The 72,089-nt window shown below is 42.1% G+C and overlaps 3 protein-coding genes across 3 annotated transcripts; 2 read left to right on the forward strand and 1 right to left on the reverse strand.

Annotated features, from left to right (window-relative positions):
- The first annotated feature begins 2,080 nt into the window (after positions 1-2,080).
- LOC308114445 (uncharacterized protein) lies at positions 2,081-10,475 on the forward strand. The gene is made up of 10 exons (XM_080471318.1): positions 2,081-2,145; positions 2,441-2,726; positions 3,722-3,876; positions 4,211-4,484; positions 5,076-5,210; positions 7,477-7,535; positions 7,781-8,054; positions 8,165-8,319; positions 9,031-9,310; positions 10,092-10,475. Exons 1-10 carry the CDS (start codon positions 2,082-2,084, stop codon positions 10,240-10,242), a joined length of 1,833 nt encoding a protein of 610 aa, XP_080327444.1. The 5' UTR covers position 2,081; the 3' UTR covers positions 10,243-10,475.
- Positions 10,476-15,194: 4,719 nt separating this feature from the next.
- On the forward strand, positions 15,195-19,885 carry LOC308114089 (uncharacterized protein). The gene is made up of 6 exons (XM_080470733.1): positions 15,195-15,499; positions 16,110-16,177; positions 17,784-18,069; positions 18,200-18,354; positions 18,433-18,712; positions 19,282-19,885. Exons 2-6 carry the CDS (start codon positions 16,111-16,113, stop codon positions 19,430-19,432), a joined length of 939 nt encoding a protein of 312 aa, XP_080326859.1. The 5' UTR covers positions 15,195-15,499; position 16,110; the 3' UTR covers positions 19,433-19,885.
- Positions 19,886-21,047: 1,162 nt separating this feature from the next.
- dpy19l1l (dpy-19-like 1, like (H. sapiens)) lies at positions 21,048-51,526 on the reverse strand. The gene is made up of 22 exons (XM_080470732.1): positions 51,150-51,526; positions 50,738-50,762; positions 50,566-50,653; positions 45,682-45,819; positions 44,846-44,966; positions 41,218-41,311; positions 40,929-40,986; positions 39,142-39,233; positions 37,265-37,364; positions 35,519-35,596; positions 32,394-32,480; positions 32,151-32,210; positions 31,116-31,196; positions 30,658-30,759; positions 29,017-29,088; positions 28,389-28,462; positions 26,928-26,952; positions 25,728-25,847; positions 25,480-25,654; positions 25,034-25,133; positions 24,109-24,234; positions 21,048-24,025 (listed from the first exon to the last, which is right to left on the reverse strand). The coding sequence occupies exons 1-22, from the start codon at positions 51,370-51,372 to the stop codon at positions 23,854-23,856; spliced, it is 2,211 nt and encodes a 736-aa protein (XP_080326858.1). The 5' UTR covers positions 51,373-51,526; the 3' UTR covers positions 21,048-23,853.
- Positions 51,527-72,089: the final 20,563 nt, after the last annotated feature.

Below are 72,089 nucleotides of genomic sequence, written 5' to 3' on the forward strand. Positions count from 1 at the left end.
CGCCTTTGTGACACCGGAGCGCACTCAAAAATCCACCCAGTGTGTGGCTTTATTACAATCTGTCAGTTGTTTCTCTCTATCTCTGTCCTCTCAATTACTCTCTTTCTTTTCCCCAACACGTAACCCCTAATAAAACAGCAGAAAGCTGCGACCTTGAGCCTGGCTCTGCAGAAAGTCTCCACCTCTGAGTCTGGTTCCGCAGGTTTGTTCCAGTTAAAAGGGAGTTACTTTTCCTTTATAAATAAATATAAAATCAAATAAGACAAAACTCAGGTTTGAGAGGTTCTTTGGACGACACCCAGGGAAGCTCAGTGTGACCGTATTGCTTCTCAGACGACTTCGTCCCTTCAGCTGCCATCTTTGTTTGGGTGAAGGAATGAAGGGAACATCCATCAGAAGACATGAGGAAACGAGTTCACAGCAAGTGTGTGTGTGTGTGTGTGTGTGTGTGTGTGTGTGTGTGTGTGTGTGTGTGTGTGTGTGTGTGTGTGTGTGTGTGTGTGTGTGTGTGTGTGTGAGAGAGAGAGAGAGAGTTAGGAGTGTTATTCTAAACCGCCCAGCTGCTCCGTCAGTTACTTTAAGGACAACTACTACTCAGATCGTTCACAAACACAAACGCAAAGGCCGTTTGTCAGCTGCAGTAAACGAAGCAGCCCCAGCGGAGGTCGCGTGTCGGTCCACCTCAGGCCAGGAGGTGGAGCAGGTTGACAACATTACTTCACCTCCTCTGTGGAGTGACTTAAGATCCATCCTTCCATCTGAATGATCCAAACCCAGGGTCACAGGGTGGCTGGAGCGGTCGGAGCTGACCGCAGGACCCCGGTCACCATCAGTCCATCACAGGTCAAACAGACAGAGAGACAGGCTCAAACCAGTGACCTGGCTGGACTGTCATGTGAACTTCAAATCAATGAGGTGAGACAATTGTTAGTCATAAAAAAAAAGAGCAGATATTTAAAAGATTCCTTGAGATTTTCACACTCATGTCAATTTAGAGTCAAAAATGAAATAAAACGCAAAATATCTAAAGGCCGATTTAAGCGCACCATTTTTGAAAAATATGGAGCTCAGGAAGGACGACATTAAAAGTAACTGTGTTCTCTGAGAGGACAGTTTATGTTTGGTTTCTCAAGAATGGCAAAGAAAATGCAAGTTTTTGTTGTTGTCTTTGTTCCCGTTACTTCAGTTGCAGACGTTTTCTGTATAATATGTGAAGGGTTCAGCAAAATAAGTTTAACGTCAACCTAAACCCTTCGATCTTCCTGTTGTTGCTTTGGTTTTTCTATCTTTGTTGTTGCTTTGCGTATTTGGTTGACCGAATAAACTATTACTACTACTTACTATTAATACTAAATCGCGGGCAAATGGGAGTACCCAGGGGTAAGCTGCAAACTGCACAGAGTAAGGCCCGACGGGCTGGACTGCCGGACTCCTACATGGAAAAGACTCACTATGACGGAAGAGTGCTAACCAACTCTCCAATCATTAAAAACACCTTCAAAAGTTACGTTTTTTTAAGCCACATAGGCCTTATTCATTAATGCTTTTACTCTGTTTAATAATTAAAAAATATCACTGACCTACATACTGTACATGAGGTCATGGATTTGTCTACACTTAAAGTTTGTTAATAGTTAATGGGAGTTGTAATATTAAACTTTATCATTCATGTTTTGACCTGTTTAGAGCTGCTTTACTGTTTCATAGGTATTGCCGTCATAAAAAAAATATTTCTTTCCAACATCTAAACGTGGTAAAGATAAAACTTCTGATCTGCTGAAGTTCTTATCTCTATGCATGGAGGACAAAGTCATTTCTGATGAGTATTGAGAAACGAAAACGTCACGTGTTTTAACACATAAATACAGACCACAATTGCAGCCTCTCATATTCATCTTCACAGGTAAAGGTACGTATGCCGGTATAGCTGGAGTGTCTGTATTACAGTTTTTCTCTTGAGTGTCTGAGTGCAAGCTGCACTGAAGGTGAATGTTTAATGTGACATATTTCATATCTTTGTTGTGTTTTTAATTTTTTTATTCTGGACCAAAGCAAACATTTTCTGTGTTTATTCAGCTACAATGAAATATACCTCAGTTGTGCTGTTGGTGCTCCTGGTGGGGACAGGCTCCGTTCACACCTATGGTAAGTACAATCTGTCTTTAAATCTTTATTAAGTAGTTAATACCGGTGTACTGAATATTTCCTCCTACAACTGCAGTTGGCCTTTGCTGCCCATATCTATAAGACTGATGACAAAACAACAACTTCCATATAAAACTCTGTATAACGTACGAAATGACTAAAGTTTTCTGATTTTGCTTCGACACTCACAACCTTTTTGAACAAGTTGGTATTTTACTGTACGTCTGTTGTATTGTGTCTCTTTGCATGTATTTCGCTGTGTGTTTTCGCTGCATCTCAACTGTGTTGTTTGCAGAAAATGTGGCCTTGCGTGGAAAAGCGACCCAGTCAAGCAGACACAATAGTCCATTTGCAGCTGCATACAATGCCATAGATGGAAATCATAACGTTAATTATGTTAGTGGATCGTGCACGGCCACAGCACAAGAGACCAGCCCCTGGTGGAGAGTCGACCTCCTGGAGTCCTACATGGTTGCATCACTCAGCATCACCAACAGAGGAGACTGCTGTCCAGAAAGGCTCAATGGGGCAGAGGTGCACATAGGCAACTCTCTGCGACACAATGGTGCTGAAAACCCAGTGTAAGTAAGGGGTCATGTTATACAATATTCACTTTCTAAAGGTTTTCCAACAGTAATAATCGTCCCCATACCTGGAACGAAGCCCCAGAAATGAAGACAGTCTGTCCTCTATCTCCCTGGCTTGTTTCAGTTTTTTAAAAAGTGTGTTGCTCCAACCAGCCAATCAGAAATCAAACCCTATATAGTGTCATCGGGGGTTTAGCCAATCCAAATCAAGGTAGGCCCTCCCTTTGACTCCTCCCACAATTAGGCAGCTCTGCTCTGGCACATGGCACCACTAGAGGAATTACTTCCTCCTCTTCCCAAGATGGGCATGTGTGGGCGGAGCCAGTCCAGCTCACACAGACACAGCAGATTCTGAATGCAGCTCCTATGATCCAATATTCAAATCAAGGAAAAGCTGGATTTGGGGCAAAAAACTTTGAATACAACGTTTTTGGACCAACGAGACTATGTGAAAGTGTTGAAAAGCTGGATTTAATGACTTAAGGCTGATTCATCCTCTATAAGAACAAGAAGAAAGTTCAGCATTCCAGGGTCTTGCCACACATAATGATCATTTTCTAAGGCAAACACACTCTGGCCAAAGAAATTTTGTTCAGCAGTGCCAACCATCAAGACCGAAGTCTCTCTGTACCACACTGCCAAAACTTTGGCTCTGTCGTGTGCTGAGCACACATTCCAGCTCACTAATGACTGTATCAGTCATATTTTAATTATGTATTATGCATATAAGCGCTGATCCTGTGAAAAGGTTGTGAACTGGCAATAGCCGCTCAAAATAAATAAATTAATAAATTAATAAATAAATACCTTTCAAGTTCATGTTAAGGAATTGAACCTGTGTCTGTTTCAAAGAGGGGCGATGTTAATGCATTATTTGTCAAAACTTCAGAAAAATCTGGAATTTTGTTTGATGTGTTTCTTTTAAGATGAAAAAAAATTTATTTAAAAAATGGAAAATGCAAAACGTTGCTTTTCTCTCTCTGTTTTAGGGTCGCTGTAATTACACACATCCCAGCTGGAAGGACGTTGAAAATAACTCTCGCCAATCATGTGGAGGGACGATATGTGACTGTGGTATTACCTGGTCATGGAAAACACCTAACGTTCTGTGAAATGGAGGTCTATGGCTACCGTGCGCCTACTGGTGAGTCTGAAGCTCAATTCACAGCTCGTCATTGCGTAGACCTAATATTCTACTCCCACCAAAATTGGAGCCACATGGACTGTTGGGGTTGGTGGTGTAGTGGTTAGCACTCCCCACTCCATGTGATGCACTGGCTTCCACCAGGTTTCTCTACTGCAGTCACTCTACTGCACTTAAAAAACGTGTGTCTGGAGACTCTGAGTCAGTCAAGAAAACTACACAGTGGATGTTATTGTTGCATCTATAGTTTAAATATGTATTTTTTAAACTATGAATAGTGCAACATTTGTCACTTTTACTTAAGTGTTGAAGCGTGTTGTTTGTTTCTGTTCAGGCGAGAACCTGGCCCTGCAGGGGAAAGCTACGCAGTCGTCAATGAGTCCTGGCGGAATGGCCAACAATGCAATTGATGGGAATCGTGCCAGCCTCTGGACTCAGGCTTCTTGCTCTTCCACCACTGAGCAAGTCACCCCCTGGTGGCGTCTGGACCTGCGCAAAACCCACCGAGTGTTTTCTGTCAATATAACCAGCCATTTACAATTTGAAATTAATGGAGCTGAAATTCGAATAGGAAATTCTCTTGAAAACAACGGCAACAACAACCGGAGGTAATTTACAGGGCCCGTTTACAAGACAACATTTTGAAAACTATGTCGGTTTACATAGAAACGTCAGAAACACTGAAAACAATGCCGTTTTCATGTCGGGCCACTAGTAGGTGCTGTTGATTGTTTCTGTAATGAAACCAAACACACATGCACAGAGAACAACACACTATGAACATTAACAACAGTAGAACACGGACATTGTAGTGGACAGATGACCAAGTTGGATTGTTATTCCGGTGACTGTCAAAATAAAACTACCAAAAGTCCAGGAGAGTCTGGACTGGAAGTCACGACTCTCTGGAGGAAACATTACTGAACACTTGCAGAACTATTAATCACGCCGCAGGACCTGCACACAGTAGCAGTGTTTTCAAAAGGTTGCATTTTGAGTGGCTGTGGGCGACGTTGTCGTGTAAACGGACACCCAAAACACACACACAAAAAAAACGCCATTTCCATTTGAAAACATTGGTGTGAAAACGAGGCCACGGTCTTTTAACTCAGATACAATAAACACAGGTGATTGTTGGAGATCTGATGTGAAACTGGGTAAAACGGTTCACTCATCGAACCTTTTTCCTCTTTCACCAGGTGTGCTGTGGTGGGAAACATCCCTGCAGGCTTCACGGACACTTTCCAGTGCGGCGGGATGGACGGTCGCTACGTTAACATTGTCATCCCTGGAAGACGAGTGCGTCTGTCCATGTGTGAGGTGGAGGTGCACGGGTCCCGACTGGACTAGGTCCGACAAGGAGGACGACGATTGTTGTGGCAACAATATCAGTTGTTGTAGTTCTCATGCAAAAATCTTTGACCATCAGAGAAAAAAAAAGAACCTCAAAATCTGCTGGAGGAAACGAAGCTCATGTATAATATCCACTCTCTAACCCAGGGGTGTCGAACTCATGTTACTTCAGGGGCCAATTGAGCTCATTTTATTGTAGAAATGACTTAAACTTTAAATCCCAATTTGTTTTAGTGCAACAAATTATTAATATATCATTAAGAACTTCACCTTTATTGAACTATCTCTTTATGACAACATTTGGATTAAAAAAACTGCCATTTCAAATACATCACGGTTCAGTTCACAGTCGGCTTCACAAACTACAGATCACAGTGTGTATTTATTGATAAAGTTACATCTTCAAGACGTAAAACATTTGGACACATGTAGCTGGAACTCAAAAATATATTTTCGTCTTGTTCATATTATGAACAAAATAACTTTAAGTGATCTCTAATGTCGACACATTTCTATATCTGTGTAGTAAATCCTGATGACCGCATGGTGCAGATTAAAGTGCGCCCCTGGTGGTCAACTGAATAAACAGCAGTTACTGTCAAAGTTTCTCACTGAGAAAATGTCCTCGTGCGGTCATATGGGACTCTCTGGCAGACCGGTTCTGGCTGTTCGTTTGACACCCCTGATCTAAACTGTCACGGCAACTCAGACTACAAAAAGTTTTTTTTTTTAATGATGTATCCTGTTGTGACATTTGTAAGAGCTTTAAATCTATGAGAATCCAAAATAATGTGTTAAAAAAAAAAAAGCCTCTACTTTTTTGTAAATTAGGAAAAAGAAATTTACAATTCATTTGAAATATTCATTTGTGGTTTGTTGTGCTCAGAAAGACTGATAGATGCACATTTAAGTTGATTTGAAATCACCTGTTTGATACTTTTTAAGCAAAGATTTTGAATTTAAAGTCTTTAAAACCGAGTCCACCTCCTAATGGATCAGCTATTTTGTGCTCATGATCCCGAAACATGCGCTGTTTGTAATATACCGAATATTCTCTGCATCCTGTACCATTTTGAAAAGATGCATTAAAGAATAAAGAGAATTATTTCCAGGTGACAATAATTAATAGTGCAACAGAAAATAGCAACTTCCATGAAAAGTTGATGAACTTGATTTATGTCCAGTTACAACAACTCACACACATTCGAGCAACATTTCCTGAAGCATTGAGCAACGGGCGCTGATGCTCTGTGTCACATTGGTTCACAAGCTGAGGGAGAACAAGTTCACGCTTCTCAACCAACATTTTGGACTTTCTTCATTCTTTCTGCAACCCTGCTTTAATTACACATGTCTTAGTTAAGAAAAAGGGAACGGACATATTAACGGGCATGTATATGTTAAATGGTTAAATTGAAACAAGAGCCAATTTCCTTGGGATGAACATAAACAGGCTGCGATAAAACCAAAACAACTGCAGCAGGAGATTAAAGTGCAAAATGCTGGAGTGCATTAATTAACTAAATTGTCCTCTTCCACAGTAGTTTGCTGAACGAACTGCTTGGCTTGTTTAGGTTTGTCTACATGGTCAAACATATACGCAGACATAGAAACATACATATATACACATAGCAGATGCAATCCAACATCACTTATCAAAAACACACTCCATCCTGACATTTTGTCCTCGGACGACATATGAAATTAATTTTCCTGGTACATGGAAGTGAAACAAGCGTGCGTGGCAGCAGAGCAGTGAAGGGTGGAGGACCAATATGATCCGATTCCTGATTGGTTGGAAATGACTCAACTGGTGTGGAGGTAAAGTCAGAGATGAATATAAAAAAAAAAAAGAAAAGACAAATATACCAGTCTTTGTTGAATCGTTGGACTCCGAGAAGAAAGTGGTTGCTTTGTCCGGATTTCCAGGTGACAACATTTCATATGGTTTTGGAATGTAGGAATCTTCATTTCTGATGTTGTACTTTAATTTAATTCCCAAAATGATCGCGTCGAGCTCGTTGTGGTAAATGAGTCTGACCTTGTGTCGCTGGTGTTTTTGACGAACTCAAGTAAATATAACTGAAACTTCCTTTGTGAACATTACTCAGTGGGGCTTTTCAATACGGGGCTTTGTTTTTGCAATATTAAAGCAACACACGAACGGTGAGGCTGGATGTTACCACTGCAATGAGAATCAAAAATATCGAATATTTTCTATCAATAACAGTCGTCTGTCTCAAACAGAAAGATGAAACTCAGTGTTTTCCTTCTGCTGCTGCTCCCGGGGACGGTTTCCTCCGACAGTAAGTGTGAACTGAGACTGTGTGAGACATGATGTTTTTTTTTTTTTTAAATCACCACCTGGTCAAAATGCAATGAGTTTACAACTCCAAACTCAGTTCTTCCAACAACATTGCAAAGTGTGTGTGTGTGTGTGTGTGTGTGTGTGTGTGTGTGTGTGTGTGTGTGTGTGTGTGTGTGTGTGTGTGTGTGTGTGTGTGTGTGTGTGTGTGTGTGTGTGTGTGTGTGTGTGTGTGTGTTTTGACAGGAAATGTGGCCTTGCGTGGAACAGCATCCCAGATCAGCCGCTACAACTCCTTGTTTGGAGCCGCCTACAATGCGATTGATGGAAACCATGACACCACCTTCCGGGCTGGATCCTGCACACACACCACCGAGAGGGCCAACCCTTGGTGGAGAGTGGACCTGCTGAAGCCTCACGTGGTGACCTCCATCGCCATCACCAACAGAGGAGACTGCTGTGAGCACAGGCTCAACGGGCTGGAGATCCACATCGGAAACAACATCTTGGACAGCCGAATGTGAGACGACAAAATGTGGAATCAACCGTTTCTTGTATGTGCTTGTTTGGGCATTTTGTTGACTTTAACCTCAAGGAAAAGACTTTCAATTCTTTTCTTCCTCCTATTAGAGTTGGTAAGATTCGTGAAGCTGGAGCAGGAGAGACAATCACAAAGAATTTCACCAAGCGAGAGGAGGGACGATATGTGACTTTGGTTCTACCTGGTCGGGAAAAGTACCTCACATTGTGCGAAGTGGAAGTCTATGGATACCCTGCTCCAACTGGTGAGGCTTGAAAAACACGTTCTGGAATAAACTCACAGACCAGCAAATTGTATGCACTCCAAATATTCAACCCAAACCCTAATCCCCAACCCTCGCCCCAAAACCCTACCATCAACCCAAACCCCAACATTACCCCAGCTCTAACTCGCAAACGCTACTCTCAACCCAACACAACCCCATGACCCTAATCCCAATCCTAACCTCAACCCCAAACACTACCTCCTAACCCTAATCCCAATCCTAACCCCAACCCCAAATACTACCTCCTAACCCTAATCCCAATCCTTACTCCAACCCCAAAAACTACCTCCTAACCCTAATCCTAATCCTAACCCCAACCCCAAACACTACCTCCTAACCCTAATCCCAATCCTTACCCCAACCCCAAAAACTACCCCCTAACCCCTGAACCGTAACCCCTGAGCACTCCCCCTAACTCCCCCCAACCCAAGCCCCAAACCCTATTTTTGTGAAAATATAGACATACTGCATTAATCACGTATACTGTGTGACACAAGAAAGAAAAAGGTTTATATTTAAAGGTTGTTATGGCACCGTTTTACCAGTCCAGTCCACTTAACATGAAATTAGGCTGCATGCGGCCTGTGAACTAAAAGGTGTTCGACGTCCCCGCTGTACGCCGTCTGAGCCTTTCCAGTACTGGGGTCAAAGTCAACGCTTCACTGTGATGAAATGAATTCTCATTCGCAGGAGAGAACCTGGCACTCAAAGGGAAAGCCTCCCAGTCGTCACTGCACATGTTCAGCTATGCCTTCAACGCCATAGACGGGAATCGTAACTCCAAGTTTGATCGTGGATCCTGCAGCCAGACAGCCAATGAAATCAATCCCTGGTGGCGACTGGATCTCGGGAAAACACACAAAGTGTTTTCTGTTAGGATCTTCAACGAAGAATCTAATCCAGAGCAGCTCAACGGGGCCGAGATCCACATCGGGGACTCTCTGGAGGACGGAGGAAACAGTAATCCCAGGTACTCCACCGCTATAGCCTCTTTCTACTTTTATATCTGCAGCTGCGTTTCAAATATTTGTGGCTCAGTTGGAAGAACTTGTTGTCCACGTTGCTCCCAATGGAGGCGGACCACCTGAGTGTGTGTGTGAACAGGTGACGGAGGTCAACAGTATAAAGTAGGGATGCACCAATACCAGTATCAGGTCTGATACTGATACTCGTACTCATAAAAGATTCCTGATAAAGCACGTACGCAAGAGAGCACGGGTGATATCAGAGGTTTGGAGATTCTTTAACATTAATGCAAATACAAAGACAGACTGTGAATTATGTTGGTGGTCCAACACCGGCAACTTAATCACAGGAGACATTGGGAGGAGCAGGGTTAGCTCGATGTCGTTCATTAGTTTAACTGCTCAGTGGATCAGGAGGATTCTACTCCAAGTTCTCAAGGCTACTACTGTGTAGTAGTACACTGCCTGTACTGTAGACACAGTAGTATACTGGAGGAGACGTAGCGTCGACGCAGGTGGTTCAAGGCGACGCAGAGACTATGAGTATCATTATGAGTATTAATTATGCTTCATGGCATTCAATAAGTACTCGTATCGGCAAGATGATAAAGGCTAGTACTCGTACTCGTCATTTAAAGTGTGTCGCTAGTTTCAAGTGCTTCAAACCTGCCGAAGCCTTAAAAATGCCAAATATTAGAGACGTTGAATTGCAAATTTCTCGATAAAGCGATTGGTAATATTCAAACTGATCTCACTTGGTGTTTATTTTTTGTTTGTTTTTTTCAGGTGTGCAGTGATCTCAGAAATACAGGCAGGCGCTGTCGTCGAGGTTGACTGCAACGGGATGGACGGCCGATCTGTCAGCATCATGGTCCCAGACAGGGAGGGCTCCCTGTTGCTATGCGAGGTGGAGGTGTACGGCTCCCCGCTGGATTAGCTCCAAACTTCACAGACAGTTTAACTCGTCCTGTTGTATCACTGCTCTATCAGCTCAGGGAGGAACAATTCTAATCATTGGTTGTGATTGTTGCACCCTGTGATGTCGTCCCGATTGGACCCCGAGGCGGCCTGGTCTTGGCCTACAAGCCTTACGTTTGACACCCATTCTCTAATGTGAACTATGATCTTTATGCATCTTCATCATACATAATAAACTTTTACGAAACTTTCTTTGTAAATGTGATTATTCAACACAGAGGACAGGAGAATTATTCGACTAGTGATAAAGGGCTGCAGACTGAGGGTCAAACTAGTTCAGTCTTCAGTGGTGACCGACAAAACCACCACAATCTGCAATAAAAGAAACGGTGCATAGAAATCGAAGTATCAAACATCGAGGAGATGGGAAGTTATGACGGCAAGAAAAAAATATCTGAATTAACAGTGACGACAGGCGAAAGACCGGTAAAGACACTGGGACAGAAAAACCACTTTAACAACGTTTTCAAGTGAAAACGCACAACTGCTCAAGCGTTTTGTGTGTCTGTTTACACAACAACGGTGCTCAAAGTCTCTGAAAATGCAGGTTTTTTTCAAAATGGCTATAAATAATCCCAGTGAGTTCGGATTTTCTTAAGTCGGACTGAAACGCGTCCCTCAGCACACTGCACCATGAACCGCATCGCTCACGTCGTTTAATACGAAACCTGCCTGAACGCGATGATAACGACGGGAGAACAACAGAGGAACGATAACAGAAGATGATAAATGAACAGAACTATTAGGTTGAACGGAAAACACAGAAATGACGCCTCTTTCCCATCAGTGTGAGGTAGGCAACATGCTGCCAGCCCATTTCTGTCAAAAGTGCCTGTCTTCAGAGAAGCAGACACAAGATTGTTCTGGATGAGGCGGAGGGCTGGGACCGTCTGAAAATTACAAACCGCTGCAAAAGCGAAGACAAATACTATAAAAAAACAACCTAATAAAGTGACTGGTATTCACTGCAGCCATCACTTGATCACACAACAACAACTTTGTTTTCTAGTGATATATGGTTTATAGTATCTGTCTTCACTGTTGTAGTGGTTTTGCAATTTGCAGACGGTCCCTGAGCATTTCTGTGGGCTGAGGGGGTGAAAATATTCCTGTTGATGCTGTGAATCCTCGCCTTGCCGACTGTTGTCTAACTTTTGTTTCAACCCACTCATGATGTAGACGATGAAAACGCTGCTACTGCACATGTGCACTAAGACCACAGCAGCTTCTTCTTCTGCACATGCTCAGTAGACGGACAATAGGGACAATGTTTTCCTCCAGAGTGTCATAACTCTCAGTCCATATTCACCGGGGACTTTCTTTTGACAGGCATTGTAATAACGAACCAACTTGGTCTGTTATGCAGACAAATATCCATTATATCCAAATATACTGGCCATTGTTAATGTTTGTAGCGTATCGTTCTTGTGGTTTCATTACAAAAACATACAGCGTGTGTAAATTGACATCGTTGTGAAAACGTTGTCGTGTAAACCTGACACTTTTCTGAAACAAAAACCCCCAAAATTACACGGTGTGTACTCCTGTCATGTTGTGACTGCGTATCTTCTGTTTTCCACTGTTTTATTTTACCCAATACATGAATGTAAAGGAAGGAAATATATAAAGACATTGGGTACAACTCCAGATCTGTACATGTGATTCCTCACACAATTAAAACACAATTATGCTGATCACATGGAATCATCTGAGAACTCTAGAAAAGGAATCAGACCTGTGTCACGTATGTAAACGATCTTTTTAAACCGATAATAACTAAGAAAGAGATAAGGGAACATGAAGACGAGAAGACGAGAACACAAAACATTGTGACTCACGTTGAGACGGGTGTTGCCATCGAGCAATAAAAGACGTTATTTGTTTGTTTAATACATCATTTGAAATGTAGGTTTCTCACATCAAACTGTTAATAAATCACCCACGTCAGATCCAGAACTTCACGATTGTTCATATGTGGCACGTATTACCACATATCAAACATCTATTTGTTGTTCAAAGCGGCTCTGTGGAAGAACGGCTGCATTGCTTCAACAAAGTTGGGATGAGGTCGAACACATAAGTTTGTTCCTGCTGCAGGGAGGTTTCGCAGAGAGGAAGTCGTTCTGCATTGTGACATTCACGTATCCCTGTGAGACCGCTGCATAGGCAAAGGACAGAATCATCAGTTTTACTGTATTGCAGAACTGAAGCAAAGAAAAACAAATTATGTGGAGAAAGAAAAAGTTAAGCAATGCACACCTGGTGTGACCTTTGTTTTTTGTTTTTTTTACATCATGGTCCTCATGGACGTTCCTTTCATTTATATCGGATTGTCATAGAAACATAAATCATCTCAGTTCAGTCGGAGTTAAAGAAAACCTTTGATTTCTCCTGAATAACTTGAACTACGTAGGTTTTATGTCCTGAGATGCTCTGCAGGGTGTGAAGGTGTGTAATGAGGCTGAACATTATAACCTTCAGACGTTTTTGATGCTCTGAGAATTTAAGGATTTATATTTTTGCATTTCTCCTTTATTTCTTTTTAGTTTTTCGAATGCTACGTCTGATATCAGATTGCTTTATGTTGCACTACTTCATTCTTCTTATTGGAATTTTATTTTGTCATGTGGAGAGATTTTAGGAGCAATACTCCGAAGGGATGTATTAAAGAAAAGTTAACTGAATATTGAAATGTTCTAAGAAATCAATATTTTTTTTATATTCACAATGTGTAAATTATGGGAGCCCATTTCCGTCATTTAAAAAAGGTAAGAAAACAAAACAACTAAATTATGAGATAATAAGTCTGAATTATGAGACAGGAGGTCAAAAATTGTAAGATACTTTTGCACAAGTTAAAAGTAGCAGGTTGTCCTTTTCCATTGGACACAGAAACTTGATTTGCTTGATAATTCACATGGGGTCGTATTAAGCAAACACACCCTTTAAATGATTTTAAGCAAGAAAAATAGAAAGAATAGAACTGATGTGGCTGAAGTGGAAACCTTCATTGAACAGCAACTGGAAAACTCTGGTCAGTCTCATGGTTACAGATGAAAAATGCTGTTTGTATGGAAAAGGAGAGCTCACACCAGCAAAGACCTGCTACTTTTGACTTGTGCAAGATTATCTCATAATTTTGACTTACTATCTCATAATTTTGACATATTATCTCATAATCATGACTTACTATCGCATAATTTTTACTTATCTTATAATTATCACTTATCTCATAATTATGATGTCTTATCTGATAATTTTGACTTATCTCATAATTATAATGTTGTATCTCATAATTAAAACTTCATATTTCATAATTTTGACTTACTATCGCAGAATTTTGACTTATCTCATAATTATGATGTATTATCTCATCATTTTAACTTACTATCTCATAATTTTGACTTACTATCTCATAATTTTGACTTCTCATAATTATGATGTATTATCTCATGATATCAACTTATGATCTCATAATGCTGATTTGATTTATGATTATAGTATTATATATATATATATATATTTGGGTTTTTTTAAGTGATGGAAATGTGCTCCCATAGTAAATTGCTACATTGATCAAATAATGGGAAAATAAACCAATCTCTAGGTCATCTACAAATTAATTCTTAGGTTGATCAACTAATTGAAAACAAAAATCATTTCCCCAGCCCTACACTTCATAGTGGAACCAACAACCTCTCTGCACCGTCACATTTGCTGCAGTCTTTAGAAATGCTCTGGTCCAGGGTGAAGTCCAAGCCGCCACTGCAGGCCAGAGCTTTTCAAACAAAGACTCGGCCCGTTTCTTTTCTTCGGTCTCTGCTTGGTGCCGCGGTACAACGGCGGCGTCCTCGCCGACCCCCGAGGCCAGGGCTCTTTAAAATCGAGCTGAACTCTTCGAATGTAATCATTTTCCCCAAATTCACACAAGTTTAAATTGCAGCGTCAACAAGGGAGGAAACGGTCGAAGGTCACGTTAGAAAGTGAAGAGCAAAACAGAGAAGTTTGTAATGTTGAAACATCCAGATGGCGTTTCACATTTTAAGGAGAAGTTTGATGGAGAGTGCAAATCGGGCCAAGAAAATTTTTTTTTAATGCAACTTGGCACATTTGGTGAGGAAACTTTGCTCAGAATGAAGAACAGAGTGAGAACACTGAAAACAACGGCCTTAGCATGTTGGACCACGAGTTGGTGCTGTTGGTTGTTTTTGTATTGAAAACACACACACGCACACGCACACGCACACGCACACGCACACACACACACACACACACACACACGCAGCAGAGAACAATCTGATATATATTTAAACCCTGAATAAACACACTGCAGAACTGAACTGAGAGGATTTACGTTTCTGTGCGTCGTGCATTCATTCCTCTGAAGATACCAGAATACAATTCGTAAATATAAAATAAAGCTGCAGACGACCATGAGGGATAAACAAGTCCCAGGGGCGAGAGAAAGAGCACTGTTACCTGGGTGAAGCACAAAGACATGAACATCACCTGCACATGTGCTTGTTTATTTATCGTAAATCATATCGCTATTGCAATAATCGACATCTTTTAACGTTGTGTTACAATGCTTTGAAGTGGAGTAAAACTTTTTCCAGACTCAAATGTAAACTTCACTGACGGTTTTTAGAAAACGAATCAGGAAATTAAAAGCTCCAAGTCAACTGGAGCACATGACAACGCCATTTCACAATTTCTTCTCTTTAATTCTGAAAATATGGATACAGGAACTCTTCAAATCAAACTTGAGATTTTGGGGTCGTCGCATTCAGTACAAGAGTTGAGTAACTTAATAGTTTTAATACTTTTTCTTCATGTCCTCTGACGTTGAGCAACCGGGCTTTTGCAACACAAGCAAACCTCTGCAACAATCCACTGGAGAGCTGAAGAGGTGATTTTTCAGGGCGTCTAACGTCGCGCCGCCGTCTGATTAAAAGATCAAGACGGAAAATAACAGGATGTGTTTTCTGGGACAACCAGTGGGATTAATTTCTCTGGCGGTGGGGAAGTGAAACAAGCGCGAAGCGGCAGAAGCACGGCGAGGTGGGATTGGACGACGTGGAGGCAAAAACATGATCCGATGACTGGCCGGAAGTAGAAGATGGAGGAGGATATAAAGAGAAAAGACGAGTGGTTTCTTTCAGTTGAATCGTGGGACTCCGAGAAGAAAGCAGCTCTCGCTTTGTCTGGATCTCCAGGTGACACATTTCACTCATTACTTTACAAACTTTTTGCTCTTTGTGTGTCTAAAAACGACATTTCATCGAGAGGAATTTGCTTTCTGGACGTTTCCCGTTGAGATCTTTTCTATTCTGGATTTATCTAAGTGAATGAGTCACAAAACACTGTAAAATACAAGAGTTCAAATTTAGATTAACATAAAAGCTTCTGCACTTCTATTAATGTTTTTGATATTAACACTGTGTGAATGTTGGAAAAAAAAGTCTGTTTTGCCAAACGCATCATCTTGTTTCACATCATGATTGATCATTTCACGATGACCTGATGGATCAGAAATATTGAAGGACTGAACAGCAGCTCAGTTACACTGATGTTATTTATTGGTTGACAACAATAAAAAATTAAAACTGATTTATTCAGAAATGTTAGGTACTTAAATATTTGTCCTTTTTTTTTATAAATAGATATATATTATGTATCTGTTCTTTATTTATATGTCTTTTCCCGTCATCTTCAATTGATGTACATTCATTCATGTATTTCTACTCCAAAGACGGAAAGTGTCGGATCCCATTAAATTCTTCAGTCAGAACGACGATGTGAATTAAACACGACTTTCTCCAACAGGATGACGAAACTCAGGGTCCTCCTCCTCCTCCTCCTCCTCCTCCTCGTTGCGACGGTTTCCACCTACAGTAAGTATAATAACGTGATACTAATCTTTGGTCATAACAACTCTGTTCTGCTGAAGATGCAGGAAGCAAGTAGAGTTGGTTTTTTTTTGTTTGTTTTAAACAAAGAATATTAATCATAACTTGATTCAAAAACAGATCGCTGCTGAAATACAATAACTTGATCCATGTTGGCTCGACTCTTTTATTGAGGTTATTTACATCAGGGTTCTACAACGTGCTGCTCCATGCTCAGAATATGTAAATAAACATTTTTCTTTTTAATTTATTTATAATCCTCACTGATTTATTAATTTATTATTTTTTTAATGGTTTAATCGCCATCTAAAGATGGAAAAAAATCTGAAATTGCCAGGATAGATACAATTGGTTAAAATAACTAAAACTATTATTTAAGTTACTCCAATCCGATCAAACCGCCAAGAAGATTGTAAAAATTTCCAAGAGAGTATTGAATTTTTAACTTTTCTTAAGAGTAGCTCACACAACACAAAAGGCCTGCTTTAGCATTAGGTCAGGCTGAAGTTTGTAAAAAACCCCACAATGCAACAGCTAAAGGTCATTTCACTGCATTTCCCACCAGGTTTCATTAAAATCGTCTTTATGTTGAGATTGTGGTCATTTTCTGCAGTAAAACGTTTGGGTTTTGTTTTAAACGTTGACATTTTTATCACGTATACTCTGCAAAGAAAAACTATAAAGTTTTAGATTAAAAGACAATATGACACGACTTTACCGATCCGGACTACTCGAGATGAAATTAAGCAGCACGTGGCCCCAGAACTGAAATGTACGGAAGAGTTTTAGGGCCACTGAAGAAAAAAAAAAAATTCGGAGGCTAAAAAAAAAAAAAAAACCTTGGTGGCCCCAGAAAAAGTCGAAAATCAAAATCGAGATTTTTTTTTTCCATCCCATCGTCTATCCATCCCTCATCATTTGCCCGTAGATGTAAACCACATTAAATCACTTAATTCTGACTGTATCGGGTTGCTTACTGCTTATGGACATGTGATTTTACACAGGATTTCCTTGATAAATAAGAACATTTAAATAAGCAGCCCGGGATCCGTGCCTTTGTCCTTCGTACTCGACGAACTTCCTCGACGGAACCAGGCAGCAGGCTGCTCTGACTCTTACAGTCCTGATACTGATGATAACTGCACCGTGTTTATGAGCTACACTCTGTCCTGAAGCATCTTTTCATCTCATCACTTCATCAAACCGCCTGATTTGCATTTTGAGGAAGCAGTCACACGCGCTGGCATGTGGATGGACGGACTTTTTTTTCCACCGTGAAAAAAAAAAAATCTCGACTTTGATTTTTGACTTTTTCTGGGGCCACGAAGGTTTTTTTTTTTTTTTTGCCTCCGAATTTTTTTTCTTCTTCAGTGGCCCTAAAACTCTTCCGTAGAAATGAGTTTGACAGCCCTGGTTTAAGTCAAGTCATTTAGGATCACCCTCAACTAGTGGTGGGCTGCGGTACTGCAGTGTTAAGAACCTCCACCGAGACTCGAACCCAAGCGGTTCAGTCTAAAAACCCCCAATCTGCCACTTTCTCCTTTGGAAGTTCATTTATTTTGTTGACGAGCGTCCGACGAAAATTTGACAGAAAACTTGGCGCTGCGCGGGAAGGCGACCCAGTCGAAGCGGTACGAGCACGTGTACGGAGCTGCCTACAGCGCCATCGATGGGAACCGTGACTCCGACTTCAGCAGGGGCTCCTGCACACACACCGTGGAGATGGCCGACCCCTGGTGGAGGGTGGACCTGCTGGACAACTACGTCATCGAGTCTGTGGTCGTCGCCAACAGGGAGGACTGCTGTCCGCTCAGGATCAAAGGGCTGGAGATCCGCATCGGGAACTCTTTGGAAAACAACAGCTTGGTGAACCCAGTGTGAGTGAAAATACAAGATTTAACAACTGTGCGACGAAGCGTAAAATTTTGGCTTTTTTTTCCTTTGGATACTTTGCCGACGTTCTGCGTCCCTAACGAAAACCTGAATCCTCTCTTCTGTTTCCCTCAGGGTTGGGAGAATTTCTTCCGTCATTTTGGAAGAGCTGATGATTACCAACTTCACCGAACGAGTTGAGGGACGTTACGTGACTTTGGTTCTGCCTGGTGACAGTCGAATCCTGACTCTGTGCGAAGTGGAAGTGTACGGTTACCCTGCACCAACAGGTGAGATTTTTTAAATGGAGATATTATAGCAAAAAAACGTAACACTAAAATAAATACAATACAAACGACTCCTTGCAGGAGAGAACCTGGCAGTGAAAGGAAAAGCCTCCCAGTCGTCACTGCACATGTCCGGCATTGCCTACAACGCCATCGACGGGAATCGCAACGCCAATCGGGAACTCGGGTCCTGCAGTCGCACAGACAATGAAATGAGTCCCTGGTGGCGACTGGATCTCGGCAAAACACACAAAGTGTTTTCTGTTAAGGTCACAAACCAAGAATCTAATCCGGAAGAACTCAACGGAGCCGAGATCCACATCGGAAACTCTCTTGAAAACGAAGGCAACGCCAACGCCAGGTACTTCCATAGCCGATGTTAAAGGAGTCATACTATCCAGCTTTTCAACACTTTCACATGGTCTAGTTGGTCCTAAAACATTGTATTCAAATTTCCCCAAAATCCAGCGTTTCCTTCATTTTCCTCCATTTGAATATTGGATCATAGGAGCTACATTCAGAACCTGCTGTGTGTGTGTGAGCTGGACTGGCTCCGCCCACAAATGCCCATCTTGGGAAGAGGAGGAAGTACTTCCTCTTGTGGTGCCATGTGCCAGAGCAGAGCTGTCAAATTGTGGGAGGAGTCAAAGGGAGGGCCTGCCTTGATTGTGATTGGGTGAACCCCTGATGACACTACATAGGGTTTGATTTCTGATTGGCTGGTTGGAGCAACACACTTTTTAAAAACTGGAAAAAAGCCGGGGACAGAGAGGACAGACTGTCTTCACTTCTGGTCGTTCCTTGTATGGGGACGATTATTACTGTTGGAAAACCATTATGATTTTGCTTATTATGACCCCTTTAACGACTTTGTCTCCAACACAAGATTGAGCTTGTTTTTCTTTATTATTTTTTTGTTTCCTCTGCCAGGTGTGCAGTGATCTCAAACCTCGAGGGAGGTGCCATCCAGGAGTTTCAGTGCAACGGGATGGACGGCCGCTACGTGAACATAGTCGTCCCAGACAGAGAGGGGATCCTGACGCTGTGCGAGGTGGAGGTGTTTGGCTCTCCGCTGGATTAGACAGACAGCGGTTCCCTCCTGCGCCAACGTTGAGTCACAAGAAATAAGGCTTTGAATATCATACAAAACTAATCTTAGCATTGCTTTAAAAGAGTACTACGTGAAGGTTGTTCCTCTATTGTCCACCAGGTGGTGGTGTTCAGTCACTGTAGTCGTTCATGGTAGTTTCAGTATTAGATTGGATAAAATTTAAATCCAGTTAAGAGATTTGAATGTGAGCTGTGAGAGCAGTTTTGGCCTCATATCAATACTTTGAGTTTATAAGAATCATTCAGACTCATAAATTGTCATCACTTGGCAAATTGTTGATTTGACTGAGCCAACCGGCTTGTACCTTCAGCCTATTTCCCTATGAATTCTCTGTTTTTTGTCAAAGATCTGTGAATTGCTAATGACTAACTGGACGTGCTTAAAAAATAAATAAAAATCTATTAATCAGCTCTGAAATACACACGGATGTTTTAAGAATCTTTTCTCATCTTTAATTCAGATTTATACATTTCTTTTCCAGACTATAATGCCACTAAAGTTAAACGTTAGATTTTATTTTTCCCACCCCCAAAACTAACTTGTGCCGACGTTACTACTCTACATAATTTACCAACATATTTTCTAATTCACACTTGCATCCTGCAACACACACGTCGTCCACTGGTAAAATCAGTCATGTACCTGGGAAATAAAGTCAGTCTGATTTCATGATTCAGCAGTTCAGCTGCTGCAGACCACTTCTGTTGGACTGGGATGATCTGCCAACCAATGAATAGAAACGATGACATCATCCGCAAAGAAATTTCACTGCGACACGGACGATGTTTGAGAAAGAGAAGGTCGGAGAACTGAGTTTGGAGGGGTGAATTCAGCAATGTTTACATCTCATTTGTAACCGGGGTGGAAACTTAAGTATGAACTTAAACTCCAAAGAGAAGGAAGTGCTTTAAAAAAAATAGAATAATAAAATAAGAAGATGAATCAGAATATCAAAAAGTAGAAATGTTAATGTCTCAAACAGAATAATCATGTTAGATGTAAAATGACATTCGGACAACAATAGTTCTTCAAATATGTTGCGATAAACTCTCGAAAACCCAACTGGAAATGCAGGATGTCCCCAGCTCAGGGTCTGGTTCTGCTGGTTTCTTCCTTTTAAGATTAAAGTATTTCTTTTCAGTGTCGCCAACGCTCACGTGGATCTGTTGGGTTCCCTGTAAAGGAGCTTTGAGATGATCGTGTTTTGCGTGGCGCTATATAAAAATGAATTAATATATTATGTTTCACCTATTCAAGCTTTTAAAAAAAATGACTTATTGTACCGCTTTGTACTAAAACAGGAACATTTGAATCGTCCAAAATGAGTATTTCAGGGTTGTTTTGCTATAATTTTACTAATAAGGCCAAATTAAGATGAAATCAGGCTGAATGAAACAATTTCTTCAAGCTGATACCGTCATTTCTAGTTTTTGCCGACTTGTTTTCTTTAATCGACACAATGCAAGATGGGACCCACAGATTTGATAAAAAAAACACCCGCAATACATCATCATTCCAGGAAAAAAACATTACGTGATTTTGACGCCTCCATTAAAAACTAATCAAAAAGAAAAGCAACCGTGTTCATGGCAAATACTTTATTTTTTTTTCAAAATACAGACAAAATAGACAAATCTTATAAAAGACATCTGAAACACACCAAGGGCTGCAACAGGAAGAAAACTGTTCATGTCAAAGTGTTTGTTTTTGTTTGTTTGTTTTCTTTTGGCCTCATTCTAACCGTAACAGCAGCATCACTCCTGACAAACGGGCACTTACAAGACCACACAAGCACAGCGAGTCTTCAAACAAAAACTATAACTGTTGGTTTGTTCAAAAGGCCAGCCCACTAATCTCACTTGTCCTGTAAATCTCCTCATAAGGGTTTTAATCCGACCCGTCACGAGTCCTTATATAGATACAATGAGAGAGCTTAAAGCATCGAGGAGTCGTGGATGAACATTGAAGAAGAAATGTGGGATGAAAAATGTAGAAAACCAAAAGGAGAAACTCCTGCTGCTTCCTCCTCCGCGATCAAACGGCTCAGAAGGAAATCTGTACCATTCTTATGTTTAGACTAATGGAGGTGAATCCAGCCTCCAACAGAAATCAGTTTCCCTGCTGGATGCACGTCACGTGCTCCACCAGAAGGGGGCGCATCTTTTCACTGGATCCATATAGTTTTCAAATGTGTGTACTTACTAGAGATACACGATATCAACATGTGCAAGATACATCCTGCAGAAGACTGGACTGAGTTAAATGTTTCCACGCACGATGAATTCAAGCTCTGTGAATTAAAAAAATAAAATAAAAAAAATCACAGAATTTTAAAAAGTCAGATTTAATAAGTAAATGCATTGATAACCCAAAGTTATTCCGAATTGAACAAAGTTCCACTTTGGAATCACTGCTGGTGGAACTGCAGACGCACATGTGGTGGAGGAAAGCAGGCGGTGGGATTTTGGGGAAAGAGAAAGAGCACTGTTATTAGAAAGAAGAACTCCTACAGTACAAACCCATTAACACTGATCGCTTCAGCTTTTGTACTTCTCTCAATAATCAATATTAACATTGCATATCGCTTTGTTAGCCTGCATACTGTGTTTTCTGGACTATAAGCTGAATCTGTCAAAAACATCTGTCACGAAGGAGGAAAACGAAAAAAGAACCTTCGTGCTTTTAGCTCACGATTAGCCTTCGTCGTTTTCTTCATCTACTAACAGCTTCTAAGATTTTCTCAAAGTTCCTCATTTTCTGCTGTGTATAATATATTTTCTACTTTTTAGTTTAAATTCTGCTGTGTAACTTTTTCTCAGTCAGGCAAATACGGCAGTAATGGAGGTTTTTCTGTGGTACTGTAGCAGCATTCTGTTGTCATACATTGACATCTAGTGGTACCAGGTGGTAATTACCAAAATATTTTGATATACAAGTCACTTCTTTATGAGTCACATGATCAGGTAAAAATAACAACAACAAAAAAGTGAGACTTCTAGTCTGGATAATACGGTATATGCTTGTTGGCGTTTTGGGAATGTTTATTGAAAATGTTTGAATAATTTGGGTTCAGCTCTCGGTGTCATGAATGAATTAATTCCGTGGGTTGGATTTTGAGATGTAGTTTACATCACGTCTCTGACCTTCAAGCATAAATATTGATGGTTTGAGATCATGAGTAGTAACTTCGGTACGGGAGTAAAGAAGGTATGACACCGAACCCCGGCTTGGACTGATGGTGAGGGATGTGAAAAGAGAAGAGGAGGGAAAAAAAAAAAGACAGAATCCAGCATAAAAATGTGTGAATCAACATAAAAAAACAAAAACATTTTCTGTCAGAGACTCTTTCTTGTCCTCACACTGAGCAACCATCTTTACTGTACAGACTTGAGAGTACTGCTGATACCTTCACCTCGTTGTGGATAATAATCACACAATGGTATTTTCTAAACCGCCTCGAACAGAAAGAACCGACGACTGCTACTCTTCACATAAAAGTCACAGCTACTACAAGTTGGCGGTCACAGAACTCACAGGCGGATGGTTCTCGTTTACTAGAACGTTGCTACGGTACCCTGAAAATGCAGCTTCGATAACGAGACTTCCTTTGGCAACAGACAAGAATCAAAGAAGAACAGAGAACCTTTTAAAGGTCGTACAAAAACAAAGGCGTTTTACAAAACCACCGAGTGGATATTGACGAAAAGAAACAACGCTGTAAGCCGGCAGTTTGGAGGAAATCTAATGGCTTTGTTTACGATGTTCGTCCGTTAAAAAAACATCCTAAAACTGGATCAGGAGCAAAAGTGTTGTTTTGTTCAGAAATGTTGAATTCAGTCCAACAACAATGCTGAATGGCATGTATTTTAAAAAAAAAGACTTAAAAACTCTTAAAACACAGTTTGCTGTAACATTGAATTTGCATAAAAGTATTCACACAAATAAATTATAAAGAAATAGTGTACTACTGGGGAAAAACAAAGAGTCAACACTGCATAATGGTAGAAGAAGTCAGCGTTCGTGGAGTATTGCTTCACAGTATGTGGACATCGTTACTAGTCGGTCCTGCCAGACGGACGCAAACATCGTCGCTGAAAACGAGGCTCGGGGGAACAAATGGAGCCGGACGAGGAGCTACAACAGCTTCTGGCTCGTTAAGGGAGCGCGACGGCTAAAAGGCTTTATGTCACTGATACAGGAAACTGCGAGGCCACTCGGAGAACTTACTGCGAGTCCACGGCTCCGTGAATCGCAACGATTGAAACGTTTGACCTTTTTGGAAAGAAAAAAAATAAAAAAAAGCAGCAACGGCAGAAAATGACCAAAAAGATAGGAAATGAAAGGACGTGGTGTAAAATACCAGGATGGGTGCCGGTCTGGATCCAGAGGTGTTATCTGAGATCTCTGGAGGCTTTGGGGACTTTGAGGACTTTGTAAATGTCATTGGCAAACACTGTGGTGAAGTGCGGTCTGGAGTTCCTGGTTATGTGAGTGCAGAGAGGAACTTTACCGACGTTTTGAGGATCCTCGATGTCCCAGATCTCCGGCATGCTGCAGCCGGGCCTGCGACGGGAAGGAAGGAAGAGGGGGGTGAAAAGACGGGACCGTCAGAAATGGAGGCTTGTCTTCCAGGTGTGTCGTTGTACCTCGTTCTCCTGGTGCACCAGGAATCCTCCAGAACAAAGAAGTCCACTCCCAGCTTCATCAGGTTCCTCTTCACGGTTTCTCCAGACATGCGGCTGTACATGGAGTACACCAGCTTGGTTCTCTCTCTGGGAGGAACAACAATAATGTTGGATTCAGCGGTGTTGGTATATGATAAACAGTTTCTTATGTACATTACACTTATCGATAAGCCATGTTTTCAAATCGCATTAACATGATTACATTTTCTTTACTTGCTGCTGGAATTTTAGGTCCCATTTCAAGTGAAAACGCAAAAGATTTGTTTTACTTTGGGTCCGTTTACACGAACGCCTCTCAATATGGAACCTTTCTGCATAAGCTTGGCCTCCGTCTCGCCACCAAAAAAAACTGCTACTGTGCATGGACACTACGGTCGAAGTAACATGTACAAGTATGAGGGGCTGCACACTTGATTAAAACTACTGTCCTGTTTGCATGTTATGTGTTTTGAATGTTTTAGTCGTTTTGCTTGCATGAAAATAAACAAAAGGTAAAAGGTAAGAGAGCTTGGCTCCCCAATTGGGGGATACCCGCCATATCTGGCAACGCTGGTCAGCCGTGTAGATCTATTTTCTAGTGGCTGTTCAATACGAGCCGGCAAAATGTAGACAACATGACGAGGGACAGAAGAAGGAGAATGAGGTAAAAAGAAAGCAGCTTCTCCGTGACGTCAGTCACACGTGAATGATGAAGCAGTTGCATGTAGAAAAATATCCAAATTGGGAGCATATATAAACGAGGCCTCGGAATCGGAGCTTTCACACCGCCACAAAACCGGATAAAAGGCCGGATGTGAGTCACTTGCGAGTAAAAAAATCTGAATTGGGTCGTTTTCCCTGCAGTGTGAACGAAGCTTAAGACAAGCAGCTGTTTGGCTGAGCTGACCTCAGGCCGGCGTCCTCGTAGTGCGGGTGGTTGACGATGGGCCGACCGGTGGAGAGCTTCACGCTGGCCATGGTGGGCATGGCTCCGGCAAACACTGAATCTGCGTTGATCACATGAACAGTTGAAGCGGTCACGTTGCGGTCGTGGGAAAACCAGCACAACAAACACAGCTTCTCTGTTTGGGTTCATCAGACTGTAAGATCTAAAACTAATAACTTCTTGTTGCTTCCAGCAGAAATTGGCTGCAGTGTGTTTTCTCACCCTGGGGAACTGTAATGGCGTCACGACTGGAGCTGGCAGCTCTCTCAGTAAACCACTGTAAATATTTTACTATGTAATAAAAGCTGAGCAGTAAACATAATCTTCCCATTAAATATTTGTGATAATGCTGATCGCTATACTGAGGATGAGGGTTTTTTAGTGCTGCTGTGGAAGGCGTCTCTCACCGGGTCTGGTATTGTCCTGGATCCAGTCCAGCAGTTCCTCCTGTGGCAGGTTGCTGAACTCCCCGATGATTCCCCACTGAGCCTGCAGGTTGGAAACTCCCTGCACGGCCATGACGGCCATGACGGCGAAGATCACGACCTGGTGCTTAAAACGCTCCCCGATCCAACCGAACAGCTGAAGGGGAGACGCATTGAAGCATGTGGGGAAGGTTTGAAACAGGAAGTGAGGTTGGAGGAGAGGAGCGGACCTGTTTAGAGCAGATCAGTGAAGCCATGATGCACATGTGCGGCGTCAGGAAGAGCTTGAGGCGCATGATGAGGACGGCCAGGACGGCGAAGGCCACCAGCTGCAGGCTGTGATACACCATCTGCAAGCGTGGAAACACACAGCTGGTCGAAACAAACGGGGTGCGGCGAGCCTCAGTCAGGTGACCAAGCCTTTCAGCAGGGAAACGGGCCAGAGCAGGTGTCAGGAAAAAAACCTGACCTGTCAAACTGGGTTTGTCACAAACGTCCACAGAAATCTTGCTTCATTGGATTGTTAAATTCAGAATTACTACCAGCCCACAACAAAGAACATTTTTACACGTGCTAAATTAGAGAAATAGGTACCCCCCCCCCCCCCCAAAATAATCTATACATTTAAATGTAATTAATTGAAATTAATCCACAGCAACCCTGTGATTAATCTGATTTTAATCATTTGACAACAGTAACATAACAAAATGTAGGAAAAGTGAAGCACTTGAATTATGCAGTGGAATAATCGTAGATTGACATTCAAATTAGTGCCAACTGTTTTATTTTTTTTAAAGATGTGACTGTGCTAATTTTTAAGGCAAATCACGTGTTGCTGCTCTCAGTGGAGTTATAATCACTTTAGAGGCATCTGCCCTCCAGTCGGGAGTGATCAAAAACCCCGAGCTGCGTTTGCTGGACCGACTGTATAACCACATTTGCACGAGGCTTTGATCTGAAGTGTGTTTCTTTTTTTTTTTTTTGAAGGAGGAGGGCTTCTCTTCCTGCGACAGAGAGAACGTTACTCACAGAGCTGCACAGAAACATTAAAGCCATTATGTGAAGAAACCTCGCTGCACTCTGGCTGGTGGATGAACATCTGAGCTTTTCCCGGCCCGGGGAGAGACATTACAGAGAGTGACACGGAGCGGCTGGGAGAGAGCTGACAAGAGGCAGCCGAGTGGGATTTCAGAGCAGAAGGGAAACTGCCTTTCATTTCTTAGTAATGAGAAAAAGGGATGAAAATCACTTAGGGACACGGCGACCGAGCCGACTTCACTGTGCTGAGGGAAATCTAATCAAATGAAACTGGTCCAGAAGAATGGAGCAGCGCAGGGAAGAGAATGGCTTCACGCTCATGTGGAGGTGTTACTGAGATCATACCTGCATGTATTTTTTAACATAAATGATATGAAGCGTGGTTTTCTCACCTCTCCCTTCGCGACAATTTCAGACCTGCAACAAAGGAATAAACACAAATACATCAACTCCTGAAACAAATCATCAGCTATGAATAATATAGAAGTATTAATAAACTGCACATAAACAAGAGACATAATAAACACAAAGGGAACAAACAAATATATTTATCAGTCAAATCGCTTGTTACAAGCCAACTAATCTAAGACATTAACAACATTGACTTAAGTGCTTGTATTTGTTGTAAAACTCGACATTATATCACAATATTGAGTGTTTGTCGACCAGGGTGTCAAACATAAGGCTCTGATGTGAACAAACCGCCAAGCAGATTGTAAACATTTCAAAGAAAACACCTTTTTTTAAACAAATTACTATACATATATACATACATACACACATATATATAATTTTTTCTTTTTTTTGTGTGTGTGTACATTTCACTGTATTTTGACCCAAAGGTTTCATTAAAATTGGCTTCATGTTGAGACTGTAGTAATTCAAAACACTAGAAGAACTGCAAAGTTACTGCTGTTCCTTAAAAAAAAAAAGAAAAAACATCGTCACCCTGGACACTCCCTGTTTCAACTGCTGCAATAAAAACAAGAAACAACAGATTCAAAAATAGTTTTTACTTAACTCAAGGCTACAATAAACAATTAATGTGCAACATGTTAACAAGGGTCCAGTGCAACAAATTATACGCTTGTGTGTGTTTGAGTGTGGGGTATCTGTTTGTCTTTATGTCTCCATTTTTATATTTTTTGCAGTTTTTACTGGTAGAGTTTTGTTTTCATGCAAAGACAGGATCACACTTTTAAATCTCGTTGGACTTGTTACAATGACAATAAAGAATCCATCCATGGTACTAATTGCTTTGTTTTGCAAAAATATAGACATTTTCATCATGTATAGTCTGCATGACAACAGAGAAAAACTTAGAATTTAAAGGTTATTATGGCACTATTTCGCCGGTCCCTGGCCCCTGAACTAAACTGAGTTTGGCCTCCTGGTTCAGTGGAGAGGTAAGTGAGCCTGTAGCCAGAAGGTCCCTGGTTTGAATCCCACAGCCGATGGATCACCGCTTTTGCCAGATCAAACATGCAGATGATCTTGTGAGCGCAGAGGAAGCAGCTGAATCGCATCACATTAAAGATGGAGTTCATAAGAATCTATGTAGTGCCACTTTTTGTGCACAAGGTGGCAGTAATGAGGCAGTGTAGTACTGCTACAGTCACTTCGCCTCTTTTCAATGAACCTCTGGTGTTCATTCAGCATGCTGGAAAGAGACTAAATGCTGGATTTATGAGACTGGACAGGCTGAAGTTAGCTGGTTTCCATGACGACGGCACAGCAGACATCAATGGATTGGATCTCGAGTGTCGTTTTCTTTCGTTAGCATATCTTAATTATTATTTTTTTTTTTTTTTAAACCTTTCTGCAGTCACTTCAGTCCAGACAGGAAGCCTTACCCTGCAGCTTCATCTGCATCTTCCATCTTTGTTTCCCCTCCGTGCCTCAGGGATCGAACGACATCCTGGACCGTCTGAAGTGAGAATAAAATAAGTGAATATTTCAAGCTCGGTGGAGAATGACTTTTTTGAATGAGAAGATCTCTCAGACAGCTTGGCCATGTACCGCACGTCATGCTTTGTCAAATCAATTCATGTATTCTTAGCTTAGCGTGGGCAGACTGTAATAAGATTAAACTACATAAAAAGAGCAGGTCCTTAAATATTTCTTCCTCTGATGTTTCCTGTACGAGTGACAGGAATCGGGAGTAAATGTTCTCACTATTCTTTCCTTTTGCGAGATTAAATATACATCTGGATATGTTGATTTCCTCTGCAGAGTACAGAAAACAGGAATACAAGTTGAAATTAAAAAGTTGGTGTAAGGAAACACGTGTATAAGCCGGAGCAGACAAAGACCAGCGCAAGTACATTTATATAGCGAATACTAAGCATAACCCAGCAGCGTATTTTTGAGAAATAAAATCTTTTGGCATAAATTGAGAAAATCCTAATGCGATTCACCGACAAGTTTCATTTGCATTTATTGACAGACAAGTAATTTAATCCAAACTCTCCAGACTCTCACCTTAGCGGCAATAAGAGCAACAACCGTGACGTTGATGGGCAGCAGCAACGTTTTGAGGTAACGTAGAGGCGTCTGAGAGACAGAGAGAGAGAGAGCGAGAGACAGAGAGAGAGAGAGAGAGAGAGACTGAGCAAGGTCGACGTGTACTTACTTCCTCTACACATTCACAACATCGTTTTATCTGATTTATGCAACACTTTACACACAAGGTGAATGGAATTTGAAAGGCTTTGCAAATAGGAAGATGCTGTGTGATGAAGTGCGAGGCAAATATGAAGGACTTAACAAGGTTAGTTGGGAAATAAATATAAAGACATAGAAGACGACAACAGCTATTGACAAATCAATGATGAAAAAATACTTAAATAAGAAAACAATTAAAAATAAACTGACAAAATGTGGTCAATAAAGTCTAGGAAATATTAAATGCGTTTCCTTTTTTAAATCTTGTATCTATGACTAAGTATTTTTCAGATGAAATAATCTTTTTAATCTTCCTGTTAAACAATAAATGTTGGATGTGTGTCTCCTCTGCAACGTCAATACCGCAGGACTGGCTTATTAAGAGTCAGTTCCATCTAATCTGTACTTTTAATCCGAAATACATAAATCTGGTAAACTCAATCATAACGAATCTTTCCATAAACATTCAAACAAAGTAATATCATAGGACAGGAAAGGCAGGATAAACAGATTTCAACAGGGGGATTAAATGTTCCAACTTGTCTTACTAATGAATCTGGTAGAAGATGATAATAAGCTAAACTTTAAAAAAAGAAAACTGATAGTTTAGGCCTTTAAAAGACGATTTACCGACGGCATCTGTTGGACAATACAATTTTCAAAATTGAAAATGACCGACTAAGTCTAAACAAGCAGGAGTTTACAATTCATCTGCCTTTTTTCTATATTTCACATGACGTGGGTTCAGATCACAGGTCCGCCGTTCACCCCTCCCCCTTTCTGGTGCACAAGTTGTGATGTCATCATGTTGGAGAAACCATCACCGAGGAAAAGACACGGCTCGGCAGAAACTCCATCATGTCTGCACCCTGTAGGTTCAGCGCCACTTTTTAAGTTTCTATGATAACAGTTGTGTGCATCATCATCATCATGTTTGGATGCCGCGACTGAGCCGGATAACAACTTACAGTGCCCACTGTTCATACACCTGCAGCTAGAGACCGTCCAGGGCAGACACTGCTCTCCATGCCAATAAAAGTCGTTCACAGTAATCCTGCGCCCCTCCAGGGGGGCTGGGATTAGCAGGTTACTCGGCTGAGTGTGAAAGGACTTCATGCATCAGTTTCAGACATTTACATGAAACCAGGCCAACTACTTGGATAATTAAATTGCCAGATTCTACCGTCAGGTTTCTGTTTTCTGTCAAATTCAAGCCTCTGCACTCGTTCCTGCTGCGACGCCATCCAGCTCCTCTGAGGTGACAAAGCAGGTATGTGGAGATTTCCCACTACCTCACAGGAGACGACGGACATTTTTAGATGTAAAACTAGAGATTTTCCCACCCGGCCACTTCAGACGAGCGTTTTCATGTGTGGGTGCTTCAGTGCTACACGATGAGCGATCACCATGCAGTGACAGGAAGGTAAATGTCAGCTGTGCTTCGGGATCAGACCTCACCTCCATCTCCATGAAGTCAAACTCGGCAGCGCAGGTGTACATCAGAGTGTGGAAGTCATTGTAGCTGGTGAACTTTGACTTGATGAGTCCGCTGATGTGAGCCTGGAGAAGACACGTTTGCAGTAGAAGTGATCTGTTCCATGTTGGTTTGGACGTCCCCATTAATGTTATGAGGTTTAAATTCCACAAACAAAAAGAATATTTTGATCATTTGCTTCATTTTTTTTCCAATTTTCTGAGTGGAACCCTGCCTTTACTCAGTCAGACGGGTTCATCTTCAGCACCATTTCACCAGAAGATGGATAAATCTCCTTAGAAGATAGACTGGTGTATTTTCAGGTGGTCCGACAACTAAGTATCTCCAGGGAAATGTACAAATCCCTTTTGAACCATGACGATCCTCTGCTGCCTTAACAGCAGTATCACGATCGGACAGACATGAAGTTACAGCGACTTACATCATCGGAGGCACCGAGGACTGTGGACAGCAGGAATTTGAGCAGAACAGTGGAGCCGACCCAAGCCAGACCCTGCATGACCTGCAGGGAGAGAAGAGAGAGAGAGACACACACAAACACAGTTATCAGGGTCTCCAGGTGCTGCCGGGTCAAGAGGAAGCCAGATGAGCCGTGCAGACGACACCCGAGCATAAATAATCCGTCAGTATCATTTTTACTCGGAATCCGTCAGCACACCAAGTACCTACATTCATTTACTTCAAAATATTTTATTTTTCATGAGATGCTTTTTATTTACTGGCAATATGGAATATGTGGGTTTCAGTTTCACGTTCAGGCCTCGTTTACGCAACAATTCAAATCAATGCATCGTTTTTAGTTTTTTTTTGCATTTTCCTTTCAGAAATGTTTCGTGTTTGCAAGGCAACGTTTTTAAAGCGATGTCCGTTTTCAAAGAAACTACAGATACAATAAGTTATGAACAACGAGAGCACACAGACATTCTTATGAACACACGACCACGTTGGATTGTTATCATAAAGTATGAAGTACCAGTAACAGTTAGGAAGTATCAATAAAGTACCAGTGATAATTAAAAATAAAGGCTCACAGTTTAAAATTGGTTGAAGATTGCAAAATAGGTTTCCACAACTGAAGAGTGGCCAGATGTGGAAATGTTTTAAAAGTTAAATGAAGTCTCTAGCTGACAGTATGCCGAAGCCTCATGGCATTAAACAACTTTTTTTTTGTATTTTTCCAAAAAATCCCATCCGTTATGAACGGCAAACTTTGGGCTGTCTTTTGCAATTTTTGCGGAAACGGATAGTCGAATTATTAACAAGTCATAGCACACTATTCACGAAATCTCTGCACGTTTTGACATGCTTTTTGTGTACATGCATGGGAGAATGGCAGAAGAAAACTAAAATATAAATATGGCCGACAAGAAGCAGTGTGTCTGTCTATAGAGGAATTTTAGCCGAATGCAATCCATCATGCATAATTTCATTAAAAAAAATAAACCCGTGTTCTTACCCAGATAATTAGGCCAGGTTTGAAGACTTGAGCAAATCTATCTCTCAATGCAATAATCAGCTGAAAAACACAGAACAACCAACAAAACCACATAAAAGGAGGAATAATAAAATGACAATTCCACCCAATATTAAAACAGATTTTCCATCTTGATGTTTACATTTCAAATGGAGCCTTTTCCTGCAGTTTCAAAGGCAGACTGACCCAATCTGTTGGGCGGTAAATAAACTGACTCAAACTCACCCAGATGGAGACGAGTGAGGAGGCGTAGAAGGACGTGAGGAGCATGGAGTTCCCGAACATCAGGATGAAGCAGACGCCGAGCGTGACCTGCGGGAGGTGGGCGAGAGAGGAGCCGTCACTCATCGCAGCACCGTGAAATCCACGCTGCTGCGGCCTGCTCGGTGAGCGCGCTCTGCCCCGTGTGATCAGAAATGCCGTTGAACACGGCGGCCTGGCAGCGAGCGCCGAGGCGCAGACGTTCCTCCAGGTTTCAGGCTAACGTGCACACTTCAATAACTCCCAGCAGGATAAGAACAACATCTGTGCTTCTCTATAGCAGGAGGGTGGTCTGGGATATACTGTATTAAGCGACAATGCTAAGTCTGACAAACGCATTAAACTGTGAATATACAGCCGCGAGTGGAGTTTAATCCCATTCATTGAACTTTTGATGCTTAATCCCACAGTGAAGTGGAGAGAAATGCACCACTCAGCATTACAGAGGCTCTGATAATCAACCGCGGACACTTCTCACCGAGGCGAGAGGGCGCTTGTGCTGCTGAGCATTAGATAAAACCGTGGAAGAGAAGAGATTTACCATCATTATTTTAGAAACAATGATAACACTGTTTAAGCAGTAAGTGCCTGCAGTTCTAGCTGGCATTGAAAATGAATCAAATTAGAGGATGACATGAGAATAAACACATCGGGGGTGTTGGTGGTGGGCGAGTTTGACTGATTGGAAGAAAAAAGCAGTTATTCTGGTCTGTTTGTTGGGGTTTTAATTAGTCTGCATCTCCTTCCAGCATTAAAAACAGGTGATGTCCAGCATTGCAACATTTTTTTTTAAACTGCACTTTGGCATTGAAGTTTTGAATATGGGAGACAAGGGTTCAAACCCTAGTTGTGGCAGTCTGGGCATCCAAAAGTTGAATAATTCACATCAATTTCAATACTGTGATAAAAAACAAGGCTGATGGTGGGTTTTACACAACCAAGGCCACAATCCTCGAACTGGAAGCTAAAATAGAAAGTCAAACCTGTTCAAATGTCAAAAGTAAGAGTTCAAACTGAACCCATTCATTACCATGGAAACATCATTGATGTATTTCATTCTGAGAGTTGAACACCACCCAATACGTAAATCTCATAAACCTGCTTTCATTTAGTCAACAGAGAGATTAGTCACCAGGAACATCCTCGATCACATTCACACTGCGATTGTAATGAGGATGCTGAGTAAGGTGCCTGCTGCCCCTTCAGTTGGAGTAACTTGGGGATCTGTGGACAATCTGTGAGAATTGAACTTTAAAGAACTTAACTGGGCTTTAAGACTGACACACAATCTGGAATCCCAGCCGTGCCACAGACGATCGCTTCGTCAAAGACAACCAGCCCTACAGAAGTTTAACCTTGTGAAGGGGTATAAACAGAGGGACTGTGGGGATGTTTGCCTTGGAAAAGCTTTGACCTTGAGTGTATTAGACTAAAGTTCGAATTGCCGTTGGAGAAGGGAAAGTCATCCCGAATTAAACAAAAAAAAAAAAAAAAAGTTTCCGGTGTGAAATGCTTCGTGGAACCGTGTGAAAGGGAGGAGCTCAGGTCCCGTTTACACTACAGCGTTTCAAGAGAAAAAGTTATTGCGCTTTAATTTCAGAGAAGTTTCGTGTTTAAAAGGAATCGTTTTGAAAATGATGTCAGTTTACACGAAAATGGCAGAAACACAGGAGACGATAGTTTTCATGTTGGGCCACTAGTGGGTGCTGTTTGTTTTTGTAATGAAACCACACATAGAAAACAAAATACTATATTCATTAAAAATGGCAGTGCACGGACATTCGTATGGACAGACGACGATATCGAGTGACCGTAAACGATAAAAGTACCAAGTTCCCGGAGAATATAAACTGGACAATGAGAACAACGTTTCCTCCGTCCTGTCAAGACTCCCAGCTACTGAGCATGTGCAGAAGAACTATCCACTATGGCCGTGGTGCGCCTATGCAGTAGAAGCATTTCTGCCGTCTTAGAGACCAAGTGTTTTCAGAAAGTTGTTTTCCTGAGACTGGGTTGGAGCGTTCTCAGTGGCTTCGAGCACCGTTGTCATGGAAACGGACAACCAACGCCCTATGCAAATGTGTAAATGGGGCCTCCAAAGACATTCACTATTCTGCACTGTTGGAAGCGTTACATTTTTCTGACTATTTATTTTCAAAGCTATAAGAAAGTCTGACTTCAACTTTGCGTTCAATTTATTTTCACTTTTCATTAAATCTTTAGTGGCATTCTTTTCACTTGAAGAATCAAAATTTTCCGCATTTAACGTACAAACTAATAAAACAATCATAAAAAGCACACTAATGGCTGCATTGCAGTGCGTGTGTGTGTGTGTGTTCTGGAAAAAGTGGGGCCACTGAGCGCTCATCAGGAACGCCGCAGGTCGCAGAGGACACACACACACATACACACACACAAGCGGCTGGTTGTGCGTCTTTATTTTTCGTGAACCCACACGCAGGCAGAGTCGTCATTGCCAAGTCGTCTGAATTATGCAGAGCCATATGCCTCCCTCTGACAAAAATCTCCAGCATCTCACCACAAAGGCCCTTCTCCTTATCAGCCGAGCACACAGGCACTGGCGAGCAGCTCGGCGAGCTGAGCGGATTAGCGGGGAAGAATGCGGAGAAAGAGGGACCAACGGCCAGAACAATGCACACACACTCTCTCACACAGACACAAACATCCTCACACATTCTCACAGTTACACTTTTATCTTTGTGACTGGAGAAGGAGTTGCTCTCACGTCTTCACACCTCAAAAAAAAAAAAAAAAGGCACCCGTGTTTGCGCAGCGGCGTCGTTAATGCTAATGAAAGTCATCCCCGTCTCTGCGGGTGTTAACCTCACAGCTCATGCTCAAGTCTCCCTTCTGGGGAGATACGAGGAAGCGAGGCCGAGCAAAGGATCGTGGCTGGAAACAGCCACCTATGCAGGGAACAACACAATCAGAGGCACGGCTGAACTCCCTATTTATCGCATCGGCATACACTAGTGTGATATTCTCAAATTTCATCACATGAAATAAAAACATCAGAAACACTGTAATTCATCAACAGATATAAGATATAGGAAGGTTGTTCACTGTACCATATGAGTAACAAGTATGGACTGCATCTTGGTGGCAGCGAGGTAACCAAGGATGTAGGAAGCAAAGAGGGAGGCCACCTGAGGAGCAAACAAAAGGAGCAGTCCATTAACGGATTACAACGCCACCATGTTGAACCTGAAGATTCCGGCAAAAACCTCGTGCACACACCGATGCATTAGAGCACATGTGTCGGACTCCAGGCCTCAAGGGCCGCAGCCCTGCACGTTTTGCATGTCTCCCAGCTTCAACACAGCTGATTGCAATGAGCAGCTCGTTATCTGGCTTTGTGCTGAATGTGGTGATGAACCATCAGGACATTCAGGGGAGGGAGACATTGAAAACGTGCAGGGCTGCGGCCCTCGAGGCCTGGAGTTCGACACCCCTGCATTAGAGGGACACCGACAAGAACGTTTGGGTTGATTTGGACTAGAAAAATATGAGGTTGCATCGTGGAGTTTTTAATCTTTTTGTGTCCCGGCAACAAAATCTTCACTTTAAAAATTGAAATGCTTGCGTGTAGGACTTGTGCTATGTTGGGACTGCGTGGACAACAGCGTCACAGTGATCCTACATTTCATCTATGAATGGAGCCTGAATTCGACTCGATCCGATGCAGAAACTCTTCAGTTTCTCTCCTCTGATGTTCTGTTATCGTGTCATTATTATTATCTAATACAAAGCACAAGCCGCACCACTAAATTCATACCAAAGCAATTATAGTTCCACTTGATTAGTCTCTTTTTCCACACAATTGACAAAACTTCCTTTCTCTAAATAATCATTGCATCTACTAATTAGAAGTTTAAATGAAGGAACTAACGAGATTTTCTCGATGTAACTTTTAACGTAAACCGAGTCTCATCGTGCTTATTGTGCAGATAATCATGACATCATAATAATTGATGATCTTTTAAATCACTTCTTCATGTGAGAAAATAAAATGCACACATGCAAATGTGATAAATGAAGTGTTAAAAGCTTTTCTAAATTGCTACGCGCGACTATAATTAAACACATTAAGAGTCTGTAATCACTCCGGTGGCCCACTTCAGGGTTTGTACTTATCTACAAGTACGCACTAATTCAGCAATATTAATTATGCCTCAGATTAATGCTGGCAGATAGGATGTCAAATGTGCAATTCTGAATTTTCCCTTTTTTTTCTCTTTTTTTCAAGCTGACGTCTTACAGATGAACGGGCGGTGTGGGAGGAGGATTTTGGCCTCGAGTCGGTGTATTCATGCAGCGGATGAGGCGAACGGGTTCAATTAGCAGCTTGTAAATGGAACAACAAAAAAACATGGCGTGTTGTGTTGAAAGTGTTAGCGAGCAGCAGCGGCCTGCGGGGGCTGCAGCCGGCTTGGACCCAACTGTTCCTGCACAAGCTCGGAGGAGTGACCCGTTTTTACTCTGACATCCGGGTTTAAAACTTCTGATCAATGTTCTGTCGGCTGGCCTACATTCATCGTCTCAGCAGGATTTTCCAGCTACTTTGGACGTCATATGAATGTTTTTTTCTACTGCATGCTGGGATTGTTTGGAGAAATGAGGATGTGAGTGGTGTTTTCATATCTGTATCCCTTTTTCTTGCCGCCTCTTTATTGCCTTGTCATCTTGCCAAGTCGCTACACCTTTCTCCAAATAAACCCAGTTTGCTCAAAGTCTTTATTTCCTTCTTAATCCCCTTGTCCCCGCTTCTGTCCCCCACACCCTCCGTCTCGGTATTTGTCTTGCTCACTGTTTACCTGAGTAAGCAGCACAAACTGGGCGAATTGCCATGGCAGCATGAAGCACACATTGGAGATGCCCAGGGCGACCAGCGCTGCCCTGCTCGGGTTCCTCGTCCTGAAGAGTAACCAAAAAAAAAAAGAAAAGAAGAAGAGACAAACCAAAACAATGAGAGACTGTGGAAGATAAGAGACGACGCAGTAAGAGGACTGAGAAAATACTTATTGAATCTCACTTGGAAACCTCGTCGTGTGCCAAGCCGATCAAGGTCATTCTCCATTTACTAGAAAAGCGATGCCAGAGGAATTCACACGTTCCTAACAGCTCAGAGGCGTAAGGCGCGCCCCTCTGCCGCTGTGCAACGAGACGATGACCGCGTTCCTGCACGACAAGTGCTTGAGCTCACCGGAGAGCCTGTTTTTAGTAGACTATTTAGCTGACAACAGGAGCTGGCTTTGCTTCTCCTCACTAACTACCGCCAACAGGACACACGGTTGGAAACTCAAGTGCCTGTTTCACGTCACAATCCAGCAGAAAAACAAGATGAAAACACAGAGAAAAGAAGAACAGATGCTGCTTCAGGCTGGTTACACTTCAAACAAAAAAGAATTCTCTCTATAATTAGATCAAGGGAGTGAATCCCAAACACACAAGGCAATATTGTATTCAGGAAGGTGGTTTGTTACGCCAGAGGTTTGCACTCGCCAAGCACCTTAATAGGAGCACCCGCAGAGTTGCAATCAAGGTTTTTCCGTGATGCAGCAGCGTGATGCAGACAGAGGCCAGGAGGTTGAGTTAGACATCAGACTGTGTAAATTGTGAGGTACGTAACCTTTGGGTATTTCTGAGACAGCTGACCTCCAGCCCTTTTCAAAACGACCGTCTCTGGAGTTCACTCAGACTCAGACCGGCAGAGAAACAATAAAACGTTCAGACAAAAAAAGCCTTGTTGATTACGTCAGTTTGTCTGCAACAAAGTTCTGAAGTCCTGTGGTATTATCAGAAGAGCATCTCATATAGTGAATACGTCATGTCTAACATCTCTGTACTATAACTCGCATATTGTCATATTGTCTGGGCCGCATGGCATCCTCCTCCGCTTTACTAAATACTTCTCAGACGAAACACATTTCTAAGAACGATTCATATTCCAACTGCACCTCGCTTTAGAAAGTTTTAATTTTTACCAATTTCATCTATTAATGCTGCATATTTATGTAGGAATTCATTAATAATAAACAAGACCTTCCAGACACATTTCTCTACTTTTTTTTTTGTTAAAATCAAACATTCACTCCGAACTCACGAGGAAGCAAAAGGCTTTCAGTTTCCACTTTGTCACCTTCAAATGTCAGTTTTACATAAAAATGAATGGCCCAAACTGTGAAACTCTGGATAACTGATTTAAATCGCTTCCCTCTTTGGTCGTCTTCAAGACTGAATCATCTATCAAACAATAAATGGCTAAAAAGGCTAAATCAACTACCTCCTGGCCAAGTAGAAATCCACTGATTCTGTGGTGATGTGTTGTGTGGATTAGATGGTTTTATTAACTCTTCCTAGTTTTGTATTGTGTCCTCATTTTGCTCAAATAAAGAGAAAAAAACATCTCAAACAGGCTTCCAACATACAGTGGAGACCGTAGTACAATGTTCCTAAAGTAATGCTCAGTGAATATTTGTGGTTGTATCGGTAATGGGTTCCTTTACAAACACTGGAACTAAATTTTCACGACAAACTAAAATAAAACAAAATCTTCCAGCGGGGTACAAATAAAAACAAGATTTTGACAGAACAACACAGCTGCCGTGCAGTTAAAGAAAAACCCAGAGAAGTAAATGTAATTTCTAATATTGTAACGTGGAGGAGGAAGTAATTGGACGGTGAGTTTTACCGTAGGATGTAGGTGAGAAGGAGCATCTGCAGGACGAGAAACGGGTAGGCAAAGCTCTCCCTCAGAGGCGGAGTCCACATCACACGAGTACTCTGATTACATGAGAGGGGGAAAAAAAAAGCCACAAGAAAGAAAATATTAAAGCGATAACACATCAGAGTGGATGGTAAACATCAGTTTCTTCAGCAGCTTATAAATAAATTGATTAATTTAACAAGACACTACTGGTGTGTGTGATTCAATACAAGATGATTTTTAATGTAAAAATAGGAGCAGAATGCCATGATATTAGATTATGATGAAGAAAGCTGAACATTTGAGCTCGAAATCCAGCAAATGATTGATTAGTTCAGAGGAAACAAACACAGCAGGTGCATATTCAGACAAACAGCCTCAACATTATCCTGCTGTGTCAGTCCACAACATCAATTCTTGTTGTTTTTTCCGACTTTGACCTCAGAAGAGAAGAAAATGGGTCATTTAGTAATCGTTGCATCTGCATGACAGACAGCTGTTGACTGGAGGATTTTGATTTATTCCATAAATCTGTGGTGATTATACCGTCTCTTTTGAAGTATATCCAAGCAAGTCTGTCAACAGACGTATCAAGAGTTTGTCTTCATTTTCACAGCAGCTGTTAAGTGCAGATTTTATAGTGATTGAAAACAGATGAATCAGCCATTCAACTTCTGGTGTCCATGTTCAGGGTTGTGGGAGGTTTGATCGGATCCCAGCTTATGGAGTTTGAAAGGCAAGTTACAACAGTTTGTCACTCAATCCCACGTACACTAGAATTAGAGACACAACTTTAACTAATAAGCGACATGTTTGAACGGTAGGAGCAAACCGGAGCAAGCGGAGGGAAGCCAGGCATGTAAAGGGGGAATATACATAGAAAGGCTTTACTGCTTTCAATCTAACTGGAGGACTGACCAGGACAACACTGGATTGATAACAAATATACACACGATCTGACTGATTGGTAACCTTTTCAGGTGCAAAATGCATCCTCGACTTCAAAGATGAAAACTGGACACGACTGGTTTGAAGAATTTATAATTTTTTTTGAAAATGAGCCGATCTTTTAAGTTTCTGGTTGAAAATGACGAATCCAATATTCTCCTAAACTGTGCTTTGTTTTGGATATTTATTATCTGGTTTATTTATCTGATATGAAGCAAGTGGGTTGACAAAATGATGCTGCAGGGATTTTGGTGTTTTGTATTTGTGTTTACAGTGTGTGAAAACGGCTTGTCGTATTGGAGGTGCGCTGGTTTTCATCTATAAACAACCTTGTTTATAGAAGGTCAACAGGATGAGCACGGCGATGTTAGCTTCCTGTAACCATTACAAAACTGTTCCCGTGATGTCTTGATGTGTAACGTGACCTGATACGACTCCTGCTGTGTCGCACGATAGAAGCGAAACCGACGCAAGTGTCGAAAAACCAGATACTTCAACTGTGCTCATCAAAAGGGTGTCGGTGTGTGTCTGACTCAAACGTCGGTGTATTGATCTGGAGAAATAGCGACTTGCCGTTTGCTGCAGAGGGAAGCTGAGCGGGACGCGGGTGCAGGGGCTCAGCTTTGACTGCCAGCCAAAACCAACACTAAGCTTCTCTGAAGGGTTGAAACAAGCCCCTATCAACCACCCTCTGCTTTTTGGAGTGCTTCTCCATTCATGGTTTTTATACATTTCAGAGGCTTACGCCGAGAGAGCCCTGTGTTGAGCTACAAAGTTGCGTCGTTTCAATCCTCTGTGGCAGATAATAGGAGCGGTGTGCTCACCTCGCCGTGATTGAAGAAAAAACAGAGCGTGGTAACGATTCCGCCCAGCCGGCTGCCGCTGATGAGGACAAATGGAAAGCGGTGAGGACAGGAGGGAGAGGAGGCAGAGAGCCAGAGAGGTCATCTTCCATTCTGCCTAAAATTCTAAAAATCTGTCAGACTCTGGAGAGAAGCGGACTACGCATGATAGGCCTCTGCGAAGAGATGATCTGGACCGTAACAACGGTCATCCTCTCTGATCTACAGCTGAGCATTGAAGGGGCGGAGCCCTGCGAGCGAGAGGCGTTACCTGAGGTAGGCGCCGTAGATGAAGAACAGGCTCATCATCAGGCCGTTCAGCAGGAACACGCAGCTCACGTAGAAATAGGCTGGATCGCCCAGGCCTGAAAGACACACAGAGACACACACAAGGTGTTGGAGTCTTTATCCAAGTCGAAGATCACTACTGGAGTCAAGGGACAGATGATTAAAAAAAAAAACAACTTCTGATCATTTAATTCATCTTCATCCCAAAAGGGTGAGAAATTATTGGTTTTTGGAAGAATCTGATATTTTCAAGACACGGAAAACTGACAACAGCAAATTCTAATGTTATTAATATTTAATTCATGGATATTACAGTCTTCAAACTGCGACTCTGGATGATCTGGTAAACAAACAAACAACAACGCCTACAGCTTCCATGCAAGGTGCGTTTACACCACTGACAACTTTTGGTTCCATGTTTACCCAAGAACACGATGGCTTATTGACCCACCAACCTTTAAACCAGAACACAACATGCTCGGTCGACTAAGCAAACATTGTTTATTTTCATTCTTTTTTTCTTAGTATTGAGACTAGAGAATTTTCCATGATAAGAACTCGTAATAAAGCTCATGCTTAACGTATAGGGAACATCACAGAGCAGAAAATTGACGGCGACATGGCTGTTCAGCTCTGGTTTTCATCCATCAGGTAACATCCAGAAGTCCTCTATACAATGTTCTGCTTACATCTTGGGTGCAGGATTTTTAGAGGCACCTCAGGTTGAGTAGGTCATTGCAAAAATAGCGGAGGAAACCGGTAGTGTCTCTGCAGAGCTCGGCACACAACGTGTTCGGCTGCTCTGCGGTTAATAATAGCAGGGGAAACAGTTTTCAGTTGGTGGAAGCTTATGGAAGCTCTGTTCAAAAGCTTTGGGGCATGCAAATTTTATGAACCGCAAGCTTTGTTCGGCATGCAGATCAAATGGAGGCGGATATATATTCTGCGACTCTACAGACAATAACAAAACATCTACACTCAGACGTGACCTAGAACGGTTTCCACAATGTGAGATACGCACTTAGTGTTGTTAACAAGCGAAAAAGCATTAAAGAATTATGGTTTAGGATGCTGTCATTCAATAGTCTTGTTACTCAATACTGCATACACCCAAATGAATGATCCTGTTTGAATCAATGAAGTTTCTTCATTTGTATTTTATTTAATATTAAATTACTTCTTCGCTAGATTCTTACATGGGACTGAAATTTGCATCAAAGTGGTTATTTTTTTTCATATATCACAAAACTAACAAGTTTTAGTTTTAAAGTACAGCTGTTGTGTACAATCGGTAAATGAAGCAAATTTGACAACACATATATAGTTTCTTCTCTAAATCTACAACAAAAACACAGAGTATCACCACAATAAAGCCCCGATTACACGATTTTTCATTTTTCATGTCAGAAAAGTTTTATGTTGTCATGGCAACGTTGAGAAATCGATGTCAACAGCAACACTAAAAATAATGTAGTTCGCATGTTAGGCCACTAGTTGATGCTGTTGGTTGCTTTTGTAATGAAACCACTCACACGAAAACGTCACGTAAACAAGGCCTAAAAAACAAATATGATCAGTACAGGTGTCACACTGCTCACCGTCTTTTAAAGTGCGGAGGACAAAAAACGTGTAGAAGCAAAAGTAATGATTCCACTTCTGTGCTAAAGAAAAAGAAAGTTGATCCGATTATGTATTTGAGTAAAAATAAAATAAGAAGTCAATTGGATTTACTTTAAATTCACTTACATGAGATGTCTTTTCTACAGCATCTCGAATTGTTGGAGTTAGGCTCGTATTCACAGACGAATAAAATAACTGTATAATGATACAGATCATTATTCAAATTGTTGTTGTGAATCAGAAATAATTTTTTGAACAAAAAAGCAGTTGTTGCTGGAATACATCTAAAATCGTATAAACTTACTTTCAAAATTTTATTTGGGGAAAATCTACTAAAGTACAGTAACAAAGTACAAATGCTTTGTTGATTAAACGGCAGCAGTGCATTTGTTCTCCTGAACACCGCAGAAAGATGCAAGAATAAACGTTGCTTTGCCTCACAGTCGAGTTAACGGAAGTCCTGATTGTAGCTTTTCAAGCACCATCAAATAATTTCCCCTTCGCCGCCGTTGCTCGGCTAAATTAGCAGGTACGTCATGCGAACTGATGAGGCTGGAAGATCTAACGAGCTCCTTGAAAATGTGTTGATATCACAAAAAGTTTCGCCTTCATCAAGACAAACAGATTAAAAAAAAAAGCTTCCCTTCCATCCTGCATCACACAAGAGTAAGTGCACTGGCTGACGGTTACAGGAAGTGTGGGGCGGTTTGCGTCAGGTTTATGTAAACACTGAAACCAGCCTGCGTACGACGGCTCCGGGGTGCCGCCCTTCACTAATGAGGCGGGCAGAAACACAGCTCGCTGCTCCACAGAGGCAGGCTGACAGCCTCCTGCTTGTTTACCGTCAGAACATTTATCCTTCGAGGAAATGTTCCCGTGAACACATTGAAAAACAAATATATATATATTTCTGCATAATAATTGAGAAGAGGTTTTCTTTTCCCCCCCGGAGCCACAATAATAATTATTATGTTCAACTCCTCAACCGGTTACTTGTTATACACATTATATTTGTGTGGGATGCGCAACACAAAGGAATCTCATTACTTTTGGTCCTTTTGAAAAAGCACAGAGTGGAAAATTTATTCCATTTCAGCCTCTCAGACAAGACGGTGGGCAGGATTTCTTTTTAACGTTTTGCATGACATCCGTCTATCTTAACTTAGTGTCGCGGGTAAATTCCAACTTTGCTTCAGCAGTCAGAACACAATCTGGGAACGTCACAGGGCAAACACACGCACATTAATAGCTCCAGGTAATTTAGGCCTCATTTAGACGACAACATTTTAAGTCACGTCACCAGTTAACCCTTAAATACATGATTTTTGACGAGTGAACTCAGGGACACCATGAATACTCTACACAGAAACCGCTTGAGCCTTGTCTTGAACCGGGGCTCCTCTTGATGTGGGACATTTCACTGTATTTTGCTTCAGAAAGTATCATTAAAATTTTCTTTATGTTGAGACTGCAGTCATTTTCCGCAGTAACTATTTGGTTTTTAAATCAAAACCAAATATACATTTAAATATTTTCGTCATGTATACTTCACGCCATGGCAAAGAAAAACAGAAACGTTTACATTTAAGCACTATTTACCTCTATTTTACCGGTCCAGCCAATAAAATTACTTTTACAGTCCTGCTCTGCACCCTGCTACGTTTCAAAGATTTTTATAGCCTGAAAATTCTATAAAATTTGGGAAACATCCTGTTGTAGCATGAATTATCACATATTCTAGAAAATTAACACCAACCACAACTCTTTTTATTCTTTGTTGTCGTTGACAGTAAAATATCTGGAGCTCCTTGAAAACAAGATGTGTGTGTGTGTGTGTGTGTGTGTGTGTGTGTGTGTGTGTGTGTGTGTGTGTGTGTGTGTGTGTGTGTGTGTGTGTGTGTGTGTGTGTGTGTGTGTGTGTGTGTGTGTGTGTGTATACGGATGAGAGTGTGTTGCCGTGCAGACCAGGGCGCCATGGCAACTGTCTGTACCTTCACAGCTGTCCACAGGAGTCAGTCCCTCTCCTCTGTTGATGGACCAACACATCTTGGTGGGGATTCCAAAGTAGCCCATTACGCCCGTGTACAGCCGGTACCAGCTGGCCAGGACCACCTGCGGAGACGGAGAGGACACGCTTGTTGAAAAGCAGCGTGTGAAGGGACCTCGCTGTCCTGCGATTGGCTAAAGACACAAACACACTTCTTATTGGGTCCTTCTTTACTTTTGAGTTTCCCAGAAAGTACTGCACGACTTTTATTTCCCAACGTTACTCGACTTCTTCTGCACAGATGATGAATATGAAAAATCTTCCATATTTCAGACTGGAAGATATTCCCCACTTTAATAAGTGAGTTTACAAGCAGCTTTGTAACCAGGTTAGAGTCTCTGAAGTTCAGATGGGATGAAAAAACAAAATTTAATCCATACTGGTGACAGAAGAAATTCATCTGGATAAAAGACTGATCGCACACAGACTCGGTCTGAATAAAAACATGAAAACTGAGACTTTATCTCGACGCAGCTGGAATGACAAAATGGTTCTTGCAAACATCACTGGATGACAGATCGATGAGCGGATTGTCACTCAGCTCCATGTTGGAGAAAGTCGACTCGTCTTCAATGTGCAATGATTTGTTATGAAGTGCTGCATGAACAGAGAGATAATAATGTAATGTGTTCGGAGATATTCCACCCACGGTGTGACCGAAAATACCAGGAAGAATCTAATCAAACAAGTGTCAAACAAAAGGCCAACATCCCTGATCCTCACTGGCATTTCAACGTTATTTATGTCAAATTCAAAAACACACCTGCACATCCAGCTTACCTCGGGGTAGAGGTTGAATCTCTTCAGCGTGTTGATGACCAGCGGGTACTCCGTCAGCCGATCATTCATGATCATGTGAAGGCCATCCAAGAAGGAAGGAGCCTCAATGATGGTCTTGTAGTAGGAATAGTACAAACCCTGCAAAAAGGAAAAGAACCCCCCCCCAGAGCACAACATGTCTGAATTAAAATCCAGTGTTGCAGAACAACAGAGCAGGATGAGAGACGCGCAGCAGACGGACACTAAATATAACTCGGCAGCACACGGCCCAGACAGAACGAGGGAACGGGTTCGACAGGCTCGGCAGATGGTAACGGCTCGCAGCACAGCAGGGGCGAGGAGAGGAAAAACATTCTGTTTGCATATGATCACATTTTCACCTTCAGTATCATCACCGAAACAGCAGCAGCTTTCAGCTCCGGATGAAGTGAGGAGGCTTAAAAAAAACATGAGGTGACTTGGAAAGACACTATTTTTTTTTTTTTCCTCTTCACAGAAGAGTTTGTGGTGACTCGGAGAAGAAACCAGAGAGATAAGACAGACTGAAGAACTTTGTCTGTACAGGAAACCCCTTTCATGACTCGAATGGTCAGATTGCAGAAATCCTGAGGTCCCATAGCTCAGCTCGGGTGTCAGTGTCGTGTCGCTACTCCGAAGAAATTTGTTATGAAGAAGAATCAATGTGTTCTTCTTTAGCTCGGTGGTTTATTGGCCGGATTGGAGCCTCTTGCGGGCCGATCTTAGGACAGATCTTACGTTTGACACCCCTGGTTTAAAGGAATAATAAATCCCTCTGAGGTGTACATGATGTGGATCGGCCACACAGCAAACGGATGAATTCACCGGTCAGAGTTCAACTCCACAGGACTTTGCCTCAGATATTTGTGTTTACATGTCAAATATAAAGATGGGGCCTGAAAAAGACATTACTCTTAACGCTGCATTATCGAGTTTGTGATCGTGGCTGTGTAGAATCTATAACCCGAATTCTATATAATATATCAAATTCTATCTACTGAGCAGAGGGCTGTACTATGAGGAGGGTTCCCGTCATACTGAGGTAAACCTCCTGGGTCCGGCTCCATTATTCAGTACAACCGTGATGAATCTTTTATCCAGGTTTGTTGCCATGGTAACGTCCGGTAATGTTCAGGATAAGAGCTACTCAGTTGTTAAAGACTGCTCACTGACCAATCCTCTTGGAAAATGGGAATTGTCCGGCAAGGTATTGCTTTGGCTTTGCAGAAGACGAAGATTTCATTACGTTTATGGAAAACGTAGAGTCTGGAATCAACGGCACGGCGCAAAGTGTCTCGTACTTCAGCAGATTCTAAAATCAGATGCGGTCGTTGAAGAATACTAAAGGCTTTAGAGAGCTTTTATTGTACGGAACATATTCAGGGAAATTGTCTATAATATAATAAAATGCACCAAAATCAGTTTTTTTCTCTATTTTCCTTTATCTTTTTAACTTGTCTTGATTACATTTCTTATCTATTCAGTGGGAAATTTAGCCACCAGGCACATTTCTAGTTTCCACCGCAGCTTCAAGAAGTGGATATGCGATTTGTGAAAATGAGGAGTATTACGACAACATTATGATTGATAAAAACAAACACTTCCGACTTTGTCGCGGCCACGATTCCAAGTGAAAACGCAAAACCTCCGTTGCGCTCTTGGCGTCCGTTCACACGACAACGGCGCTCGGAGCCGCTGAAAACTTAAAACCACTTCAATGAAAAACGATGTGTTTTCACTTGGAACGTTGTCGTGTGAAGGAGACCCAAGTAGAAGAAGTTAATACGAGCTTGTGTGTGTTTCCAAAGGACACTTCTGCGTCGGGACGCGGCATGATGGAGGATCAAACAAGCACTGCCCCAGCCTACCGTTGGCATCGACACTGGAAACAAAGATTTGCTCCATTTTTTGTCTGCAAACAGGAGTCAGAGCAACCCCAGTCCAGAGGTGGTGCAAACAAATATAAAAGCTTGTTAAATTAAGTTCATGGGATGTGTTTGTTTCCATCCAGTACTTTTTGAAACAAAGGGCAGAAACATTATTCTTGTTTTATGGGCGTCGGTGTTCCTGTAGGAAATGACAGCTTATCGATTTGCCGTCAGTTGACAACAATGACGTCACGCCCAAGCACTGTAATTTACAGATCCTTTCACAGCTTTATGGTCTATATTCTTTCTTCTACTGTGCAGCGAATGGATTTATGTCTGTCCACTTGTTGCTCTTTGTCTCTGTCCTCTCCTTTTCTCTTTTTGGAACCTCGAATCCCAAACCGAACAGCAGAACGTCTCCTGGTTCTGCAGGTTATTTTCTGTTAAAATTGAGTTTTTCCTTTACCCATCTCCTCCACTTGCTCATGTGGAATTGTCCTCTGTAAGAGTGCCTTGAAATAACTGCGCTTATTTGGTGCTGTATAAAAAAAATTGAATTGTGAACTACAATCAGGAGGAAGGCATATGAGTGCTCCCAAATCCATATCCTGGAGGGAGGGAAAGAACCTAAAGCACACGATAAGTCATGAAGAACTAAATCCAGCCACAGGAAGAACAGACAAGTCAGCAGGATGGTTGAGCCCCCGCAGAGACCAAATAGTGCTTCATGAGAGTAGACGTATGGACAGCAGGTATAAGCCACAGAGAAACACTAACAAGTTCTGCAATGGCGCCATAACATCCTCAACATGTGTCGAGGGGACGTGGAGCGGAAGTCAGCCATGGGGGTCTTTTCATTATGTTATATAATGTTAGTTTTCATGAAGGATTACAACCGTTTAGCTGCACAGACACAAGATATATTCATACGCTGGGGCTCTGCAGTGGAGACTATCACACCACGGCAGCTGATTGGGGAAGCCGGTCTCGCCGGGCATCTGCTCGCTTATCTGTAACTGGATGCTGGACTCTCTCATCGACAGACCGCAGCCTGTCAAGTCTGGAAGAAAACACCTCCAACACTCCGAGCAACAAAAACAATCTTCATATTTACTGTCGACACAGAAATGGTGGAGCTCATCACAAACCACAATAAGAGAGAGTTCACGGGCAAACTCTGACTCTGTGACGCTCGAGACAACAGCCGCTGCTAAGTTTGTGTTGTGCATGCGTCACATGCCCAAAGTGCCCAAACTTGAGTCCTCTGGGAGAGACGGGAACAGGAAATATCGTTGCGGCTTGGCACACGTCCCATCGGGAGGGAAAATCAGAGCGTTCCACCAAGGTTCAGCAGACTTTCTACAAGCAACACCGTGACAGCTCAATGTCCTCACTGAAGACACCAGACAGGATCTCACTGAATACACAGTATGGCGTAGACACCAGTCAGCCACAACATTAAGACCACCTGCCTATTACAGTCTCCGTTTCATCTTTGCACCAGAAAGAACTCGCTCACTGAGCTCACAGCAAGAAGCTTGTCTCAACCAGGGCTTTGCTTTGTGTGTGAAGTTTAATTGTTCTTTTGCCAATTTGAGTTTTTAAATTTGCCAATGAAAGTTGGGGTGAAGGTTTTGTATCTGGCTGCGTGTATTTATTTATTACCTTTTGAAACGAAAGTTGACCGAAAAGGTTATGTTTTCGTCTGTGTATTTATTGGTTTGTATGTATGTATTTTTCCAGCTTTTCGCAAAAACCATTCACCCGAATTGCACAAAATCTTCCGGGATGATTTGTCATCATCCAAGGACCGATCGATTAGATTGAGGTCGGTTAACCGCTAACCATATCGGAATAAATCCCCAAAAACTGGGGGGGGGGGGGGGGGGGGTCACATACAAAGCGGATGGGAGAGGCACCTCATGGAGGAGATCAGCTTCTGTTAACATAGGTGTGGCTTTCGCAAAACTTGCATGAAGTTTTCAGGGATGGTTTGTCTTTACCCTATCATGGTTCCATTAAATATTGAGAGCAACTGAGTCAAAGGTCAAGGTCGAGGTCATGGAAAGGTAACATTTTTTATTTTGACATAACACGGTCAGTTTTAATCCAACTGATGTCAAACCAACGCCAAAATGTTCCGTTTAAAATTCCCTCTGATATGCCACATGATGCAGTGACGTCTTTACCCTGGTTAACAGTTGGAGGTCAAAGGTCGGGTCAAACCGTGAAAACATGAAGCAATTCAAACGACCATGACAACTGATGAAAGAAGTGGTCTGGTGGATTAAATAACCTTGTAATCCATTGGTTTTCATGGTGACAAATGTGAAATGTAGTAAAAACTGTGACATTTCAATGCGTTGGTGCCTTTTAGTTTACACAAAGCTGCAAGTCACCGAAAACGATTAAATCTAAAAACTTCCGGCCAAAGTGGAGATTTGGAAAAACCTTTACGTTTGCGTTCAGACACTCGGGGTGACACGGAGTTTAACGTCACAGTATGAGACCGAAATATCATCGCCGTCACGTGTACGACCGGCATTTACGGTTTACCCACTGCGATGACGACGGATGCCGTTAAAACGTGTGCTTGTTTTTATATTTGTGCAAACGGTTTTGGCTTGTTGGCGTTTACAATCCTAAAATGTATGTTATACTGAGGAGCAGAGGCTTGTGTTTGCCCTGTTCTTCGTTTTTTAAAAAAGATTTTTAAGTGGGTTTGTGTCAACGACATTTATTTTGGGGGGGAAACAATCTGGGGTGGACAATGACATTTGTGAAAACACAGACGGGGAAATCTTGTTTTGTTCTGGACTAATGGGGCCACACGGTTTTAATCTCCTTCTTCAGTTTTGGGAGAAGACTGATCCGGATTCTTTACCATATAAAAACATTTGGGATCATTTCCTGCACCTTGTTTCTGTCAGATGAATCTGTTAAAACAAAGCCTCACCAGCTTCAATGCTGCAGAGAGAAATCAAGAGGAAACACTCACCATTTCCGTGCGGAAAGCCATTTCCTTCTCCAGGTTAGACAGGTGTGAAAAGTGCCTGTCATTCTCAAAGAGCTGGGACAGATGATGCCTAATTACAGGAGAAATCCGTGAGACAGGAGCAGGTGAATTAAACTCGGTGTGTGTGAGAAGACAGTGAAGCAGCGGGGCTCACCAGTGCAGATATCCAGTCAGAGCAGCTGTGGACGGAGAGAATTCACTTGAGAAATCATCGCTTTATGAAGGAGAAAACAGGTTTACGGAGGAGAGATTCCAAAACAAGACACGTCGGAGCAGGGATGAGGAGTTTGGGGCTCTTGTCGCGCGCTTAAAGGAGCGAGCGGAGCCCCAACTTCTCCAGGTAAAACCTGCGAACACGTGTGGAGCCGCTCCGTCAATAAACGGGTTTTCTTTATTTATTTTTCCCCCGGGTGGCATCGTTGGCACCGGAGCGCCAGCGCTCGGAGGAGCTAACGTTAGCCCGGCGATGGTGTGAGATAACTTGGTTTTAACGAGCTAATGCTACCGGAGCGCTAGCTGCGGTTAGCGGGCGGAGCTAGGCGGCTAACGCTCCGGAGAAAACTTACCGAGCAGCAGAGTCGCTCCTAGCTTCGCGGCGGCGGCGGGACTCAGCCCGAGCTTGTGCCCGATGCCCGAGAGCCCATTCGGGTGGGAGCCGTTGAAAGCCTTGCCCTCCCTGCCCGGGCGACGGACGCTACTTTTGCCGGGGGGCGAAGCGAGAGGGATCCGGTCGCGGTCAGTCTGGGTCGCCGGACTCTTCCCGGTCTGTTTTCTGTTTTTTGCCACCATGATTTTTCAGTTTTCTTCTTCTTCTTCCAGGAGGAGTCGAGGCTCGCGAGGGGAAGCCGAAGGACCCGAGGGGTGTGCGCAGCTACGCAGCCCCACAACAGCCTCTCGTATCGGCTCCTCGGATCTGCCCCTTCTACTACCTGAGAGATGCTTCGACTGCTTCCCGGACGGAAACGTGGTGCCGCGGCGCCCCCTGCCGGCCGCGGCGCGCCACTGCAAGCAGCTTCCAACAGTCGTCATGGCAACGCCAGGTGGCGGGGGTCGATGGTGCGCTCATGTATTTTATAAGATAAGATAAGATATCCCTTTATTTATCTCGCATGTGGAGAAATTTGTAGTGGTACAGCAGGATAGTACAGAGAAAGAAGCACACATAGCAGGAACTAAAAAAAGCAGATAAAAATACAATATAATAGAAAAATATGCACACTGTGCCTATAAGTGTGGACATGTACAGAGTATGGGGGTGGATGTATCGCACAAAAAAGCAGGTAAAAATACAATATAACAGAAGAATATGCACACGGTGCCTATAAGTGTGGACATGTACACAATATGGGGGTGGATGTATTGCACAAATAGCAGATAAAAGCAGATAAAAATACAATATGATAAAAGAATAACCGGTCATCAGTGCTGCCAATTACCTTGAAAAAGTAATCCGATTACTAGTTGGTCTGACTGGCCCCAAATTTCACTTGTTTCATTAGATGACACCCTGACAGTCTCTGGCGAGGACCCGTTCAAGGCTGCATGCAGCTTTAATTATCATTTTACTTTATTTTTGTTCTTGTTATATTGCACCAACCTTCCTATTTATTCTGTGTGTCCTATTCTGCGTGGAGCAATACTTAAAATAATTTCCCTCTAAGAGTAATAAAATATTAAAATTCTATTCAGTTCTACTCTACCAGCCATATTTAACAAAAAAAAGTAAAAACTAAAGTGAGAATTACCAATAGATTTTGGTTCTATGAGTGAAATATGAACATAAAAATTCTTTAACTACTTTGGCTAAAAAATCTGTTCCTTACAAAGTACCTCATTGGGAAATTCTGTTCCTGAAATGATTTAAAAAGGTAAATTATATTAAGTCACGTACATTCCCACATTCCCAGTGAGAAATTCCCAGTTAGACAGTGCTCAGATTTCACACTGGGAAGTGTTTTTGTATTTCCTATTTCAAAGTCACTCTTGAATTGCCTATAAAAAAAAAAAGGATCACATTCTTATATATAATTTATGCCTTAGAGTTGTATGATAAGCGTTATACCTGAAATACACTTTTTAATATTTGTTGTTTTCTGCCTTAAACCACAAAATATGCAGATTGAAACACAGACATGAATCGTCAGGGCAGCTCCTTTCATTATAAAACGACACTCTAAACATATTGGACTCTAATCTAAACAGTACCTCACGAGACCAGTCGGTGTCCGGATAGGACTAGAAAATAAACACATGTCAGCACTCTATTGTATGTTCTTTATGTCATCCTTTATATCCCTGGCCAAACGTAATTGACTATAACAGTCAGAGGAAACACTGTTTTTACACAATCTTGGCCGACATCTTCTTGGACAGAACGAGCCTGAGGCCGAGGTCTCTGGACGGAACCACCAGAGTCATTGGTTCACATGTTGGACCATCAAACAAGATGTGTTGATCTCATGTGTTTGGCTTGGAAAAGGACTAAGAAGGAGAAGAAGGAGGTGGAAAATTAAAAAAAACAAACAAAAAGAAAACCGTTGGCGCCTTCTGGTGGTTACATCATGACAGTTTTCCGCGGACACGAACGATTCCCGCTCGGGGTGACGCGGAGGCCGACGTGCGTGGACGAGACTTAAAATCATCAAGAAGAAGAAGACGCCTGATGTTTTCTCAATGAAATCCCAACATCAAAAATGTTGAAACATGTTGGAACAAAAAATAAATAAATCTACTGATTTATCTGTGTGGGATTTTTCTTTTTTTATAATATTTTTTTTTACAGCAATCAATTTCACCTGAAGTCATGATGATGCTGAAATATTGTTTATCTTAGTCATTGTTAAGAATCAAAGTAAAACGAGTTACATTAATGGGTATAAATACATCATTTTGTTTACCATTTTGTTGAGCTCACTATTTTTTTAGTTCTCCTTGCTATTAATATGTACCATATTTAATAAGCTCTTTATGTTTTGGATGTGAAATAACTACAGCTTCCAGGTTGACATGTTGAATTGAGAAGAAACCTCAAGTATATTTTGTAATAAGTTCACAACTATTTGGCCCCGGAGTTTTCCAGTGAAGTCAAACATTTTCAGACAAAATATACAAAAGCATTAGGCTTCAAACCTAAATGGACGGACAGTTTCCCAGGTCTGCTCTTTAGTTGTTGGATGATTCGGTTGCTGGTTCACGGTCACCCCTCCTCCCTGCCCACATACATCTGACACGATGATTATTGTTGCACCAGCCTCAGTAGTTGTTGTTGGACGGCCGTGCGTTTTGCGCCCGTCCAAAGCCATGCCTTAAAAAAAACTAAAAGAAATGCACGCACATGTGGACATCGCCTGAGATCGAGTTCCCTCTCTGCCGGCCACGTCTCTCATCATCAAGCCCAATTTCCAGCCTGCTGGAAGCTCCCACGGTGGTATTTTCGCACACTGCCCGCTGACTCCGGGCCCGGCCCAAATACAATAACCCAGGCTTTGATGGTCGCCGTGACGGGCGGCGTCTCCGCATGGGACGACGGTGAACGACAAGCTATTGAAAACTATTAGCTCGGCCTGCGATTGCACCCAGAGGATTTGTTTTTACACAAAACAGCACGGCAGAGGCCCCCGGCTGGGTCCGAGTGTGGGTGGTGCTGTCGATGAGTCGATGTTATTGCTGCGGGTCGATCCGACGTGCCCGGACCGCCGTGCTCAGTGGACTTCCTACCGACTAAAAATAGTCTGGCAAACTAGGAAAAGACCCAGGTTGACATTTTGAATGGCTGGTTTTTGGAGACAACTTTCTCATACTGAATTTCTCTTTGAGATGAAACTCCACTGGTGCCAAAACGTGAAAAGACTCCAAGAGGAGCAAACGACAATGACGCTGGTGACGTACCTTGAGATCTGATACTGAGAAAGAAACCCAAAACCAAACAGGACCTCCTGAGGTGTGCTGAGGCACCAGGATGTCAGCAACAGATTTTTAAAATCCTGGAATATGCAAAATGATTCCTCCGTGAGTTCGACTTCGTTTGTTCAGCACATCCACCAAATGCCTGATTGGATAAGATTGGGAGAGTTCAGAGGCGCTCAACACTTGAAACTGCATTTCTTTGCTCTTTGACAGGGTGTATTATCCCGCTGAAACTGCAGCAGACGCTGTACATAATGTACGTCCGGGGGGAAACATGACAACCTAATTTCACCTTGAACGGACCGGACTGCTAGAATAATGCCTTAATGAGCTTTATATTTAAACTTTAAAGTTTCTCTCTTGGGGCACAGAGTTTACAAGATGAAAATGTTTCATGACTACAATCTTAACATAAAGCCAATGTCAATGAAACCTTCTGCTGCAAAATACAGAGAAATATAAAAAAAAAAAACCTGTCCTATTGCTGTTGCATTATGGGTATTTTTAGAAACTCACCCTGACAGCGTGGCTTTGAGGCGAATGCTAGTTTGCTATCGTTCATGTTTGCATCAGCGATATCTCAGCTCGGGTCTCAGTGTCGTGTTGTGTCCACTAATCTCAAGGAATTTGTTAGAAAATCTATGTTTTCTTTGAAATTTGCTACGATTTTCTTGGTGGTTTGGCCGGATTGGAGCCTCTTGTGGGCCGGTTTTGGCCCACGGGCCTTATGTTCGACAGCCCTGATGTACAGTGGCACTGAAGCAGGTTGGCCATGTCACATTCACATTGACGCAGGACCCAAAGTTTCCCAAAAAGGATTGCATCAACCTGCAACACCTTTGTTCCTCTTCGTTCCTCAGGCACATGCACAGTCATCCTGGTCTGAAAAATGCGTCTCATACGTGTGAGTGTGTGTGTGTGTGTGTGTGTGTGTGTGTGTGTGTGTGTGTGTGTGTGTGTGTGTGTGTGTGTGTGTGTGTGTGTGTGTGTGTGTGTGTGTGTGTGTGTGTGTGTGTGTGTGTGTGTGTGTGTGTGTGTGTCAGGGGAAGGACAGCACAGAAGGGGGAGGAGATAATTTATGGGCCAACTGGCTCCCTGTGTCGCTGTGACATGTTTATTACGCAGCAGAAACACATGCTGCCAATGATCACTCATTGTTTGAGTATCAGTTATCTCAGCATTAAGACCCATTAGTATTCTCTGGAAACCGATTAAATTAGGGCTCTCTAGGGGACCCGGGGGGCCCGCGGGGAGGGGGGGGGGGGGGTGACACAACACATTCATCAGACTGCAGGACAAGGCTGTCACAGCCCGGGTGTAGGTCCGTGTAATAGAGAGAGTCAAAAATGAGAAAATCTACAAAGTGATGATATTGTTACCTCCGCTAACGAAAGTTTGGGGGAAGGTTATGTTTTTGTCTGCATGTATTTGTTTATTGGTATGTATGTATGTATGTATGTATGTATGTATGTATGTATGTATGTATGTATGTATGTATGTATGTATGTATGTATGTATGTATGTATGTATGTATGTATGTGTGTATGTATGTATGTATGTATGTATGTATGTATGTATGTATGTATGTATGTATGTATGTATGTATGTATAAATTGAAAAACAACAAACACTGCTGACGACTACGCCATCGTTTTTTCCCAGTTTGGGAAGGTTGTTGAGAGGACCCCGCGACATATGGTGTCAGAAGTGGGAGAGTATGTATGTATGTATGTATTTTACCAACTTTTCACGAAAACTATAAACTCGAATAGCGTGAAATCTTCAGGAATGATTTGCCATCATCCCAGGACCAATCGATTAGATTCCGGGATGTTAACGGCTCACCGTTTCTGAACAAATCCTCAAAAACTGCGAAAAGAAGTGTCCCATGCAAAGCGGACATTTGCCATTTGTCTGTTGCCATGGAGACGCTCCAGCGCTTGTAGGTATTATCTCGGTTCAGCAAGTATCTCGAAACAGCGGTGTAAGCGCATCGGCTCGGGTCGCCCAGTGTTTCACGCAGCGATGTTGCTACCTGACAGGCTAGTTAGCATCTATATGAGCTAACGGCTAATATGCTAGTGACGCTAACGCTTCACATAATGGACTAATAAAAATGACAATGAAAGAGTAGGTAATAAAGCAGTAAGATTCAGGAAAACAAACAACAACAAAAAGCAGGCGCAGAGTCCAGAGAATAAAAATGAGTCTTAAGATTGGTTTTAAAAGTCACGTTGGCGAAGTCCCGCGCTCTACCGAGTGTAGTTCTAGTTGTTAAATGTATTGGACATAGTTAAAAAGGTTTTGAAGTTAATACTCAGGATGAAACGTGACATGACAGTGCAAACCGAGTAAAAAGCAATAACTAGAAGTGAATCTTGAAATGTGATTAAAAAGCCAGGAAGTCTGCACCAAAGCTTTAAGGCGCGACGAGCAGAGAAAATAGAAACAAGTGACTCTGGTCTCGGTCTCGACTCGGCCCCTTAAGTTCTCAGACTCGGCCTCTTAAAGGTCTTTCCTCCTGAACCCCAGCAGGTGTTTCACACACCAGGTTTCTTCTTCACCCCCCCCCCTCCACCCGGGGGTCACCTCAGGCCACCTGCTTCGAGGCGGACACACCGACGGCCTCGGCCTCCGTTTAATCCTGATAACACAGCTGTCTGGATTAGCGGGGCGTATCGACCTCGGGCGGTGTCAGATCCCTCACTTCCCGGGACAAAGCCGGCGGCTGAGTCACCTGCCGCTCCGCTGATGGAGAGATAAACTGAGACACCGGCGATTTGGTGGAGGAAGACGCGACGCCTCGTCCATCTGTAAGCTGGATTTAATCGCTGCATGAGTCTGGCTGCTCACCACCGGAAAAGTGAAGCAACACCGGAAGTTTTCTGAAACTGGTTTTATCTTAAAAAGTATTTCAATGGGACAGAATTATACATCCTTCTGTGCGTTTTTCAAATTGCTTTTTTATTTTCACACAGAAAACATGATGCGTGTCCCGCCACAATATTGGAAACTTGCGCATTTGTCCCTCCCAAAAAAATGATACCGCGGAGGAGAAAAACATTCAATTTTGAAGTTTTTAAGTTGGATTCTTTTATTTTGACAGTGCAGCGCAGCGTCCTGTCAGTGCCCCGCCCCCTGCCTCAGCAGCTCTGAGTAGCGATGTGTGATACTGCAAGATTTAGTATCGATACGATACCAAGTAAATGCAGGGCCAGTATCGCCGATACTGATCCGATACCGATACTTTTTAATATTCTAAGTTAATGCATCATCAAAGTGCTAAATCTGGATTAATTTTCATGACCTTTAAGTGTTTTTATGATTTTCCCTTTGGTTTATTAATTAGTTGAATATAGAACCGAATTTTGAAAAAGTTTATAGGTAAACAGAAAATACTTTATCATAATTAAAAAAAAATGTGTTCAGACAATTTTCTCCCAATGTCTGGATTTTTTATTTTTTTTTCTTAAATAAACAAAGCGTACAAAACAGAAAACAAATGAGAAGAAAATATAATTTCAGGTAGAGAGTTCAGGGAACAAAAGGATGTCTGCAGGTGATTCTGATGTGGAGTTGGATGGAGGGAGGAGGGAGGAGGGAGGAGGGAGGAGGGAGGAGGGAGGAGGGAGGACGCCGGTGGCTGTTTATTCCTCTTTCTAACACAAGCTGGACCAACACGGTCATTTCACACACACACACACACACCTGCAGTTTAACACCGGACAGAAGCGGGACAGCAAAAACTACACTTTCCAAAACCAACACATGCTACGACTCCACTTCCCACAATGCACTTGTCATTTAAAGTGACGGGCTAAAATGAAGCGTCTTATTGCAGTGGCATCATTCTATATCGATACCAACATTTATTCTCAGTGTTTTTCAACATCTTGTGTGTCTGAGCTTCTCAGCTGCACTGAGCTTGTCTATGGATGTGAGAGGTGTCACTCTTATTCATTTTTTGATGGCCAGACTTATGCGCTGACTGAACCATATGGAGTTGTTAGAAAAGAACAAATCTTGTTTATCAGACTTAAATTTCATTGCGTTTCAAACTGAGTAGGTCTATTTTACTATCTATTGTTTTACTTAAGGTTTTGGTAAGAAACATAAAATTGACATGTATGATTATATAATATCAAAACTAAACCTCTTTTGCATTTTAATCATCTGATATTCAAAAGTGAATCATTTTTGTCACATTATTTGTGTTTTTTTCATGTCTGAAACCATTTTGTTCAGGAGAAAGAGGGAGAAACGGTTTTTCTGAGTGGTTTGCAATGTTTTGACAATTTTTGACATTTCTGCTTAAGCTATTTACGGATCTGTCAGGTTTCCAATACATGTCCCCCCCAATGTTGAACTCATTCCTACGCCCTTGCAGAGATGCATAATAATCTATTTCATTTCCGCTTCTATCTTCTGCACTTTATTTCTGAGTAAGAATGTCAATACGCTGCACATGTAAAGTCTTTATAGAAGTAATACACTGTATGATCTTTTTTTTTTTCTATAACATGGTGGTGAAGCGTGTTATTTTATGAGTAATTAACGGAGAACGAATATAATTTCACAGATGTGTACATTATCAAACTACTTTTTGGGCATGTACGTCTGCTGTCGGTAAAACAATACTCCATTCTTTACATAACTCATGTGCAATATTGAATATAAATAAAGTTTCTTTCAATTCAATTGAAGCATTTACTGTATTTGTGGTGAAAACTAAACCTAAATTTGAATTTTATTGCCATAAAAGTGTATTTCAAATAATTGCTGGTTTGTGTTTGTTACAATCTGTGAAAAAAACCCACAAATGAATAAACGTGTCCATTTGTTTTGCTGTACATGAGCATGTTAAAGAAAACAGAGTAGCAACAGGAACGATGCAGAAGAATGAAATCCTCCAAATCCCAGAGTAATAATGAGAATGTAAAGTGAAGTGAAGGTGTAAAAAAAAAAAAAGGATGCCGGGACAGAGACGGAGGGCAAGTGAGAGGCCAAGCGGCGGGTTGAGAGAGAGGACATGATTGGCTTAAGCCGGTGCAGAAAGATTGTTTCCTTTGGCCCTCTGCTGTGATTTCCTGCCCTGTGATCATTTCTTCCATATGATTAGGCCGATGTGCAGAGCGTGCAGTCATATGACGGGCTTTCGCTGCAGCAACAAACGAAGCAGAGCAGCGACAGAGTCGGCGGGCCGACACAGAGGATTAGCAGCAGCTCCGAGGACGACGCACAGGTGATGTTTTCCAACCTACAGCCGCAGGACACGCCGGTATTGTTTGCAGCTGCTGACCCGCCGTAGGAATACAGAGCACATGGCACAAATGGTCGCACTTCCAATGAATGTGTCCACGTTTATTTTCTAACTTTAAATCCTAAACTTCAGCAAAAAAAAAATAAAAAATAGAAGCTCATGAAACACATGCTGGGAAAAGTGAGGATCCAAGAACGTGTCACCACTCTCACGGTCTCAACGGTCCTCACAAAGACAGATGTACCACAGCGCGCGCACACACACACACACACACATACACACACTCGCACATGAAAATAGACCTAACCAGCCCTGAGTAGGGTCCATGTAATATAATTAGCCCAAATCAGTGACCTCGCTTTCAGACCCTACACAATGCCAGAGAGGCCCTGCTCTCCTCCCAGCAGACACACACACACACACACACACACACACACACACACACACACACACACACACACACACACACACACACACACACACACACACACACACACACACACACACACACACACACACACACACACACACACACTCTTGCACTCTCCTGCCACGATTGACAGAAACCTCCAGCCGCCCAGCTGCGACCTTCTAGATAATGGTCCCGTTGTCATCCCAAACACACTGAGGGGAAATGAAAGGCAGTTACTGGTGTACAGTTAGTAGGCGTAGGAGTGAACCAACACAAAAATGAACAGTCCCGTCTACCTGCTGGAATCCGGCTTCAATCCCATACTTGGTTGTCTAAAAAGAGTCTCAAGATGGCCAGATGCGTTTTACCATTTATTCAGCAAAGATAGCAAAATGCAATGCGCGGCGCTGAACGTGTCTGAACGGAGGACGAGCCCCGCTGTTCGTCATTTTTCTTCTGGGTGGCGGCCCCACCCCGACGACTGGTTGGGCTTCAGCACAATTGGTCAATTTTGTCATGGCGTCTGTTGCCAACCGAAATCAGGCGTCCTTAATCAATTTGCGTCATGAAAGCTGTGTGTGTGTGTGTGTGTGTGTGTGTGTGTGTGTGTGTGTGTGTGTGTGTGTGTGTGCGTGCGTGCGTGCGTGCGTGCGTGCGTGCGTGCGTGCGTGCGTGCGTGCGTGCGTGCGTGCATGCGTGTGTGTGTAGTTATCCAGAGTAGCTGTGTCCTGTTGTCCGGATACCACTTTACCAAGTGAGTACTAACCTTTAGCTACTTGCCAATACGAGTACTTTTCAAATACAATTAAGCGAAATTCATACTCGAACGGCTATTCATTGCGCTACGTCACCTCCATCAGAGCTGCAGCACACACCGAGGGACCGAGTGTATCGGTCATCGCGTTAGCATGTAGCATCGCTGGTGTGTGCTTCCTGAAACCCTTTAGCACGACGCACGGTACGGCGCTCCTGGATCCACCGAGGAGTGGAACTACCGAGCGACATCGGGCTGACTCTGCAAACGTCTCTGCCGATTCAGGTTCTAAACTGCATTTCATCTCTTGACCGTTTGGGCAGAATGTCATTTACAGTCTGTCTTAGTTTTGTCATTAATATTAAAGGATCTCCAAACCGTCGACAAAGCTCGTCCTCTGACGTACGATGTCGAGTAGTACTCCCTGGGCTGCATCGCTAATATACAGTACAACATCTTTTTGGAGAGTATGTTATATTATTGAATTACATGAACTTTTTTTTTTTTAAAAATCAACAAAAATGTGTTGTGATCCAGAAAAAAACACACAAAAAACCAGTTGAGCCCCCGGCCAGCTCAGTTGGTAGAGCATGAGACTCTCAATCTCATGGTAGAGGGTTCATGTCCTACGCCGGGCGCCACCTTCCGGTGGGCTCACCACCTGCAGGAAAGGTTCTTAATCGGTACAATGTGATCTGGGTGACGGTGCTCAGACTGACACCCCAACAACCCGGGAAGGGATAAGCGGGAGAAAATGGATGGATGGACTGCAGTTGATTCAGGTATCGCTTCCAGACGGCGACCCGATTGGATAGAATGAGCCGATCAGAGCGACTCTCTGCAAGTCTGTGATTGGCTGCTTTTGTTAAAACAGCGTGATTGTGTGTTTACGTGGATAACTGTAAACGCAGAAAAATATTTTGGGAGGAAGGATTAGATTTTTGTTTGCTCACATTAAGTGTTTGTTTTTTTTCCTGTGTGTTGAGGATTGTGGCACAAATATAATTCCATACCTTAAGTCTTGTAGTCTCTCTCTCTCTCTCTCTCTCTCTCTCTCTCTCTCTCTCTCTCTCTCTCTCTCTCTCTCTCTCTCTCTCTCTCTCTCTCTCTCTCTCTCTCTCTCTCTCTCATTACCACAGTTTTTATTCCCACAAAGCCTCTTATTGCTGCAGATGTACCTGATGGCGCGTTGGGTAAAGCCAATTGCTTTAATGAAGGTGAAAAGTCGCTGACCGTTGTGGAAAGGGGTTGGGGGGTGGGTGGGGTGGGTGGGGGGTGTGGGTGGGGTGTTCATGTCTGCGTGTGAGTCCACTGCTGCGACGTACACACTCGACAAGTTTCTCCTGTCACTTGTCAACACCCTGACGGTTTAATCTTTCCTGCCTGTGCGAGTATTAAAAGATTATGAGTGTTCTGCATGGCTTCACGCACACCGCATAAGGGGCCGTTTCTCCCAGGGCCCCTCGGGTAATTCTCTGAGGGGGTGAGACAGAGGCCGGCGGGGAGAGAGAGAGAGAGAGAGAGAGAGAGAGAGAGAGAGAGAGAGAGAGAGGCACAAGTTGGGGGGGAAGAAATGAAGGTTGTGATTTTTTTTTTCTTTTTTACATTTTCCTGTCTGCTGATTTGACACTGAAATTGTCATCCGAACTTCACCGTTCACAAATCGGATTCAGTTTGCAGAGCCAGTTGTCTTTCCATCCAAAGGTTAGTGGTTTGATTCCTTTTCCTTCAGTTGAAGTGTCTTTGAGCAAGACATTAAACTCGAACTTCCCCAGCTGTCACCATCAGCGTGCGATCATGTAAAGCACAGGAGACGAGACCAGACTTTATCAGTCCCACATGGGGAAATTCAAACATCCCTGCAGCTCCACATTGCACATATAGTTAAGAGCAGTGGTATTTACCTTGTTTTGATTTGGTGATTTTCCATATTTGTCAAGTGAAAATCAAGCATAAACTCATTTTCAGGCTCAAAACATGCAAAATATGTTAAGATTTCCCCTTTTCAGATCTGAAGAATTAAAACTTAAATGAGCTCCGACAAGTGAGATCAGAAGCCGTAATAGATTTTATTTATATGTTAATATGTTGATTGTTTTCCAAATGAATCTTAATCGCCAAAATACATCATATAAATACTTCATTAGGCATGCTGCGAGCTCATTTTCTGTCAATAAATGTTCATTGGAAATAAAGCTGCGGACATTACTTCGTTCTAGATAATAAAAGTTTCAGTGTTACTTACAATTAAAGGTTTTTCTCAAGGTTACTTTAATCGCCCAGTACATGTAGTTCAGTAATAGTCCCTCGGGTTGTCAGGACAAAGAACCGCAATAACATATCTGTTTGACTCACATCGCAGTTTGTTTGCACTTGGTTTTATAACAAATCTGTCGCACATCAACACATAAAAAAAGACTATAAATCTGACTGTATGCTGGACAAACAGTGGTGCACAGTGTCTCCCTGTTGGTCTGCAGATCCTCTGCTGACTCAGCAGGCGAGGTCAGGACATAACGTATACAGTGTGTGTGATTCCCGAACACGGAGCCGAGGTGTAATAGACTCTTTCAGTGTCAGAGCGCGCCGCATGCGATCTTTCAGCGGCTCGGCGCCCCGCTAACACTTCCCTGCCCACTGCAGTCCTTCAATTAGCAGTTTATTATTCCAGGGGCGCTGGACTCCCCCCCCCCCCCCCCCGGGGTGCTGATAGCTACACGCCAATACCACAACTGACAGTGTGTGTGAGCCAGTGTGTCCCCGGTACCAGAGTGCAGAGTGACGCCTTTCAGCACAAAGTCTTTGGACTTTTTTTTTTTTAAGCAGACGTGCCGTGTGTTTATGTGCGCTCGTGCTGCAGAAAACATGCGTCGGTGTGCTCATGCTGCACTGTGAAATGCTGCACGTGACGCTCGGTGTGACGTTGGAAAAATGGCCACCCAGCAAGTCATTTCTAATAAAACGTCGGTTGACCGTCAAGATTTCTTCTGCGTCTCTGTGCTTCTTGACACAAGCCGTCCTCCCCTGAGCTTTGAACACAGTTCTGATTTCAGAAATATCACTGGACTGGTTTAACGTCTCCACACTACGGGCCTGTTTGAACGTTATAGCTAGAGCTACACCCGGTAGAGCGCAGACCTACGCCAACGCCACATTTGCTTGCGGAACCGAGTTAGCGTCGCTAGCATGACAGCCGTTAGCTCATATCGACGCTCCATGGCCTCTCTCATCCACTTTGTATGGGACTTTTTTTTCTCGGTTATTTGGGGATTTATTCAGAAACGATTGGCCAGTAACGTCCCAAAATCTAATCGATTGGTCCTTCGATGATGACAAATCATCCCTGAAAAATTCATGTAAATCAGGCGAGTAGTTTTTGCAAAAAGTTGGTAAAATTCATACATACGTCTCCGTTTACACAACTTTTTGAAAATGGCTCTCCCAAGATGGAACTTTCTGAAAACGCTCGTGCTCCGTCCCCGTGTGGACGGTGGAAAACGCTGCTACTGGTCACGCGCTCCACGGGTATAGTAAATAGTTCTTCTGCACATGTGCGAGTAGATGGACAATAACAAACATGGCGGCTTACAGTTGTAGAACTCATCAGCGAGAGATAAAAGTGTTAAAAGTAGCGTCGTACATCACACCTGTCTGCTTGTAGTGGAGAACTAGACAGTTTAATAACCAGACTTGAAGGTTAAGATCGAGAGATGCTGAAAAGTTTTCTACAGATTTAACGAGTCCGGCGATCTCTTATAGACAGCATTTGAATAATAATAAACTTTTTTCTTTTTTCAAAGGAGAAACCAAAGAGATAAAATTGTATTAATTTTCTTTTCTTCATTTGAATTCCATATTTTGCTGTGATTTCTGTGCGACTGGCTGCAGCTGCGTCTCACCGGGCGGCAGTGGGTTAACACGCACTCCTGTCAAATTGTGAGCTTCTCTCTCTTGTTCTTTATTTATTTATGGCGGCGTGCTCTGGAACTGTGTGGGCGTCGCACACAGAGACAGAGCCCCCCCCCCCCCCCCCCCCCCCCCGCCCTCCTCCGTCCTGCCAATGCGCCGCTGGTTAGATATTGTTAGCATTCCATTTGCCATTTACATTTTCTCTGCTTGACATAATTGAGGAATGGATGCTCTTATGAAAATTAAACTCGCAGTCCTCCTGGGTTACTGTAACCCTGTTAAAATGTAATGAGATTCTTTATGCGTCGTCTTGTGATTTTTTTATTAAATAGAATATCAGTATGACTAATTCCCCCGGCCCAAATGTGGACTGGGACACCGCATTATTGATAGGCCGGTGCATAAGTGGTCTCTGTTGGCCTGCCTCTAATGGCCTAATAATGCATTATACCAGTATCAGTGGGCCTGCGGCTTGCAGTGCTTATTGTCGTTATTGAAAACACCTGGGCGGACCATTCATCAAGGTTAAATCACCAGGGCCCATCCGTTCATTAGGCTGTCAGTAAACATCTTTATTTAGTTTGTGCTGCCGATACTGACAGGGCGGAGGCTTGATGGGGGGGGGGGCAGCTGTGCCCCCCCCCCAGAGCCTCCAGGAAGACACAAAGCTGGAGGCCGGCGGTTTTGCCCACAAACCCAGCCTTTCCCCCCCTCACTGTCAGTTGGACAGATGATCGAGCAGAACGCATCACGGCGGGCCGTTCCCAGAATAGGGGCGATTTTGACCATAGCGTGTGCATATTTATCTTCCATGATGATTGTTTTGAGTGTAAGCAGAGGGAGCTGGATTCTCGGGGGGGCTTTGTCTCCCCCCCTGTGACGGATGGATCGAGGCCCTAACGAAGAAGGATCGGCGGGGCCGAGGAGCCAGTGGAGAGATGATTAACCTCATCGATTCCCATTTTTTTAGATGAAGAGCGACTTGACAAATCATCACTGCACAGGCGGCATTAACATATCAGTGTGGATATTAAATGGCTCTAATTCAAAACACATGCACCTGACAAGGAACACTTTCATTTAGATGATGAGTGTTACTCAAAAACTCAAATTTATCACGGCTAACAAGGATATATTTGACTAATTTAATCACGTTTTAAATTCTTGATAGCTGACTTTTAATTCATACCAGTAATGTATAAACATTTAATCCTCTTTGCATGAATGTAATGAAAGGTAAAATAATTAATAGTTACAATGAAAAATGACTTGTGTTACATTTTGTTTTGTTTTTCTTGTTTCACAGGAGTCCTGGGTAATTTTATGGGTTTAGAGATAGGCATAGATAAGCCTTGACTTCAGCCTACACCTATTTAAGCTACAGATATTGTAAAAATAAAAAAAGAATAAAAAACATGTGCGTGAACCTTTAATCACTATATATTGAGTGCACAGAATTCAACTTTTGCACTGAAACTGTAACGAAAATAAAGTGTTCATTCATTCAGTGGTTCAGAATTAAAACATATACTTTTCCAGATTTTACTCCGACAGTACTCCCTGTTTTTAAGTAGTTTGCATGTTCTCCCTGTGCGTTCATGGGGTTTCTACTGATACTCACACTTCAAAAACATGTGTATGACAATAATTACGGACTCTCAGTAAATTCTCAAGAAAGAAAGAAAGAAAGAAAGAAAGAAAGAAAGAAAGAAAGTAAGAAAGAAAGAAAGAAAGAAAGAAAGAAAGAAAGAAAGAGACATATGAATACAGGAGTTTGCATCATAAATATCCTGGAAAAAAAAGAGTAATGAAAAATAATTTATTTTAAATAAACAGAAAAATTTATAGAAAATTACAAATATATATATATATATATATATATATATATATATATATATATATATATATATATATATATATATATATATATATATAATTTTAATTTTATATAAATGTTTTAATTTTTTTATTTACTATATTTTCTATCATGTATTTTAGATACAAACATTAAAATATATTACAAATAGTTGGAAATAAAAATTAAATGAAAAGAGAAAGGGGCAAAACATTTATAAAATAAATAAGCAAATATAGTATAATTGAAGGGTAGATTACAATATATTACACAATATTGTCCTTCACAATTCCCTGTCCAGGTTTTCACCCAAAGTGGATCAGCTCCAACCCAAAAGACCCTGAGTTGGCTGAAGTTGTAAATCTACATAAAAGAGATGGATGGATAGATATATAGGATAGATATATGGGATAGATATATAAACCTTTGCCCCCCCAAACTGAACAATAACACATCATTAAGCTGTAAAAAGACATTAGTTTCAGTGTTGACCCTCAACAATAACAATAACTTAAGTGTCTCCTCAGAATTAATTTCTTTACAGCCACTGTGGCCGAATTGGACAATTTAATGAATAAATTAAGACGGTTTGAGACGTCTGCTGCAACACAAATGGGACCTTAAATGGTCGACCATGACATTAACGATTAGTTCAGGGGGAATAGCAGTAAATTAAGCAGATGGGAGAAAGTTTCGGGCTTTAATTTTAATAAACAGAAAAAGAAGAAGAAGAAACAGCGGCCGGGCTCCTCTGCTTTATTGGTTTGGATTCTAATCGGGAAAATGGGCTAAAAATCAAAGGCTGCCATCACAGTGGCTTCTACGTGGTTCAGAATAAATGATGTGGGAGGTTTCTTTCTTTTTCTTTTTTTCTTTTTTATTTTGAAGATTACAAAAGCACAGTGGGGAAGAATTTGCTGACTTGTGGCCCAGCGAGAGAAATGATGTGTTGTTTTATCAGTTTATCACTGCCTGTCAGGAAGATTTACCAGAATCACACAGAGGCTCTGAATGATCTGCTTTCTTTCTCTTTTCTTTTGACAATCAATCTTCTGTTCTGTGAGTGACTTTTCCTCTGCGTCTCCTTATGAAACGTACGTTAAAACAGTGTAATATGATGTTTGATATTTCTTATTTTGGGTTAGGGTTAGGGGTTGGGGGTCTGTGTGTGTGTGTGTGTGTGTGTGTGTGTGTGTGTGTGTGTGTGTGTGTGTGTGTGTGTGTGTGTGTGTGGGGTGGGGGTTCTGTGTAGAGTTTGCATGTTCTGCCTGTGTGTGCACGAGTTTTCTCCAGGTACTTTCGTGTCCTGAAACATGCATTTGAACTTGGTGGATCTAATGCCTGGGATCAGCTGCAGCGGTAAAGAACATGAAAACAAATAGTCTGAGTAGTTTTAAGGAGCGTAATTTGTACTATATACACACGTTGTGGATTAGATTGGACATTTGATGCCATTTGCAAAGGGATTAAAACATGATAGGCACAATGGACGTGTTTGTGCATTACTCTTAAAAAGTACAACAAAAAAACAATATAAGCAAAGATTTACAGACAATTCAAACAGAAAAACTGGACCAATTTACAACAAAATATAAAATACAAGTGTATAAGATATTAACTATACAGTGGCACTCTACACTGAATTACATACACAATAAAATCACTGGCAAAGACTCAAACCTTCTTGTTCTGAGGTGAGAGGACCAACCACTGCACCACTGTGTCGCTCGTATCAAAATACTTAATACATTTTTAAACATGCAAACAGTTGTACCTCAGTATAAACCTTCAAGACCCTTTGTTTGTATGCGTCATGAGGAAAATTAATCAATAAATAAAACCATGCTGATGTAACGTTTCGCTTTCTGATCGCAGTTATTGTCTTTCTTTCTCTTTTCATAATCATTTATTAGGCTGGTGTGCGTGTGTGTGTGTGTGTGTGTGTGTGTGTGTGTGTGTGTGTGTGTGTGTGTGTGTGTGTGTGTGTGTGTGTGTGTGTGTGTGTGTGTGTGTGCAATCTTAGTTTGAAACGTGTTACAGAAATAAACATTTCATCCACACTGCAGGTTAAAGACCTTCACACGTCTGTCACTCAGCTGACGGGAATCCCTGATCCTCAGACCAAACACAAACAAACTGCAATCCTTCAGTGGTTCAGGAGAAAAATACCACAATACTGCGCAGGATGTGATCATTTACTGAATACAAAATAGAGTTACATGTTCTATCTGCGTTAACTTCACACATTATCTTTAATTGATTTCGACCTTTTAGTGGCATTTTGAAAAAGTAAAAATATTAACTTGTGAAAATCATTAAAGAACAAGGTTAATTCCTGAACTATTATTTTTCCGTTTTGTCCCATGTCTCCATTTGGATATACATTTGAGGTGCGTCTGTATTGGATAAAGTGTTTTTAATTATTTGTCAACATCTAAGCCATCTATATTTATATTTAATAAATGATGAAAATATATACATACAAAATAAATCTACATCCAATGTACACACATCTATCTAGAAATACACACATAAATTCTTTTTTTTCAGATTTTTAAACAAAATGTAAGTCCATGTCAGTTTGTATTCAGGCTTTTTTCCATAAAGCAGCACGCTCATGTTAAGAGACTGTGTATTTTATGTGTTATTACCTTCTGAACCTCTAGAGGGCGATGGCGGCATGAAAGGCCTCCTGACTGCAGAGAACAGAAAGAAACAAAGAGATGAAACGTTTACTTTTCCCTCTACTGAGCTTAAATAAAATAAAACAAACATTTCTTTTCACAAGATGCTTTTCTTATATTAACTTTCTAATAAGTTGCAGAATTATATTTCATAAATATGTTTTAAGCCTCATCAAGGAGTTTTAAACAGTTGATTGAAGATTGACATTTACATAATAATGACACAACAGATAAATAAATTAAATTTTGATAAATAAGTTCTATCCACGAAATGTGAGGGGAAAAGAAAATTCATATTTTCTACCAAGTAGTCAATAAACACTTTTTTTTATGTGATTACTAGTTAAAAGTGAAGGTGAAATGTGTTTTTTACTGTATTAAACTATAATTTATTTGAAACCATGTCTGTGTAAAATACAGAAATGCTGAAACAAATGAAAATATGTGCTTTTTCTCTCTCTCTCTCTCTCTCTCTTTCTCATATCGGTGCTCCTCAGTGTTTCCTGTTGGAGCTCACATCTTTTCGGACGGTGCAGATGTGAAACCCGACTTTTCTCCCCTTTCAGGGTGGCGCAGACACATTTTTCCAGGCGTTTGCAGGCCGACAGGAACAATTAAAAACTGTTAAGTGAGTCAGTTTGGCAGCGGCAGCTCTCCTGGCAGAGCAGACCGCGGAGAGGCAGGACCGAGGGGGGGATGAGGCCTTCTCGACAGCCGTCGTCATCCCCGCCGGCCCCCGAGAACTTCTGAATGAGTAAAATGATTTGATTATGTTGAGGCTAATGACGAGGGGCATACTTAAATCCATCTCCACGGTTTTCTTTGCTTCTGCCCCTGATTCAGCTTGCTGTCAGCAGCTTGTTAGACAGGTTCTTACTGTAGAGCTGCAGAGAAGGAGGGAGAGACAGCATGAAGGTAGGAGAGGAAAGGAAGGAATTAAACATGAACAAACTCTTTAAACCATCTGACCCAATGAAATGCATCACATATGTGACGTGATGCTGCTCCAACTCAAACTGCTTACTAACTTTTTATTACAATAACTTTTTATCCATTTTACTGGTCTTGCACATGAATATACGACTCGTATACTCAGTGTTTAAATGTCAAATAATCAGTCACAGCTGTTATTTGTATTAGGAATAAAAACTTTTGGGGGGGATCAAAACATAAACCATGCATTCTTTTTGTATTTAAATTCTTTTTTTTTTACAATACAATACAATATAATATAATATAATATGATATAATATAATATAATATAATATAATATAATATAATATAATATAATATAATACGACACAATACAAAATAATATACATATTTTCCCTGATATCCATATAATAATAAAATGTTTCATTTGTTTTCAGTTTTATTACATTTTAATTATCAGTTAATTTGAGATTTTATCCTTAAAGTTCAGGTTTTAAAATTTGTTTTACCTGTGTTTTTTAGGTTTTTTTTGCAGTTTTGTTGTTGCGTTCGGCTGAAAGGAGGATTCAGGACGTCAGACTCTGCAGCTGAAAAAAACCCACTAAATAAAGTCCTCGAGACCCCAGGAGACAAATGCTGAGACACAATAACAAAGACTCGGGCCCCATTTACGTACGTTCAAACATTTCAAGTTTAAAACGCAGCATTTTTGTGTTTTCATGTCAGAAGAACTTTTTGCATTTACAAATGTCCTCTACAGTGTCCAACGAGAAGCCCCTCATGGAGATCAGAGGACATCAAAATAGATCAAAGAAGATCAGCATCTGTTGCCATGGAGATGGTCTGGCGCGCTGGCCTTAGCCGCCCGCAAGCTGCCCGCTAGCACACTGCTAACTCCGCTCCCCGCCCCCCCTTCTCCACTCTCAGCCAATCACACGGCAACAGTATTTATAACAGAACCCCAGCATTTTCAAAAAGTTCCACCTTAAGAAGCGTTGAGTTTTCATTGCCTCCAAGCACCGCTGTCATTACCGTAACCTACAAAAACCCAAACACACAACAACTGTCTCTCTTGGTTCCGTTTCACTGAATTCTGGGTTGATGCTGACCAGCAGCTTTTAATGTGAAAATTCACCCTGAACTCAGTCACTTTCCCCGTGTTCACCTGGCGGCGTGCGCCCAGCAGGAGACACTTTCCCCGCTACGCAGGACCGGTCGGCGGCGTGTCGAGCTGCACTTTCCCCGACGCGTCCGGGCAGTTAGACAAAGGCCAGTGACGGACAGGCGGTGACCTCTGCCTCCCGCCCGTCAACGCAACAAAGACGCGTTTACAGGCAGCTGCTGCGGCGAGGCCCACCGCCCCACCGCCCCGCCGCCCCGCCGCCCCGCCGCCCCACCGCCCCGCAGCAAATTACTGTAAAGGAAAAAGAAAAGGTAAATCACATTAGGGAGCAGAGCAGGGAATCACTGCTTCATTGTTCTGATATTAGCTGAGCTATTGTTGCAGGTGAAGCTCCTCCTGCCGGGAGCGCTTCGATTTGGCGCTGAGGTCAGAGCTCATTTGTACGCGTGGGTTTTGACGTTGTTGTTGTTTCTATTCCCTTCAGACACATTAAGCCCAATCAGTGTAACAACATTAGACAGACGTATCAAAGGTTTACTCAATATCAGGTAACAGCTCGATCGTACGACATTGAAATGTGACTTAATGTGACTTAATAAACCAAAAAATAGCTTGTTGGTTGTGTTTTACAAAAATGTTTCATCCCAAACAAAATGGATTTGCTCAGTGT

Source organism: Lipophrys pholis (genome assembly GCF_963383615.2).
Source record: "Lipophrys pholis genome assembly, chromosome: 9".
Classification (NCBI taxonomy): domain Eukaryota; kingdom Metazoa; phylum Chordata; class Actinopteri; order Blenniiformes; family Blenniidae; genus Lipophrys; species Lipophrys pholis.

What these genes read in the sequence shown, in the direction of transcription:
- LOC308114445 (XM_080471318.1), top strand. Translation starts at nt 2,082, where the DNA reads ATGAAATATACCTCAGTTGTGCTGTTGGTGCTCCTGGTGGGGACAGGC. An exon ending in TGTGAGGTGGAGGTGCACGG is followed by an intron (nt 5,211 to 7,476) that starts GTCCCGACTGGA and finishes TGTCTCAAACAG; the next exon opens with AAAGATGAAACTCAGTGTTT. An exon ending in TGGATACCCTGCTCCAACTG is followed by an intron (nt 8,320 to 9,030) that starts GTGAGGCTTGAA and finishes TCTCATTCGCAG; the next exon opens with GAGAGAACCTGGCACTCAAA.
- dpy19l1l (XM_080470732.1), bottom strand. Translation starts at nt 51,372, where the DNA reads ATGGTGGCAAAAAACAGAAAACAGACCGGGAAGAGTCCGGCGACCCAG. An exon ending in CTTCTCACCTACATCCTACG is followed by an intron (nt 37,365 to 39,141) that starts GTAAAACTCACC and finishes GTTACTCTTCAG; the next exon opens with GACGAGGAACCCGAGCAGGG. An exon ending in CCAGGACAATACCAGACCCG is followed by an intron (nt 25,134 to 25,479) that starts GTGAGAGACGCC and finishes TGATCAACGCAG; the next exon opens with ATTCAGTGTTTGCCGGAGCC.
- LOC308114089 (XM_080470733.1), top strand. Translation starts at nt 16,111, where the DNA reads ATGACGAAACTCAGGGTCCTCCTCCTCCTCCTCCTCCTCCTCCTCGTT. An exon ending in TGCGACGGTTTCCACCTACA is followed by an intron (nt 16,178 to 17,783) that starts GTAAGTATAATA and finishes AAAATTTGACAG; the next exon opens with AAAACTTGGCGCTGCGCGGG. An exon ending in GAAGGCAACGCCAACGCCAG is followed by an intron (nt 18,713 to 19,281) that starts GTACTTCCATAG and finishes TTCCTCTGCCAG; the next exon opens with GTGTGCAGTGATCTCAAACC.